This window comes from Gossypium hirsutum, chromosome D11 (assembly GCF_007990345.1).
Source record: "Gossypium hirsutum isolate 1008001.06 chromosome D11, Gossypium_hirsutum_v2.1, whole genome shotgun sequence".
Lineage (NCBI taxonomy): Eukaryota > Viridiplantae > Streptophyta > Magnoliopsida > Malvales > Malvaceae > Gossypium > Gossypium hirsutum.
Window position 1 is genome coordinate 61649082 of NC_053447.1, and position 72089 is coordinate 61721170.

The following is a 72089-nucleotide window of genomic DNA, read 5'->3' on the forward strand; positions in this document are numbered from 1 at the left end:
GCACCTCTAGGATCAAGTAACCACCTCGAACATGTTTCTCAGCCTACGATCGTCGATAAACAAAGGTTACTGTCAGCACACTTACCCAGAGACAAAATTCCCAAAAAGGTTATAAAAATAAAATAAATTTAGACATGATATTATTCAACTATAATTATTGTTCTTCCTTTCTTCTTAACTAGTTTTCCTTGCAATCACCATCTTATCATCCTGGAAGTGATTGGGTGCTCCAAGCTCTCTATTAAGGAAAAAGAATGGCTGAAATCAAGGTAGACCCTGTTGACGACCATACTATGGTCATCCCCGAGACTGAAATCTCAGCTCAAAAGCCTCATAGAACTCTGCGAGTTGCCTCACTGGACATTTTCAGAGGCCTTACTGTAGCGGTACACTTCATTTTTTTTCTTACATTAAAAAAAAGGTAAGGCCTTTCTTTTAACTGAAGATTTGTGGTTTTGTAGCTGATGATTCTAGTAGATGATGCTGGAGGAGAGTGGCCTATGATTGGCCATGCACCATGGCATGGCTGCAACCTTGCTGATTTTGTTATGCCCTTCTTTCTTTTCATTGTTGGCATGGCCATTCCTCTTGCTCTTAAGGTAGGTTTGGTCTTACCTACAGCAATTCAATGCCTTCTTTTTTTTCTTCCTCTGAGAGACTTAATAATTATTGCAGATGTGATATTGTCTTCAAATTAATTATGTTAATAATACCTTTTGTAGAGAATACCAAGTAAAGGCAAAGCTGTCAAGAAGGTGGTTTTCAGAACTCTAAAGCTCCTCTTTTGGGGTCTGTTATTACAAGGTTGGTTTTTTTTTGTTTGAATTTGTGATAGAGACTTTGGGGTTCATTTCCTGTTTTCTTAGGGTATTCACATTCATGGTGTACTATCTATCTATCTATCACATTTTTCTGGGAATCATCTAACAAATGAAGGTTTTTGGTGGTATAATTCACATTATAGGGTTAACAAATTTAGCTTATATTAAGCATATAATATTGCAGCAATCATTATTTCAAATTGAGAAGCTCTTCTATCTTAATACAATTATGCAAACTCTGTGAGTCCTTGCATCATGTAGGAGGGTTTTCGCATGCTCCCGACAAGCTAACATACGGTGTTGATATGCAAATGATAAGGTTTTGTGGCATTTTGCAGGTATATATGTTTCTGATTTTTATTGCACAATTTAGTACACTTCAAGAATGGCTTTAGGGAGAAATAATTCATTTTTACCTTGTTGTAGAGAATTGCTTTTGCATATTTGGTGGTGGCACTTGCTGAGATTTTTCTGAAAGATGCACAATCCAATGATATTGCAGCTGGCTATTGCTCTGTGTTTAGGTTATATTGTTGGCATTGGTGAGTGATTAAGTTCCCATTTATGATCATATTTCTACTGTCAGAACGAATACTAGCTAATTCTCGGTTTCTTAAAATCTCCAGGCTGTTAGGTGCGTGCATACTTATACTATACTTGGCCATGCTTTACGGGATATATGTTCCAGACTGGCAGTTCGCTGTCCATGATAAGGAGAGTGCTGTTTATGGGAGGGTTTTCGCAGTAAGCCTCGGTTGGCATTAATCTCCTGGGTGGGGCATTCATGCCAAAGGAATTAAAAAACTTATCTGTAGTTACTAAGATTTTGTGTTCCATTTTAGGTAGACTGCAATGTGAGAGGAAAACTCAATCCTCCTTGCAATGCAGTGGGATATATTGACAGGGAAATTTTGGGGATCAATCACTTGTACCTAAAACCTGCATGGAGAAGAGCTAAGGTGTGGTTTCTAGATTGAGATCACTAAAATACTTTACAGTGAATAACACAGTTGCAGATCTGAAATCTTTCCTACACTGTTGCAGGCTTGCACCGATAATTCCCCTTACGAGGGGCCATTCAAAAATGATGCTCCATCATGGTGTCATGCACCTTTTGAACCTGAAGGAATTCTAAGGTCTGTTAGTTCAGCATGAATTTTGGGTAGTATTGTTTGTCATCAATATCGTCAACCTAATTAATACATTCCATATGCTAATTGAAGTTCAATATCTGCTGTGCTGTCTACAATCATTGGAGTTCATTTTGGACATGTGCTTGTACATTTGAAGGTTAGTGTATCGATGCATGGTCCTTGGTTTTCGATTCCAGGGTCTTCGATGAAATTTTTTATTGCAGGGTCATTCCGAAAGACTGAAGCAATGGATCATGATGGGATTTGCTCTCCTCATTCTAGGAATTGTTCTGCATTTTACTCATGGTGAGAAACAAGCATCAGACCTCTGTTAGAAAACCTATAAATATTTTATCTATTCATTTATTATTTATTTTTGGATTACAGCAATTCCTTTGAATAAACAGTTATATACATTTAGCTATGTTTGTGTTACATCTGGAGCAGCAGCACTCGTTTTCTCAGCCATATATATTCTGGTATGACTATATCTGTCAGTATTGTAACTTATGGTGATGATATGAAGTAATAAAAAATTTTGGATGGGCAGGTTGATATATGGGGTTTGAAGTACATGTTTGTGCCATTAAAATGGATTGGCATGAATGCAATGCTGGTTTATGTGATGGCAGCTGAAGGGATTTTTGCAGGCTTCATAAATGGATGGTATTATGAGGATCCACATAGTACATTGGTGGGGTTCTCTTTGGAATTGAATCGTCTTTGATCCTTTTTTTTTTCTTCCATTTTCCCTACTGTTTTTGCTTTCTAATTTTACCAATGGCAATGGGAATGGCAGGTTTATTGGATTGAAAAGCACATATTCATAGGGGTTTGGAATTCAAGAAGGGTAGGGATCTTATTATATGTTATATTTGCAGAGATCCTCTTCTGGGCTATCATTGCTGGCATTTTGCATCGATTTGGAATTTATTGGAAGCTTTGACAGTTCCCTATCTTATTAGGGAAATTATTTGATATGGTAAATTTTTAAACTGTAAAAATATTAAAAGATTGTATTATAAGAGTTCAAATATTTCCAAAGATACCGTATCAAATATTAAAATCTTATGTAATCATGTTAGGCTTTTGTTTTCAATTTTCCCTTTTATTTACACTACATTTTGTTTTAATTATTGAATCAAAATCAACCCAATGATTGTATTTAGAAGACTCCTTTGAAGATAAACTCTTCCATACTAGGAGTATGGTGCTATCTATTATATAGATAATAATATATTCCACCCACTGGGAACTAGAAAGATAAAAAAACCAAGTCTAGGCCATTGGTCAATGGAATAAAGGAAAGTCGGCATCTTGCTAGTTGCCCCCCACTTGAAAAGACCCCCCTACAAGGAGGATTACAACTTGAACACAGCAACCATCATAGATACCACTTGCCGATGCAAACACACCCATCAACAGAACCCAACAATTAATAAGACATAACATGCTCGAAAACAGTAAATTTTATTCCTCAAGCATATCCTTTAACCAATAGTTCATAACCCTTAAAAACCAAACATTATAAATATGACCTAAAAGAGATAAAAAAGACTAAAATAGATAGTTAAGAACTCCTTATATCTAGAATTAAAACTAAGTCTTTAGGTATAACAAAGCCGGTCCGGTATCGGGTGAAAACTCCATTTAGCACTTGATTTCCTTCAAGCCATAGGCAAAGTAGAGGAAGGTTGGATCGGTGGCACCGTCCTTGTAGTATGCAAACACTAGGCTACCATCATCATGCATGCTCTCACCCACAAAACTGCAAACATCAACAACAACATTGAACTCGAATGATAAGAAACAATGGTTTGATTCTAAAATTCGGTTTTAAAATACACAAGTTGCTTACAATTGGAGATCTTTAAGCTTCGACATCAAAAATTTAGTAGCCCCCTCGATGTTCTTCTTGAAAGACTCTTGCTTTTCAGGCTCTAATTTGGGTGTCAAGTTCTTGATGTACCTCTTCATGAAGGTCACAAACTGCTTCTTGTCAAAAGCAGGTTGCTCCTGTAAATCGAAATAATAGGATTCTTAGATTAGATATTGAAAACTTCCAAGTTATAATCGTGAAAAAAAAAAAGAGAATTGCAGCTAATTTTACCTGAAGTCTGAAAGTGTCGACGATGTCCACAACCTTGACGGCTTGATCGTCAACACCTTCATCATCATCACCACCTTCTGCAGAAGGGTTAGCCCCAATATCTACATTGACAGCTCCTTGAACAACCCACTAAAAAATCAAATAAAACCAGATCATTTAAAACTATTGTTTCCTCGAAACCCACTTAAGGGCTATGTTGCTAGGACCTTGTTGCCCGCGCCCAAGCTTCAAAGATCCTCCAAATACATGAAAAAACTTACACTAAAGTCGGAGTAACATAAAGTACAAGAAAAACACAACAAAAAACTGTGAGTTAATAAGAATTAAAGATTCCAACCTTTCCCTCGACTTCCCATAACATTCCATTCTCGATTTCTTTGTATGGGAAAGAGTCCGAGAGGAGCTCATCACCTGAAAATCATCAAGAAGAATCTCAAGTTAAAAATCATGAAAACAGCTTATTCTAACAATATTGATTAAATTGAACAAAAACCAATAGGAAAAGCAACAAATTACATTTAACTCAATACTCCAAACTCAATATATTTTCTTCTAATTTAAGGAAACAAAAAAGAAGGTAACCCAGAAAAAGGAATTTCCCAGAAAGCATTGAAAAAATTGAACTAAACCCAGAAAAGGAATTACCCAAAAAACAGTTAAAATCCAAGGCAAAAGGAGAAACAGTAAGCACATAAGCAAAAAGAAAGATCGAAGAATACAAAAACAGAAGGAAAAAAGTTACCTGTAAGAAGATCCTGATAAACCAACATATTCGCTGAAGATTAATTTAATTAGTAACCCTTGTGTCTTTTTGGCCTTAAATTTCGATTTGGAGATTCATTAAAGAGAGAAATCGAGAGAGTACAATGGGGGAAGCAATACGGCAGCGAGAATTTATAGAGAGGGGGATGAGGGATTAGGGGTAATGAGATTACTAAAATAGACATGAAATATTATAATATTATCATTGAGGTCCCCCACTTGTCCTGTTTAGAGTTTCAACGGTGACGATAATTTAGGCCCCCGTGAGTCAAACTCAGACACATATAGAAAATAACTCCAACTCAAAATACTCTCAATCTAAACTCTTCCTCTTATATTTTACCACAATTTCAAGTCGGTGGGGCTTTTTTTTTTTTTTGGCCTAATTCAATTTTGATGATATAAAATTTAGTTAAATCATAAAAAAAATATTTTAATTTATATTATTTAAAATATAAATATTATTTTATTAAGTTGGTGTCACGTTTAATTACCTCATTACCTCAATTATGAAATTACAAAAATATATTTTCTTTTAAAGTATACTTAATATTACTCTGATGATTCTTCTATTTTTCATATTGATCAACGGTAAGAGTATAAATATTATATTTAAATATTTTATTAAATTGATGTAACCTTTAATCAGGTTATTATCTCGATTATGAAATTACAAAAATATAATTTATTTTAAAGTATACTTAATATTATTATGATATTCTTTTGTTTTTCATATTTTTATATGATCTTTAAATAAAACAGCTAACAACTTTTTGGTCCAGTGGCAAGAGTACTATGTTTTAGGCATATAAGAACTTGGGTTTGATCCCAAATAATTTCATTCTCCTCTCCTAATTAAAAAAACGAAACCATTATATGAACTTGGTTAGTTACTAATTTTTTAAAATTTTTTTAAGAATTGAAATCAAATTGACAAAATGTCTTGAGGAGAATCGGTTTTTTATTGGGAGAAGTTTTTTTTAAGTGTGGTCCTTTGGAACGTCGACCGATATGTGAACAAATAAAAATTCGAGGCTAAAACCAAGCATAGACATCCTAAGGACAATACCTCTATTGTTCAAGGTCGTCAGCGTTCCAGAACGACACTTTAAAGACTTCTCTCAATAAGAGAATTGATTCCCCCTCAACAAAATGTACAAACGTTGAAAGTAAAATTTGTTATCTTTTTAGATACAAAACCAAATTAACCTTTAAATGTTGATAATTGTAAAATTTTAGAAATGAGTATCTAAAATAAATAAAATTCTAATACTTAATTGACCGACAATATAATTTATATTTATTCCTACTAAATTTTTTGTACTCTTTGCACATTTAGAATATAGTCCCTCTACTTTTTAGATTTCAAAATTCAAGTTTAATTGTTAACAACATTAAAATTTTTCTATTAAAGTCACTAATTTGATGTTATGAAATAATAATAAAAATACTAACTTAGTAGTCATGTAACAGAAAAATTGATGTTGTAATGAGCTTGAATTTAGCAAAAGAATTTTAACGACGTAAACAATTGAATTTAAATTTTGAAATCTAAAAAGTAAAGAGACTAAATTCTTTAAAATGAAAGTAGAGGGACTAAAGTAAGAAGAGCACACGGATTTGAAGCATATTTTAACCTAAAAAGAAAACCGTAAAAAGGTAAAATTGGATTAGAATTTGGGTAAAGTATACTAGTAGTTACCCAACTTTTAGTAAACTTCTTTTTTGGTCACCCAACTCTTCAATTTTATCTTTTTTTTATCACCATCTTGCTAACGGTGACAACTTTTAAAATTGACATAATAGTAACTTTTAAAATTGACTAAATTGACATAATTTATAAATATTGAGGGTTAAAGTTACTATTATGTCAATTTAGTCTTGAATCTAAAAAATCTAACCCTCAACATTTACATATTGTGTAATTTGGTCTCTCTCTCCTTTTTTTTTTCCCAATTTTGCTTTTTTTTGTGACATTAAGGATTAATTTTAAAAGAATAAGAAAATAAGAAAATTATTATTTTAGATTTTTGGGTATTTTCAATTTCTGTATATTTACGGTAACTGATATTAATTAGTCTAATATCATATGACTATTTTGTAATTATTTATAATTAAGTAATCAAAACAATTATTAATGGTTGATGATATTTTATAACCTTTTATAATTGTGTGACCAAAAATTGATTAATAATTGAATGATTAGTAATATAAACAATGATGAGGAATATAATTATCAATGCTTAAAACATATTAATTGCCATTAAACTTGAATTGACGAGGAGTAAGAATAAAAAGGATGTAAGATGTAAGCCTCTTCATTATAAAAAAAAAACATAAAAATAATAAAATTCAAATTGCTTATCCAGTTTGATATTTTAAAATAATAATTTTATTATATTTTTTTCTTTTTTTATATACAATGCTTAGAATTACTTATAACCCCTCGTCAACCCATAAATAGGAGGATAATGTGCTTCAGTACGCTCAAACCCACATTCTTTTGTATTAACAACAATACCCATGCAAATTAAGCTAAAACTCAATCGACTGCATCATTGTCATTTTTTTAATAAGAATATTTAGTTTAAATAACAATTATTTCTTTTCTTTTATCATTATAATATTAAAGAAAAGAAAATATGATCAAATTTAAAATAATATTATTATGCCATACTAGAGTTTAACCAGGACAAATCATCATGATTTAACTATTAGAAAAACATGCATAAAATTCATGGTTTATTGCTTGAGAGTGAGACTCACCAAAATAGAATTTATTGAATTCCTCTTTTTTCTTTTTTCTTTTTTTGGTAAATATCAAGAAAACAATAAAAAAAATTAAGGCCAAGAACGGACCCAACGACTTGCTTCAATAATAATTAGGTAATTTCTTCCTGTGGTGCCAACGGTTTTGACTTGTAGCAGGGATTGGATATCAGCAGCAGCTGGTGCAAACTTCCGGTCTAGCTTTGATCTCGGGAGCAATAGGTTGATCCAAGACTTTCCTCTGTTGACCATGGAACAACAATGAATCTGATGGTTGAGTAGGAGAAGGAGAGAGTGATGTAAGATGAATAACCTCGCTTGTAGTTTGGATGATTGCAGAGCACCCGATTGTGTTTAATGCCTCCCATTTACAGATACAAAGGCAGATTTCTCAACCAACCAGCGAGTCAGTGTTGGGAAGTGTTCTAGGGACTGGATGAGCGGATTCCGTCTATCCTTCATTGAAGAAGGGGAGGTCTAGACAAGGACTTTCCGAGTCGCACTTCATTGAAGGTGGTTCGGATATCGGAAATGTCCAATCCTTTTTTTTGTTAGGTGAACTCAATGAATGAACAGGAAAAGAGGTGCGAGGTGACCCACCACTATAAGAAAATGAAGGCCATTGCGGTGCGAGGTGACCCACCACTTGTTGCCACTTCCATCTCAATGTCTTTATCTTCCTTACTAGCTGATCTTTGGGCATCTTGTAGGATTAATGTTGATGATAATTAATAAAAGAAAGGGTAAATTAGTCAATCAATTTTTAAAAAAAATTATTTTAGGCACCAAAAGAAAGAGTTTGTAAAATGAACATTTACTTTACAAAATTTACACAAAAATCATGAATAAGTTTTAATGCTACAAAATTTATTCATTTTGATCACTCCATCAGTAATTTTAACGGGAGTGATTAAAATGAATAAAATTTGTAACGTGAATATCTATTTTATAATTCTTTTAAATGTTTAAAATAAATTTTTTTAAAAATTGACCTAAAAGAAAAACATGAAAAAGGGAAGAGAATATCCATTGAATAGGGGGACATATTCCATTGTGAAAACGTAGTCAGAAGGATAGAAATTTGACTTGGGTTAAACACCAATTTTGACTCTGAGTGGGTCATACCATGAATTCTTGTGTTCCTCTGTTAAGGTTGATGACCAGATTCGGTTACATGGTAAATTTTTATAGTTTAATTCTAATTGAATTTTTCTAATATTTTGCTACTAAAAGAAATATGGGTGAGGTTTTTTTAATTAAAATTTTCTCGAATTAGATCGATATCATCTTGTCTTGATTTTTTTTATTTTTATTACTATTTTTTAATTTTAAAAGAATTTATAATACATTTTAGTTTTGTAAATATTTTATATTTTTATTGTAATTTATTAATTTTATCAACCTGATTTTTTTTTCTCGAGGCGTTGCAATATCGTACACGATTTGGATGGGCTTTTTGCTCTACCAGATAAAAAGTTGCTCCCAAGTATGGAAAGAAAAAGAAAAAAGAAATTTACAGACCAAAATTAGATTTTGTCAAAATATTTAGTTACACAGATTAAATTAAATTTTATAATTAACATTATGTTTTAATTAGTGATTGGCTTCTTTAATCCACTGGCCCAAGGCATAAAGGCCAAGTGCCTTACCACCCAAGCAAGACCAATCGACCCTGGGGAGGTTGGCAATGGGTTCTTAGGCAAGCTTTCTATTGCTGTCTTATTTATACTAAGTTGGTGGACGAATTAATAAAATGTTATTTTATAATTAAAATAAATTATATTATTTAAGAATATTTTAGCCTTTTTATTATTTTTAAAAAAATTAATAAAAAATTTTACAGGAGATTTGAACTTGTATTATTTAATCAATAACCATTAAAATAAATTAGTTTTACCACTAAATCAAATGTTTATTTTAATATAATATTTACATTTTAATTGTATTATGCATACTTTATTATATCGATAATATTATTGATTGAGTTGGTGTTAAAAGTAAACTCGACACTAACTCAAGATTGATAACAACAACGTGATAAACGATTGTAGTGCACTTAGTATTCAATAATACTATGATGTATTTATGCATTTAAATTTCATTTTACTCACAAATTAATCTATTTTTTATTTTAATATTATACATATCTCATGTGTTATTTTTTTAGAGGGTGTACAAAAAAGTAAGCACAAACCTAAATACTAGTTGAACACATTCATGGAACCGAGATCCCCATGTTGGGAAATGTGTCTATATTGTAGTAAACATATAACTGTTTTCTATGTATTTGAATTGTGAATAAATAGATAAAGTTAATGTCACATTTCATTATTATATCTTTTGTGTTTTTGTCTTTAATGTTTTGCATACATAACGGGATTATGACAAGCAAATATTAGTTCATTGATTGTTTAAGTTCAATTTGATGATAAATGGCACTTTAAGAACGTTTACATTGCGAGAAAGGCAACTTACTTCAGTAGATAATCTAAATGAGTTCGTAATCTCGTAAAAGAATCAAAGTGAGTATTTGATTCAAATACTTAGAAGGATTATTATGTTGTCCACTATTCCAATTAGGGAGATGACTAGTGTTGGCTATCGGAGCAATTGATTCCATGGGTAGAGACATAGATGTACTCATTGGAACAATGATACATTGGACTGGATCCAAATTGAATTAATTCTGAATTCGTTTGTGAATTGATTCACTTGTGACGTTCGTGGTGTGACTTACCTAAATCCTGAGTTAGTCATTGACCATGCGAATGTAACTATTGTGCTTTGAAAAAAGTGGAGGCTTATACTCTAAAAGATGATCGAGTCGATAACCTATATGTTGGGTACATGACTTGTGTATGGCATGACTTTACTAGCAATAATAGAATTTATAGTTCGATTTTAGCGATATCTTTTCATTGGCATTATGTGAATTGATAAATATGAAATATGGTTACAGGTTGCTTATTCTCGAACGAGCAATTTATCACAGTCATTAGTTAACAGTGATCATATTAATCATTAATAAGACACAATGATGACAATAAGATAAAATAGGATGGTATTGAGTGAACAAATTTAACTCAAAAGAATCAATGATGTCATATGAAGGTAACACACACATGACGAGATCATTGGATAAAGCAATTGAATGAATTGCTTTCGTAAATAGTATACAATAAGGAGTTTTCAATCATGGTACTTCTTATGGGCTGACTCCATGATTAAATAAATTGCAAATTATCAAAACGATGCTTCTAGACATAATTGCGATTACTCGAGCCTAATTGTATATGTTCGATTAATCCCTCCACTAGCTCAACATGTAAAACCCCTCACCCGTCCCCGTCGCTGAAATCGAGTTACGGGATACTACAATACAAAACGAAACAATTATAAACAATTAACAGACAAAATTTCAATTACTTTAATCCATTTAATCATGAAATATCATTTTAAAACTTTTCTTGAGTCTTAAATGAGCTTACATGAGCTCTAGAGTTGACCCGAGGACAAACAATGATCATATTGCAACATTTTCAAAAGACCAAGACAAACATGCAAAACAGGGGTCATACGACAGTGTGTTCAGACCATGTAACTCTCTGAAGCTGTGTGGATCAAATTGCAAAAAATTCATCAAAAGTCACATAAGGTATGTACCCAACATATCGGCTATGGGCTCAATCATCTTTAGAGTATAAGTCTACACTTATATCAAAGCACATGAGTTGCATACGCATGGTTAGTAACTAACTCAGGATTTAGGTAAATCACACCATGAACATCACAAGTGAATTAATTCACAAACGGATTCAGAATTAATTCATCTTGGGTCTAGTCTAATGTATCATTCTACCAATGAATACATCTATGTCTCTACTCGTGGAATCAACTGCTCCAATAGCCAACACTAGTTATCTCCCAAATTAGAATTGTAGACGACATAATAATCCTTCTTAGTATTTGAATCAAATGTTCACTTTGATTCTTTTACGGGATTACGAACTCATTTAGATTATATACTAAAGTAAGTTGTCTTTCTCACAATGTAAACGTTCTTACAATGTCATTTATCTTCAATTTGAACTTAGACAATCAATGAGCTAATATTTGATTGGCACAATTTCGCTATGCTTGCAAAATATGAAGACAAAAAATATAAAAAACATAATAGTCAAATGTGAAATTAACTTTATTTATTTATTCATCATTCAAATAAATAAAAATTAATTACATGTTTACTACAATATGTGCACATTTCCCAACAATTGTGACTATGATGGCACCATCATGCACGACGGTTGGAAGATGGTCGGCAATGATGGTTCTTCGACGGTAGAGCAGTAGAAGAATTATACTCCTAGTGGGACTCTACCGGGCAACTTGATTTCAAATTAACTTTTTCAAATATAATATTATTTTAATAAATTTAATATTTAATTTAATTTAATTTTTATCTTGATAGTATTTTATTACTTTAATATTAATGTGAGTTATTAAATTTGATTTAATATTTATCTTGATAGTATTTTATTAATTTAATATTAATATGAGTTATTAAATTTGATTTAATTTTTATCTTGATAGTATTTTATTAATTTAATATTAATCTAAGTAATTTCAATTCTGGTTGAGCTCTCCCTAAACTCTCCCTTTATAAAGAGAGCCTTAGGTCATTATTCTCACACACTTGAATTCAAGAAAAGTTTTAGAGAGAAAAATCTCTGAAGAAATTATTTCAGAAAATTTCTAGAGATATTTTTTTTACAACTTGACCATAGAAGTTTAGAGAAATTATGAAATTACCCTACTGGTAAATTTTGTGAAAAAAATTTCTGATTCGAAGCGAGTCCACACTCAGCAAACGTAAGCTTGAAGATAACAGAGAAGACCACTCGGTTGAAGCGCTCATCCTAGACGAATTAAAAGGTACGAAATTTGATTAAATATTTATTACTTTAGATAACACTACCAAGTTCTTATTTTGAAAAAAAAAATTAAAACTTTGGTTTTCTCTTAAACTTATTTTCTGCTTCATTTTCCAAATCCAATCTCCCAACACCCCAAAATATCAACAAATAAGTACTAAATTAAATTTTGTGGAACTTCGTCGATGACATAGAGCCCAAAGGGCATATAAATTGCCAAGCTTACTAATTGATCTGCGTATTGATTCCCTTTTTGAAACACATGCTTAATCACTACTTTTCAATTTATTTTAGTTTCAATTCATACGCTTCATTATTTATTGCATATTGTTTTTAAACGAACATCTGTATTTTAAATATGTAGTTTCCACATGCATACACATATGATAGGTTTTTTTAATGTAAATAATGACTTGTGTTTTCTTTTTGAAGAATGACTCTCGTATCTTGATTGTGTTTGAAGTTGAATTCCAAATGAAGATTAAACTCTTTCAAAATCTCTTTATAAATATGAACCTTGGTTTAGAGAAACTTTGTCAAAATTTAAGGAGATTTGTTTTATGCAATTTCTTGTGCATAAATCAAATTGGTAGTTTTTTTTTATTATTCTAAATCTAAGTAATGCTTATGATTGCTAATCATTGTTGTCATTATAATCGAAGATCTATTAATTTAAGGTGTTCATTAACTCGACTAGGAGAAGAGAAATAAAAAAATGAAAAACCCTAGTTTAGGGGGTTTTATATTATCTTGTGCTATTTGCTTTTTTATTTGGATTCCACTTTTCAATCATCATAAGCTCAAGAATAACAAAGAAGATTATTCGATTAAAAATTTGGTTCGATCAACCATCAACTCTAGAACACCCCTCGTCCAACTCGATCGCCGATCCGGACTACGGGATGCCACATTTGTTGTCGGGGAAATTGCCTTTAAATTATGATAAACAATCAAATTTGAGCCTCATTTGAGCTCATGAAAGCTCTTTTGACACCCCAAGCACGAAATATGACCAAATTGCAAAGTTTTAAAACTTCAAGGTCGATGTCATGATGTCACTTCCTCTATGCTATGACATCGTCAAAACAGTATGTCACGTTGTGACCTTAGGCCACTTGACGTCGCGACGTGGCTCACTATCGACCGATGTTGGGATGAGGAAGATTGCTCGTCGGGATGAGGACACTATTTTTGGTAAGATTTGAGTCATTTGGTACCTATTTCAAAGTTTCTACATAATCTCATTAATTTGTGCATAAATGACCAACTTCACCTACACCAAAACACTACAAACACATACCATTCAAGTGCAAATAACCACAATTAACTTCATATAAACTTATATCACATATTCAACCATTAAACACATCATTCCAATATCATGACATACATATTAAGCAATTGTCCAAATACCAACTTTCTCAATGTCAAATCACATCCAAACATGCCATTTCATTTTCTATATACACAACTCAGACCATTTACCAAAACATACCATTTCGTCTAGACATTAACATTTCCAAAACCATACATTAGGTAAGTTTTCAAACTATGTTCAACATTCAAAGTTAACATATACAAAACACCTATATACATGCCACAATTCCGGGCTTAAAAAGAAAAAAAAGCTATTGGCTCAAAAATAGGATAGTGTAAGCTTGAAGGCGATCCGCTTGACACGTTCCGCAAAGTGACGATATACAAAGAAAGGGAAAAACAACAGGGTAAGCATATTGAATGCTTAGAAAGTTCATAATAAATTTACACTTACCTTAACCTTTCAACAAGCTAGACATTTAAACAAATTGGCATTCAATATGGCATCCTTTGGCATACTTTGTAGTAACAAATACATATCATCATATTTAACCAAATAGGTTAGTCCAACATATACATAACATAATCAATAAGTAAGAATTTATATACAACAATTCATTTTGTAAACATGTACAATCCAATCTATATTCAAACCATCTCAATATTTCCATCTCTATTAGATTAAGGATTTTGCCCAAGATAACTATAGTAAATCAAACTCAGATACACGAGAACGTTTTGCTCACACAAGCTGACATCGTATCGAGGTTACCAGTCTTGGATATATCAATGATACGTATAAACCGAGAATATGCAACAAATTCTAGATCTCGTATAATAATGTAAATCTCTGATCAATTTCGTATTTAACCCTAATGGCATGCCATACGTATCTTAATCTTTTACTAAGTTCACATGGGCTTCATTATTGTAATCGTATCATTTCAAGCCCTGTAATAGTACACATGTTACAAATCCTATAAACATTCCATATCCATTTTGGTACCTTGTACCTATTCATAATAATATAGTTTTCATACTATGCAATTGATTCCTAATTCATCCATTCCTTAATAACCTAAATTATAAATAAAATAAATACAATTCAACATTAAAATCAAAAAAATAGTAAGTTCCATACGAACTTACATGGAAAAACAGCAAACAACCAAGTCTTTAAGGACTAACTGACAATTTTTTCTTTTCCCCGATTATCTTCGGTTTGATTTAATTTTCGATCTATACAATTATTCAATTAAATTTATTAATACCAAACATTTTATAACATTCCATGATATGCATGAACCTATTTAATTTCATTTTTTGAATGCCCCTTAAGTTTTGCATATTTGTTCAATTTAGTCCCTAAAACTGAAATAACAATATCTTCAATTTTTTGCTTTGGTTTCAAAACCGATCTCAAACACATCCTTTTAAGACCCTCTACTATCTATTATTAAAAAAAATTCACATCAATTTTGTAATTTATACACTTTGGTCCTTTGGAACAAAACTAACAATTAAACTTTACAATATAGTCCTTTTTCACATCTAAACTTAAAATCTATCAATTTAACACTAATTTCTTTAAGAAATCACCAATAGAAACTTTTAAAAACTTTAACAGTTTTGTAAATTGATACATGAACTAGCTAAATCAAGCTCCAACGACCTCAAAAAATAAAATAATATAAGAAAATGACTTAATTAAACTTACCTAATTGTTGCCGAAAGTTTGAAAGCTTCAAACCCTATTTATTTATATTTTCCTAGGGTGAGGAAGAAGATTATGGGCAAAATGACTTTTTTTTTCTTTTAATTTAACTTATATACTATATTTGAACTTAGTAAATCTTAATTGATTAATTAAAACTTAATTAATTAAACATTAAACTAAATTAACAAAAGTTAGTGGATTTTACCTTCATCCACCATCGTTTGACCAATTAGAAATGGTCTAATTACTCATCTGGTCATTTGGCTATTTAAAAATCTATAGCGATAAACTTTTACAATTTAATTCCTGTATCTTAATTAACTATCAATTTAGTAAAATTATTAGACCAAACTTTAATATATATCTATATTAACCTCGTAAATATTAATATTTAATATTTACAAACTCAAACTATGAAAATGAGGTTTTAAAACTGCTGTTTCCAATACCATTGAACATCAGGCTGTTACAAACTCGGATTGATCAAAAAGCCCAAAGCCTTCGCATGTACTTTGATTAGGGTGATTTAAAATTTTGATGCATTTTTACAGGTTTAATTCACAGTTTAGCCCTTAAATTATACTCGTTTTCTCACTTTGGTACCTAAAATTTTTTTGGCCCAATTTGGTACCAAAAGTATGTCACTTTTATGTTTTTTAGTCTACTTTTTACTAACGTTAAAAAAGGTTGATAGCAAATCACAAAGCGCCACGTGATATCTTTATGTAAAAATTACATATATTCCTTTATTAAATATATATACACATTGAGAAAATATAAAAATATATCAAGAAAAAAAATTAAAATTATAAATATTAAAATTAAAAAAGATACGATAAGTGAAAATAAAATAGTTGAAATTAATAATGTTAATATAAAAATTTAAAAAATGTAAACATTATAAAAAATGAAAAAAAACTAAAAATAATTTATAAAAATAAAATTGTAAAATTATATTTAAAAATTTTAATTTTTATTAAAAAATATAAATAATATTTTTTAATTTTAAATTTTATTAAAAACTTATAAATAACATATTTTTTAATTTTAATTTTAATTTTTTATTATTTTTAAAAGTTTTAAATTATTTTTACTATTTTTACTATTTTTAAAATTTTAAAATATTTTTATATTGTTTATAATATTATTATTAACTTCAACTAATTTCATTTCAATTATCGTATTTTTGTAATTTTATTTTTATAATTTTTTATAATTTATATGTTGTTTTCTAAATTTTATATGTTTTTTGAATTTTTATATATTTATTTTGATTTATATATATTTTAATGTGTATATACATTTAATAAAAGAAAATATTTATTTTTACTAAACAACACTAAATTACGCTTTGTGATTAGTTATCAATTTCTTTTAACATTCCAAAAAAATGAATTAAAAAATATAACAAAAGCATACTTTAAGTACGAAATTGAACTAAAAAAAATTTAAATATTAAAATAAAAAAATAAATACACTTTCATAATCAAATTTTAAAACACTAGAAGTGCGGGTTCTTTATTAGTTAGTAGCCAAATCTTACCATTGTGAGCCTACACATAGTTAATATACTAACTTCCAACTACAAAAAATACTTATCTAGTGTTAACTCCATTTTAGTTAATTTAACTCAAGTTTCATGACAACATACCAAATTGAACGCTGTCACGTTCCATGAGAGGAGAGGATATGTTGATTGATTATGAAGATCATGACCTCTTATGGCAATAGGACCTATTTTTACCTTCATGGTCAATAACCAAGCTTTGGAAGCTTTCAAGTTAATAATCTAATAAACGGACTGTGTTGAAATTTGAAGCGATTTCATATACAAACTTGCAAAATAAATTTGAATAAAATTGGCAGGGCCCTCCCACCATATAAGCACAGTTGTGCCCCCTTTTTGCCTCCCAAAAAAGGATATGGCAGCTGACATTCATAAAAGCCGTAGGAACCGTGCAAGCAAAGCATTGCTGGCTCCTTTTGGGCACCACAAAAGTATATAATTAATGCATTTTGTATTTGCACTTCAAATATTCTCTCATATGGCCAGTTGGATTTCGTACAATGCAATTGGATTCCCTGTCTGCATATTCTCCAAATGAAATTCCAAATCATAGCCACCTTTTCTTTTCTTATTGAAATCCATATTTCTAGTAGCAAAATGTATTTTGAATGTGGGTTTAATATATTATTTGGTATCTATATTTGATATTTTTAGGGTAAATTATTAAAATAGTCACTTTGATTTGTCTCGGGTTACATTTTAGTTACTTATGTTTGAGAGGTTACGTTTTAGTCACTTACGTTATCGTGTTGTAACATTTTAGTTACTGGGCTATTAATTGCCATTAATGGTGTAATGGTATGCTAACGTAGCATGTTAAATCATTTCAAATGAGAATTTTAGGTTAATTCTACAATTGGTCCTTATGTTTTTTCATTTTGAGCAATTTTTTTATGTTTTTTTAACTTTCCTTTTTTTTCCTTTATTTTCCATTCTCTTCTGCTTCTCTCTCTGTTTTCCTCACTTCTCCATTTATTTTAACGTAGTTTTTCTATGTTTTCCATTTGTTAAAACTAGTCCTTATACTTTTATTTTTTAAAAACAATTTAATTTTTTCAAGTGAGACGAGCTTGTGAGAAGCAAAAGAGAATGGAAAATAAAGAAAAAAAAGTTAAAAGAACATAAAAGAAAAAAATTAAATTGCTCAAAACGAAAATGTTGGGATTGACCCGATTAAGCAACAAGTAAAAAAAATAGCGGAATAAATTGAGAAATTGAACACACAAATTTAATTTGGAAAAACACCTCCAAAGAGGATAAAAAACCACGGGCAAAGATAATTTTACTATAATGGCAAAAGAAGGAAGAGTACAAAAGATGGAGATAAAAACTAAACCCCGAAAACCCAAAAACATAGAACCCTCAAAACATAAACACAAAATTCTCTAAATGTGTTATGAGTTCTAATCTCTAATGGGTTATGGGTGTATTTTCTAAGGTTGTAAAAGAACCTATTTATAGGCTAAATTCATAGGTCAAATAATAATAAAATAATCTAGACTAATCAGAGTTTGATTGAAACAAATAAACAAAGTTTAACTGAAATATTATTTCTCAAATTTGACTGAAATAGGAGTCATACTCAACAAATCTCCACCTTGACTCATATTTCCACAATGCCATTTTTGCCAATGCCCGCCACGGGCCTATCTTGAACTATGCAGGGAACTAATTGAGTCGAATATGTGCAGAGAAACTGGAAGACTTCTAGCTTTCGACTTGTACACTGCCAAATTAAAACTAACCCGAGTCTGATTTTCACGAACACAGTGCCCTAACTTTTCAAAACTTACATCCAAAAGAGAACCTCTCTTCAACGAAATGGTCATACCTTTTTCCCTCCTATGACCAAGTTGCATCCGCTTCAAACGAGTTGACTTCGACTCCGTAACGGACGAGGGATGTCCTATTTCACCGGTCACTGTAGAACCTTCTAGAATATAAAAACTGTCGGTTCTTTTACCTTTTAACAAAACGAGAGCTCCACGAGATACTTTAATGTCACTCAACTTGATGTTGATTATGCATCCTTTCAAGTCTAAAATACTCAAGGAGATGTGATTCTTTCGTAAATCAGGTACATACCTGACATCTGAGAGTGTCCTAATCGTCCCTTAGTGTATCCTAATTTTAACAGTACCAATATCAATTACCTTACTAGATGAATCGTTTCCCATGCGCATAACTCCACCTTCAACCAAACTGTATGTGGAGAACCATTCTTTATTGGGACACGTGGAAAGAACATCCTGAATCTAGGATCCACTCGGACATGAGCTTAGAGTTATCGCTCATTGACACTAACAAGAAATTATCACCACTTTCATCGGCCAAATTAGCACCAGTAACTTCTTCCTCGTTACTCTCAACAGCTCTTTTATTTCGCAATTTATAACAATCTGCTTTGACGTGACCTAACTTTTTACAATAGCAACACATTTTGTCTCATTTATTTGATGCTATCAAAACGGAAGCTTGCATATTTGCCTTGCTATCCAAACCAAACTCATTGTCGAGTTTGTCTCTACTCAACAAATGACCCTTCACATATTCGAACGAGAGTTTGTCTCTGCCATAAATTAGGGTCTCCCTGAAAGACTTGTATGAAGGGGGTAAAGAGTACAATAATAGCATAGCTTGATCTTCATCGTCAATATGAACCTCAACGTTCTTTAAACCATTTAAAAGAGTAATTAATTAATTGATGTGATCTCTAAGAAGCTCACCTTCATTTATGCGAAACGTAAATAGACGTTGTTTCAACATTAAACGGTTAGCCAAAGACTTAGTCACATAAAGAGTTTCTAACCTTTTCCACAAAGTGGATAAGGTCTTCTCCATCAATACCTCCTACAATACCGTATTCGCGAGGCACAACTGGATTGCAGACAAGACCTTTTTATCAAGCTCTTCCCATTCTATTTGATTTAGATTCTCAGGCTTTTTCCTGGTAACAACCTTTTTCAAGCCGACTTGAACTAGAATTGTCATCATCCTAACTTGTCACAGATTGAAATTTTTCTCACCATTGAACTTCTCAATTTCAAACCTTGTTGCTACCATCTCTGAATGGGCTGATATATGAAAATTGAACTAGCTTTGATACCACTTGTTGGGATCGACCCGATTAAGTAACAAGTAAAAAATAGCAGAATAAATTGAGAAATTGAACACACAAATTTAACGTGGAAAAACACCTCCAAAGAGGATAAAAAACTACGGGCAAAGATAATTTTACTATAATGGCAAAAGAACGAAGAGTACAAAAGATGGAGATAAAAACTAAACCTCAAAAACCCGAAAATAAAGAACCCTCAAAACCTAAACACAAAATTCTCTAAATGTGTTATGAGTTCTAATCTCTAATAGGTGTATTTTCTAAAGTTGTAAAAGAGCCTATTTATAGGCTAAATTCATAGGTCAAATAATCATAAAATAATCTAGACTAATCAAAGTTTGATTGAAACAAATAAACAGAGTTTAACTGATAGATTATTTCTCAAATTTGACTGAAATAGGAGTCATACTCAACAGAAAAAAATATGGGGATCAATTGTATAAATGAACCTAAAATTTAAGTTTGAAATGATGATTTAACGTGCCATGACAGCTTACCCTTACACTGCTAATGGCAATTAACGGCTCAGTGGCTAAAATGTTACAACGCGGTAACGTAAGTGACTAAAACGTAACATTTCAAATATAAGTGACTAAAATGTAACTTGAGGTAAACAAAAATGATTATTTTGGTAGTTTTAACATATTTTTTAGTGTGATATCTGCATTATTTTTTATTTAATGTGATACTTATATTTGGCAAAAGCTTTACATTTCTTTTTCTTCTTTTTTGTTCTTTTCGTCCCAATTTTTCTAGTCTAAGTTCGCTAGATTTGGAGCCCCCTCTCTCTATCTTTGAAGATTGGTTTTTGTTATTGAGTTTATTGGTTGAATTTTGATTGGATTTTCAGGATGGGTTTTAGGTGAGGCTTTGACAGTATTGGGGGCTAGAAGATGGAGTTGGGTAATGGGTTGGGGGACGATGGTGGTGGTTATGGGAATGGAGTGGTGCTTTGAAGTGGTGTGGTTGGGTGGTTAATGTAATGGTGGTGGGCAATGTAAGTTGCAGTGTTGTTGATGTGAAGATGGTGTGGGAGTCAAAAGAAAAGACTGGATGGCTTAAGGGATGTGAGTGGTGCGATTTAGAGAAGGGTTGAGAGTGAAAATTGGTGTTGTTAGGAGAAGATGGAGATGGTGACTAGTGGAGCTGTGGGAGATTACGAGAGTGGTAAGGTTAATGTTGATCCAAACAGAAGAAAAATAAGAAAGGAGAAGGCAAAGAGGCAAATGAGAGAATAAGGACTCCTTTGGTGCTACCAGAGTAAAGTTTACTTTTTGTCTCATCCTACCTTATCTAATCTCACCATCACCATTATTTTTACACTAATCGCAAGTAAACACACCGCTCATCCAAACCCACCCTAAGTCATTAAAGGTGTGGTCGACGACAAAGGTGACAAAAAGGGAGTTCGTTTCAATTTAATTAATTAATTTATTTTTAAAAAATATTTTTACCTTAAAAATAAAATAAATAAATAATTTACCAAGTCACTATGTTCAGCATATTCAATTTTTTAATTGATATTTTATATTTTTTATAATTAGATTTAAATTTAAAATTATCTTTATTATTTAAATTGAATTCAGGCCGGGTTAGCCCAAGATACAAAATTCTTGTCCAAGCCCGACCATTTGATAGGTCTAGTTAATCAAGAGTACCAAAGTAATAGATAGAAAAATAGTACAGTATTAAATTGGATAAATTGAAAATGCAAGTACTACATTAAAAGATTTGGAAGTACATGAATAATTTCTGCCATTAACCATTTATTTAATTTTGTGTTCAATTTGTTAAATACAATTTAATGATTGTGATTTTTTTCGGTATTTAATGTTGATTTGATGAAAATTAATTACTAATATTATTAGTAAATTATGAATTTTCATCAAATCAATCATAAAACTCAAATTAAATACTTTTTTTGGTCCATCAAGATTTGACAATGTTAATAGTGTTCTTGGAACAGGACTGAATTGATTAATCGGACTGACTAGACCAAAAGTCTATCGGTATATTGGTTCGAACAAAATTTTTTATGAATTTATTTAATTATTGTTGATCTAGTAGTTTAACCTATCAAACCAATTAGATCAAGAACTAGTGGTCTGACCAGTTCAACCACTTGTCCGATTATTAGAACACTGTATGATACCCTAAGATTGTACCATGTTATCACTTAAATTTTTTTATAATTTTTTTAATTTTCAAGTGATGATGTGGCACAATCTCAAAGCATCATATCATCAAATTTTTATATTTTTGAAATTCAAATACTAAAATGGATCTAGTTGCCAAATTTATGTACCAAAATAAAAAAAAGGTACAAGTACCAAACTGAACTTAATTGTCAAGTTGAAAGAAAAAAAATTATATTATTTATTTTTTAAATTATCTAATGAAATTAGGTTGAAATTAAAAGAAAATACAAATATGGTTAAAAAATACTGAAAAAAAGCAGTCAAGTGGCATTGAAAAAGATTTTATAAACATTGAACCTGATTACAAACTATGAAAAGAAAAATAAGGTCGGTCAAGTTGTGGCTGATCTGGTCCCACGTGCCCAATTTATTTATTTTATTGTTTAAAAAATAATAAACTATTGAAGATATTGTTTTTATATTAAAATTTTATATATTTTTATAATTAAATTTAAATAAAATTATTTAAAATATTTAATTTAAATTTAATGTGGTAAATAGTTTCTTGTTCAACCTTCATCCCTTAGAAGCACTTCAAGCAAGTTTAAATTATTAAAGTTGGATTTATTATTCTCAATGTTGTTGGTGGAATATTTCTTAATTAAATTGTGGATTAAGTTTTTAAGTTTGGTTTGTATTAGTATTGTTGTTAGTGTAAAAAATATGTGAGTTTTAGTGTGTTTCATCCTCCTTTTTAAAGATTGAGAAGGGATTACGTTCAGGGGTGAAATTAGAAAAAAATTTTAGGGGATCAAAATTAAATTGTAATTTTTATGATAGTAACAATGCAATTTCACCATTTTAATAACCTATATATTTATAATTTTTAAAGGATTAAATCAAATTTTTATATTTTTAAGAGAGGTCAAAGTATAATTTTACCTTTGCTAATTTAAAATTTTAAAAATTTTAAAGGGTTTAAATAAAAAAATTTTCATTTAAGGGAGCCAGGCCCCTTCCAGCCCCCTAATTTCGCCCCAGATTACAATCTAAGCATTGTATAAAAAAACATTTTAACTATATAAGCAGAAATTAAAAATTAAAAATTAAAATGTGACTTTATATAATATTAATAATAAATATTAATCAAAATTAACATATGTTATTCATTTAATCCACCTTATGAAATTAAAATTTTCATCTCCAAGTGTCAAGAGCATACCTTTAAATTTCTTGTAAAAGGTAATTAAGTTCCTGCTCTTATTAAAAATTAGAATTTTTTTATAAAAAATAATAAATTTTAATAAAAACATAAAAAAATTATAAAATTTTATAAAAATCATAAAAAAATTAATGACCTTTAGTTTTTTCAATTAAAGTCATCATGTGTTGCAACACAACGTAACATGTGGCGAAAAATAATAAAAAAATATAAATCAATAAAAGTTATAGAAAAATTATAGAATTATTCTTTTGGTACGATAATTTTTATAAATTTTTTATGAAATTTATATTTCTTTACATTTTATATAATTTTCTTACTACTTTATAAAATTTTATAGTTTTTTTTATATTTCTATATATTTTAGAATTTTTTTACGATTTTTATAAAATTTTACAATTTTTATATATATTTTACGATTTTTATATTTTTTATTAAAATTTAATAATATTTATAGTTTTTATTGATTTTAATTTTTTATAATTTTTTTCTAATTTTTAATAAAAGCAAGGGCTTAATTGCTTTTTTTTTGAAAAAGTTTGAGGTTTTTTTTATGTATTTTAAAAGTTCAAATACCTAATTGAGTGCAAAAAAAAGGGGGCTTAATTGCTTCTTTTTAAAGATTTGAGGGCTTTTTTGATACATTTTAAAAGTTCAAATATTTAAATTAATATTAAGAAAAGCATCAACTTAATTATTTATTTTTTTAAATTTGAAGACTTTTCACATCATTAAACCTTCAAACGTAAATTGCTATGGCTCAATCCACTTAATTAATGCAATCACGTAAGAAAATATCTAACACATTAACTATTTTTTTATTAATTTTTTTTAAAGTCTAAATAAAAAAAAGTTGAAATAAATAGATTCCAACAATATTTTTTTCCTTTTTTTTCTAATTTAATTGTAAGCTACGTTACCTTTCGAAAATTTCAAATTATAATTATTTTTGAGGAGCTAAAATATAATTTTATCATTACTGATTAACAATTTTATAAATTATCAATAGTTTAAATGAAATTTTTTCTATTTTAAAAAAAAGTCGAGACCACTGTCAACCTCTAGATCCGTCCCTCATAAGGAGACATAACCCTCCTAGAAGAGGGAACCATACATTGATTAATCCAACTATTTGGTGCTTAACCATGATTGATTAACTATCAATTACATTTTATTTCATGTTAATTGAAATTGTCAATAATATTAAATGCAGATTCATTGATTTTTTTTTATGAGTAAAGGAGGGGAGACCCTAAGCACTTAAGCCCTAATCCACAGATGGAATTCTGATGGGGCGAATTCTGGGAACACGCGAGGCGTCATCATCGAAGACCTGCTTTAATAACTCTGGGCATTCCTCCAATGTTTGGAGGCCTCTGATATTGACATCAGCCATACGAGCTAGATCATCCGCAAGCATGTTTTCCTCTCTAGTTCCATGAGAAAAAGTAACACGCCAATCACGATTGATAAGCTCCATAATACTCTGGAATAGACGGTTGGCCTGACGTAACTTAGATCTTCCAGTAATGCTACGGATGATATCAGAATTATCGCTCACAACCTCCAATCTACAGAAACCTTGGTTCCAAGCAAGGACCAAACCATCATATAAGGCCCAAAGCTCCGACATGAAAACAGAGCTAATACCCACATGATGATGAAAACCGATAATCCATGCACCATTCTCACTACGGATAACACCTCCAGCCTTCCCAAGCCCTGTTGCCGAATCCCAAGCATCGTCGACGTTGAGTTTCCTCCAATCCCTTACAGGGGGTTGCCATCGGAAAACTCTCTGCTCAGTCCTTGAATGCAGATTCATTGATTAATATTACAGAATTCTCCGATAAAACGTCATTAATGTTTGTTAGAAAACTATGGCAATTTATTACAGGAAATAATATATATGAATTTCACGTTTTTTATTTTCTAAAAATATATGATATTTCATGTGAATCATATAATAATTATCATTATTATTATTGTTGTTTTCACAATTTTTTAAAGAAATAATTTCACCAAATATCCCCAAACTATCAATTAGGTTTAATATTAATTCTTACGTCCCGATTAAATTGGTGTCACGAGTTGGTTGATCATCAGTTCAGTTAAAAAATGACTAAAATATCATTATTTGTACAAAACAAATAATATTATTATGAGAATATTTTATATATATTTATATAAAAAAAACTCCCACATTATAGAATTTGAACCTTATAAAACTCTAGTTTTATCGTTTCTACCAAAATTTCATTTAATTTTTACATAAAATTTTAACAAATATATATTTAATATAATTTTTTTATCTGTGTGTCTAATCTAAGTTTTTTTTTTGAAAGAAAAGACTTCTACACAAGGTAATCAGTACCGTACCGATGGATGTATTATTTTTCTACTGGTATTGGTACATCTCGGTACCGATTTGATTCGGTGTACCGTTTCGGATTTTTCGTTATTTATTAAAAACATTTGATATATGGGTATAAAAAGTATTTACAAATATCAAATAATAAGGCTAAATGAATCTCAAGTATAAAATATTTATCAAAAATAAAATATTACTGGTAAAGAAAATATTTTAAAAAATGTTAGTGACTTGTGTTCAAGTCTCACCATACGTAAATTTTAAGATAAAAAACACATCAATTATATAAAAAATTATTTAATAAGTTAAGCAAATTCAATTCATCATTAAACAAACTCAAAATAAACAAACAAAAAAATAATCCATAAATTTAACAATAATACCATCGCATACTATGTATATAATAATTCATAATTTAACAAATTCAAAATAATGATAAAAAATTAAAAACTAAAATATATTTTAAAATGATCTTTTTGGAACAAATAATTAATAAAAAACGTAATCTTACTTTTACAAATAATTAATAAAAGTTTAAATTTAAAATTAAATTTTTAGCATCGATTGATACACCATATTCCAATCACTACGAACGAAATCAACTTGTACACATCGGTAAAGTTGATATCGATTGGAGTATACACTGGAACTTTATTACCGGAACAGTGTTCGGACTAGTATATGCCATATCGAAATAGTACCAACTACCATGCTTCTAAATATATAAATACAATATAAGTACAAGTCTAATGTAATTACAATTAAAAGTCCGACCAACTGCAAAATAGACCCAAATCATCACAACATACAAAAGGATGAAAAATTGAAAATGATTTGAACTAAAACTTTGCACACACATGCAATTATAAATGATAAAAATAAGACCTACACATACACAATTGTGCATGATAAGCATTAATTAAAAAGCAAATGTTAATTGGCGGTTGAGTCTTAGTTCAACTAGTATCGATATTGTTTTCAATACAGGAGGACGTGAGTTCAAATGAACTAAAGTATTCTCTTATTTAAGGGTTAGGCAGGAGCTAAAGGCAAAATCAAAATTTTTTTTAGGGGGGATTGAAATTAAATTGTGATTTTTAAGATAGCAAAAAATATAATTTCACCATTTTAATAGCCTATATCTTTATAATTTTTAAAGGATTAAATCAAATTTTTATGTTTTTAGGGGCCAAAGTGTAATTTTACCTTTATTAATTTGAAATTTTAAAGGGGGCCGGGGTGAAACCAGAATTTTTTTTAGGGGTGGCCAAAATTAAATTGTAATTTTTACGATAATAAAAATGTAATTTCACCATCTTAATAGCTTATATCTTTATAATTTTAAAGTATTAAATCAAATTTTTATATTTTTAGGGGAGTCAAAATATAAATTTATCTTTATTAATTTAAAATTTTAAAAATTTTAAAGGGCATAAATGAATTTTTTTATTTTAAGGGATTTAGAAATTATATTCAAAAGAAAAAATATGATAAAAATTTATAAAAATATTAATGTTAGAAAAAAAAAGTAAATATTAATTTATCCGAACCTACTCAAATTTGTTTTTTTAATGAAAAAATAATTTATAAATAAGATTAAGACATAATAATATAAAGACAATTGTATAAAAAAATAATAAAGAATATAAAAAAATGTTGCAATATTATTAATTTGAGCAACAACCGATGTCAACGTAAAGCAATCTAAACCGTAAAAAGAACGTTAAAGAAGAATCTGAGTCGTAGGATGGTTATCATTTGGACAGGTTACTTCGTCAATTTAAATAGTACCAAAGACAGTCTGGTCTTAAAAAGAATAAAAAGAAAAAAAAAGGAGATAAATTTTACTTTCATTCCTCATTTCCGTTCAAATTTTTTTAAAAAAAATCTAAATTCTCTTTCTTTCTCTGGTCAATAAAAAGGAATTTAAGAAGACGAGCCATTTTTTTTATTATAATTATAATTATAATTTTATGCAATTGAAATCAGCGGTCGTGTTGGGAAATTAAAGGAGGAGGAGGAGGAGGAGGGTGATTTTGTTTTAGGAAATTTAGGTTTTTGATATTTTGGGGTGAGTTAATTTTAAGTTTACATTTTGTAACTGTTTTTAATTATGGGATTAGGGAGTAATGGTGGGGATGATGTTGTGGTGGATGACGGTGATGACGGTGGAGATGGTGGTGCTGGCTGCGGAAATGGAGGAAAGTCTTTCGGTTCGGTTTCGTGCTCGATTTGCCTCGAAACGGTTACTGATAATGGGGATCGGTCATGGGCTAAGCTTCAATGCGGTCATCAGTTTCATTTGGGTAAGTCAAATTTGTTCAGATTTGGAACTGATTTCCTCAAAGAATTTTTGGGTTTTTTCTGTTCTTTTTTTTTTCTCGTTTTCTTTTTAATTGTGATTGTAAGATCTGGGCTCAAGTTTGCTCATTTGATTTCTCAGCTGTCTTTAGCTTTGGTTTAATTGATGATATGAATGATTAAAGGTTGAACTTTTTGCTTATGCTATTTTATTAGCTAAAAATGAGAACTTTTGTTTCCTGAAGAATTATTACTAGTTTAACCAGGCTCAATTAACGGAGCTTTGATGTTTCAATAAGCTCCTCCTTTCTCCTGTCAATTGCTATGGCTGATTAGACTTTCTGAGTAAATTTTGCATTGCAATTAGTTTTTGGAGATTATTAGCAACAGGGAATCAAATTAGAAGAAATTATTTTCTATATGGTTTTAGATTTGTTTGTATTGTTAGTTCTATTAATAGATGTTGATGAGCTGCAGCTTTGGAGATGGCTACTAGCTTGGCCATTAGTTGAATGTGAAGGATATGAAACTAGTTTGTTTTATGATATATTTGTGTATTTGGTTGGTATGGAGCTAGAGGAAATTATCTTTAATCTATTTTAAAGGTTCTAATTGATCATAATACGACTTGTGATGATTGTCTTCAGATTGTATTGGTTCAGCCTTCAATGTAAAGGGCGCGATGCAATGCCCAAATTGTAGAAAAATTGAGAAAGGTCAATGGCTTTATGCCAATGGTTGCCGTTCGTATCCGGAGTTTAATGTGGATGATTGGGCACATGATGAGGACCTTTATGACCTAAGTTTCTCAGAAATGGTAATGGAGTGATATTTCTATGCAATTTATTATTATTATTTTTTTGCAGTTTCAGCGTTCATGGCCAATAAAAATGGTTTAGATTGCCTTAATAGTATTTAAGCTTCATTTTTGCATCTAGCTTTTCATCCTTGCTCTCTAACCTGTGTCACCTTAAACGACCATCTTTTATTGATTTATTTAGTGAGTGAAAAATTGATATTTGAAGCTCTTAGTTAGTGAACCAAATTTCATTTACTAAGCCTGTCAAATTTGAAAACTTAACAGATTGTAGTTTAAACTGCACTACACTCTCTTTATGCCGTTTGCAAAGCTTTACAATCACGTCTCCCTGTTAGTCTTTGATTTTGCTTATTTGGCTCTATATATGCTCGCACTTTCTGACAGATGAGCAAGTTAAAATCTACTCACTGCTTGCTTATTTTGGTTTTTTATTGTTTTCGTAGTCATTTGGAGTTCACTGGTGTCCATTTGGAAGCTTAGCACGACTTCCTACATTCGAGTAAGCTTGACCTCTCTTATTAGAGGCTGAATCTGAGTAGTTTTCTGCTTTAATTTTCTAGGCCGAAATATACTGGTCAGTTGTCTCTTCTTCAACATCAAATATTTGCCTCATACTTTTTGCATGTTTTCTAGGATTAGTATCTTCTTAGTTAGAGGCTGATTTATAATTGGAAAAGGTTCGATCTCTGCTTATTATTTGTGGTAGCAAAATGACAATGGCATCCAAGCAAGTATTTTAGACGATATAAAGCCTGCAACTTATGGCATGTCACCCAACTTGGAACCCTATCTTGATGATTTCAGAAATTTCCAAATCAGTTATGTACAAGATACATGAGATGAAGTGCAATAATATAAGAGAGATTAGGTGCCATTGACGTTGTTGGGCTGGAAGTATTTCCCGAGCTTAAATTAATGAGCATAACATTAACTCAGTTTGCTGAATTGGAAGTCAAATATCCTTATTTTTTAAGTTGGAAAAGCTGTTTCATCCTACTGTTATCAACTCTCCTTAGGTTAATGTTCCCCTTTCATTTCTTTATGCATATCATTACAGTTCTGCTTGGATGTTCAGTTATTTTCTTTCTTTTAAGATATCTTATTTTTTTTCCCTCCAGGGAAGGAGAGTTATCATCAACCACATGTAAGATTCTTCCTTGTTTTTCAAGTAATGCTTCTCTGGTGGAGATTGTCCTAATATGCTGATACGAGTTTTGTTGGAATGCAGATCATGAATTACTGGGACAGAATGCCATCTTTTCTGAACATTCAGCACCTGCTGCTCATCCATGCCCATATGTAGCTTACTTTGGGCCCACAGTTCATCCATCATCCTCAAATTCCAGTGGAAGTGTTTCAGATAGTTCTAGTTACAATAATCACTGGAATGGTCCATCAGTGCCTGGTGAGGTACCTGCATCATATGCTTTTCCTGCAATGGATCACCATTACCATAATTGGGAGCATCATTCCCCACCATTCTCCACATCTAGCAGTCGAATTGGTAGTTCTGATCAACCTTCAAATCCTCCTGTCAGTCAAAGGTCTGCCAGGAGTGGTTCTGATATGCCAAGATCAGGATCTTTTATGCGCCCGTATGTTGTTGGCCACAGGTATGCGGTATGCCTCATCATGATTGACATTTGTGTTTGGATTGAGTTTTATTGTTCTTTTATGAAAAAAAAAACAGAACTCTATGGAACATTTTACTATTTTCTTGGAAACAGCAGCAAGCCCTTCTTGCAGAAGAACAACCCCCCTCCCTCGTAAAGGGTTAAAATGAGACACATTTAGTATCCGTTCTATTCATTCTCCTCTGCTGGTTTCTTAATTTTCCAAAATTGCCGTGTTTCCACAGTTCTGGTGCTAGAGCAGGGAGTTCAGTGGCATCCTCATTGATTCCTCCTTACCCTGGTAGCAATGCTCGAGCACGTGATAGAGTTCAAGCCCTCCAGGCATACTATCAACAACAACATCCGAGCACTTCGCCGTCAATAAGGACACCCGTTATTTCTGGCTCCCGAAGGTCAAGCAGTCACAGAATTCATGCTCAAGTAGGGCCAGTGGCTTCATCATCTGACCAGGTGGGTGGCTTCTATTTCTTTCCATCGGGTACTCCAGTCCGTAACTTTCAAGAGGCTGAAAATCCTCTATCAACTCGGTTCCATGCTTGGGAAAGAGATCATTTGCCTTCGTTTTCAATAAACCAGGTCGACAGAGACTCAGCATGGGGTGCCTTCCATCAGTCTGCTGGTGCACCAGATCCTGGCATAAGATCCGGCAGCTTCCGCCAAAGGCATGGATCTGAGAGGATGTCTTCACATAATCATTCATAGTATTTCATCCTTTATACCCTTCTGGGTTAAGCAAAACAAACTCTACTGTGAATGAAACCATAAAAGTTTATGTATGGTTGAGTTGAGAGAGACATTGTATGTTGGTCCTGTGAATCGTTGCAGGCTGAAAAACCGTGAAGTGGGGCTGAAAACAATTATTTTGGCACCCCACATGGCGGTAGACAGATACCCAAACTCTTTGAATCAACACTACCCGTAACCCCATGGGTTCTTGTTGATTTTTGTTGTTATTTTTTTTGCTGGTTATTCAGGTTGCTTGATGGGTTTTTTTTATTACTATTATTAATTGTTGTGCATGTGCATGCATCGACTCTGGTGGAAGGCTGTGTGGGTGTAGGGATTCGAAAACTAAGTTAATGGACCTCTTCCCAAACCAAAAACCGAATCGACTTTAAAGAAAAATCGCAATGAAATTTATTATTTAATGTTAATATATTGAGTTTGGGGAATGTTATGGTTTGGGTTTGGAATTTGGTTAAGTTTGTATCTCTACTAGTTGCGGTAGTTATTCTATAAAGTAAATTATATTATTTTAAGAGTGTGTTTTTAATATAGAAAAATATAAATATAAATGCCATCATAGAATTTGATCTAAGCATTTAATTTTCAACGATGGATCAAAATTTCATTTGTTAATTCTATTTTTTATAAATATATTTATTATATAATTTTATTTTTCACTCCATTGATAGGTGTGTCATTCACACCCAATTCTTAATGGAAGAATACTTTGCGAAAACTAAGAATACCGTCTTGAAGAACCTTTGAAGGGATGCCAGCATATGCATATTCAGCTATAGAGTTGTCACAAATTTCCAGAAGCTGAAAAACATCGACCAGTTTTCCTACACTGTAGCATAATGAGACATAATGCTTCCATTGCAGACTTGTTGAGATACGGGATGGGTTTGGGTTTATTTCATGGCTTATTCACAATGGAAGAAGCAATGACATTGGGAAGCAACCTTAAAAGCTTCTTCTTTCTTACTCGATGGTGCTAACCAAGATCATTTTGATATGCATGACATTGTTCGTGATGTAACCATATTGATCGCCCCAAAGGACCATCATCAGCTTAGGGTAAGAAGGGACGATGTGTTCAAAGACTGGTTAGATGAGAAAACAAGGAAAAATTACAGTCCGATAAGTTTACAATATTCTAAGGTTAGTGAGCTTCATAATCATGGTCATTTCGAATGTCCAAACCTTACCTTTTTTCTCCATGTGTAATAAGGATTCTCCTTTTGGTGTCATTGCCTCTTTAATTTCATCAATTTGGAGGCTATACATGGTCAACTCACAGCTGAATCTTCTGATCGACTAAGAGACATAGAAGTTGATGATGAGTGCCACATGTTGAAGAATTTGTTCACTTTCTCCTTAGCCAAAGAGCTCCCCCCAATTTGAAAGGAATTTGGATATATATATTGAATGTGAATTAAATGATGAATATCATTGTATACTTGAATAGATATTTATATTTGTATAAAAACTTGTCATTGCAAGATGAATGTTATGAATGGTTTGCATAAGAGCGTTATGATTTATATTTGTATAAAAACTTGTCACAAACCCTTTGTCAATCACTAAAGGGGGCTTGGAATTTGGTATGGGTCTCGCCAAATGAGTACTGTAAAGGCCCAAATTCGTCTAGCCCGATAAACAAAACAAATAATAATAACAAAAGTTCAGTCCATCATACAAGCTCAAATCGAGGCCCAAATACATTACTCAATCTAACAAAACCCTAAACGCCCAATACTACATCAACTCAAGCCCAAAACGCTAAAAAAATAATAGAAACCCTAGCAGCTTCGATGTCGCTCCCTTGCCACTTCAGCCAATGTGCCGCCCGAGGCCTTTCCCCCTCATTTCACCAAAATGGCAAGGCGCGGCTCCCCAACGCCGTTGACCTTGCCACAAATACCTACAAAGAAAAAAGGACAGAGAGCAGAAAGCAGAAATGGCAGAAAAAGCAAAAAAAGATAAAGTATTTTGTAATATATGGCTATATAAGCCATAGCAATGGTATGTAATCGTTTACGGAAGATACAAATACAAAAAAAAAACAGCAACAAGTTAAAAAAAAGGTAGTTTGTTTTATTTTTTTTTTATTTTTGTGAAAATAGAAATAAAATTATTATTTCTCATCTGCACCGTTTTGTTCTTCGCCGTGTGAGGCCGAGGCCACTATCTCCGATAAAAGACAGTATCGTCGAGGTTTCGTTGGATAAGAGAAACTGAAAGATTTCTTAAAAATCTCTCAGGGCTTCGTCGTTTTACTTTAAATCGGGGTTTAAAAGGGCATTTTTTTACTCTGGCCACCGTCGTCGATGACCGACGGCCACAGTGGCTTGCGACAACTCAATGGCTGGACTGAGGGAGGGCTAAGAGAATAAAAAAAGGGGTTCAAAGTTTTTTTTTTTTTTAAATCTAAGTTGAATGAAAATTCTCAAAAAAAATTGGTTTATATAGGCAGGACTAAACGACATCGTTTTGGCTAGGGTTCATAAGTCCCAAAACGGCGTCATTTCGAAGTTTGAATCGCCGACCCAACCCGAATCCCCTAGGATTCGCGTGTTTTCTTGGGAAGGGTCTAATTGCTACCTTAGTATTGCTACCATGGTCTTTCCGCCTTTTAAGTGCTTTTCAATATAGTCCTACTTCTGGTCTTTTTCCTTTTTAAAAATTATACCACTTAATTTTGGATTTTTTTTATTTTGGTCCTCTGGCCATTGGTCACTCTTGGAAACAATGCGTTTAATAGGGTTGGGAATAATTTCCCATTTGGTCCTTATTCCTTTTCGCGTGTTATATTTTAGTCCTTTATTTTGCCTTATTGATTTATTTATTTTATATAATCCATACTTTAAATTTCATCTAAATTTCAATTTAATCATCCATTTATTTAGTTTCACACCTTTAATTACTGTTTTTTTTAGCTATCATTTTCATACTATGCCCAAATAATTTAAATGCACATCACTTTAAATGTTACATTCACTTTTACTCGATGCATAAAAAAGGAAAATTTTTAAAACCAAGGCAACGTTCTTTATTTAGAGATTCGAAAAGTTGTACCCTAACTTACAGGATTCAACTTTCTCTTTGAACCTAAATAACCGAAGACCTTTTTAAAAAGCTAAAATACATGAGATTTAAATAATAATTAAATAATGAGCAATCTTATTTTAGAGGATTCAAAATTTTGTACCCTAACTTACGAGACATAATCCTTTTCTCGATTAACTCAAAATAGGGGGGCTCTTTCCATAAAATTCAATTTAATTTGCAATCATGCAAGAAGGGGATCGCATTTTCTTTGAATTCTAATTCTCGACACTAAGACATCAAGTAATCAATTATGTACCAGTTTTGCGTGTTATGAGGGTGCTAATCATTCCTCATACGTAACCGACTCTCGAACCCATTTCCTAGATTTTTGTAGACCGAAAATAATTTTAAATAAATATAACATTTTATTAAAATGACAAGACTTTGAGGTGATCTGATTACACCTAATTAAAAAGGATTGGTGGCGACTCCATTTTCATTTAAAATAAAAAATAAAAAGTCAATTTCCAAAAAGGTTTCGACAGCTTGGCGACTCCGCTGGGGAATGAATAAGAGAGTCAAGCCTCGAGTTGATTACTTTCTGGTCTTTTTTTCAAAAATTGATAAGTCGGTTTAAATTGACGATCCCCTCCTTGTATTTCATCCTTCATATTTTATTTTGGTGGTAAATAACATCTTTATTATCTTGGGTTACATAATGATTCAATATGTCTGCTTTATTGGTTCGAGTTTCTCTTGGTATACTCTCGCACATTGCATGGCATAATCGTGTCATTTTACCCTTCTTAAGTGGGAGTGGGAATCTATTCCTTCGTGAGGTCTTCATCTTCGTATAGGATAGTGGATCGCTTTCGAGATACATCCGTACCTATGTCTTCGTGAGGTCTTCACCTCCGTACAGCCATAGGGAAATGTATTCCCCTGAACTGAACTCAATCCGTATGAGCCTATAATGGGTGAGGATTAAGGAATCTATTGGTTCAGATACCCTTACTTTAGAACCGAACACCATATAATGATCCCTAAAGAACCTACCCTAGGTAGAACCATATCAAACCTTTAGTGGTCACCTGGATAAATGTTCTATTTACTATTTCTTGCTTTGTATTCTAGCTTTGTAAGAAATGTACTAATTTGTTTTGTTTTGTTCTGGCTATGATTGCATTGCATTTTCATCATAGAAAAATGTGTTAATTCGTGCTCGGTTGCTAAATAGAGAGCTTGTCATGGAAAAGGGATTTCTTGATAAAGTGGAAGACAATGCGGCCTTGCGAATATGGTTCGAGAAAACACAACAAGAGAAGAGTGACAGCTTGATAGAGGGGTACATGTCAAAATTATGAGATTTCACCCGCATTAGTGTGACTCAGAATAATCTTCAAGAGTTGAAAGAAATATGGGACCAATGGGATGGCGAAATCAAGCAGTTATTCTATTGCGAATATGGTGGTTTTCCTTATTTACTCGATGTTAAAGTGGATAAACATTTATTCCAAGCTCTTGCCCAGTATTGGAATCTCGCCAATAGCTGCTTCACTTTTGGGAAGGTAAACTTGGTACCCATCGTAGAAGGGTACACAATTCTATTTCGTTACCCGAGGATCTAAGTCAACAAAGCTTATTCTAGAGCCGCCAACGTCCCAACTTTCTTAAAGAGACTAATTAACATAACTAGGATGAGCGAGTAATGGGTCGCGACCCGGATTAAACAAAAAGGAGATAGTAAATGCATCCATTGGAAAAGTCTACAGGATTTGATCTTGGTACATCCGGATGCGAGGAAAAAAGTCGACGTTTTCACCTTGAGTATTTATGGGTTAGTCATTTTCCCCAAAATACTAGGGCATATCGGTGATGCAGTTTCAGATCTATTTGACGGGCTTAACAAAAGGGTTACGCCCGTCCCTATAATTTTGGCTAAAATTTTTAGATCTTTAAGTGCATACCGAAGAGCGGGTGAAGGAAGATTTATCGAGTGTGCACAACTCTTGGTAGCCTGGTTCCATAGCCACTTTTAGAAGGTAAAAAAAGTCTCTTATCGAGTGTTCCCCGAAGACTACTCCCTGTTGAAAGAATTCGTAGCTATCTCAAGACGAGACAACATTTCTGAAGAAAAGTGGATGGCAATTCTAGAGAATCTCCAAGACGAAGACGTTGAATGAAGGGCCCCTTGGATGATTCTTGATGAAACTTTGTATCAATATGGATACTTTGACTAGGTCCCTCTACTCGGGATATGGAGAGCTGTTGGATATGCCCCTCTACTTGTATCGAGACAATATAGGTTGAGGCAGTTTATACCAACAACGCAAGGGCTGGCTCAATGTGAGTTTGCATACAAATGTGGTAATTACAAAAAGAAGGTTTGTGAAATATCGAACGCATGGAACCAAACTCACAACATGAAAAAATTTATCGCGAATCCTATGAAAACCCCTGAATATGATTGGTGGTGGGTTAAACGAATCAATGACAATGTCCCCTCATCAAGTCAAGAAAGTACCCGGTCGATAGAGGAACACTTGCAAGTGATCCCATCTGAGTTAAAGATAGTAAAACAAGACTTCAAAAAGAAGAGTTCAGAGTTGGAAAAAGGATAAAAAAAGTTGGAAGAAGAAAAGATTAAACTAGGATTAGACATCGGCATCCAAAAGTTAGAAGTCGAGAGAATGAGAAAAGGAAAAAACAAAGCTGCGAAAGACTTGGATAGCTTGAAAATGGATTATAAGAAACTGCGTTTGTCGATAAGGATTGCCGGGTTGGGTAAAACATCGAAACATAGCGGCAAGAAATTCAAGAAGAAAAGATTAAAGTTGATTAGTGGGAAAGAAAATTCCAAAGAGGCTCGAGTCCGAGAAGATGCTCTAAAAAGGGATTTGTTAGAAAGCCAAAATAAAAAGGTTAGATTGAGACCTCGGGTAGTAGAATTAGAAAGGCCACTAAATCAACATCATAGTCGCAACTCTGTGATTAAGTTGAAAGCAAGCCTGACTAAGATTGAAGAGTTGAAAGGAAAGCTAGAAGAGCTCGAGGCTGCACTGCAAAATTGTGAGCTTCGAGTTGAACTTTGAGTTGAGCTTCTTGAAACGAGCAATGAACATTGGAAAGAGCAAGTCCAACACTCTCAAGGTCAGATCAGGGATAAAGATCACATCATGGGCGAAACTTTGACTCAAGTACAGGAAGTAGCCGACCATTTATAAACCCTAGCTGTTCAAGCTGACATGCTGAGCTTGAGATACGAGTCAAAATCAAATCGAGGCCGAGAATCAGATCCGTTTTATATAAAGAAATTTATTTTCTAGTAAAGTTGTTCTAATAGAATTGAATAAGAATCAATACCTCTTTTTGCATTCATTCATTAGTATTACATTTTATCATATGCATTAAATTTCATAAAAAAACCCTAATTAATCGAAATTATGACAGTTACTATAGAAACCAACAAGAATCTGTCAATCGAATATAGTTACGGTACCCGTGGTAAAACCAAAGCCATGGATCAAAGGTTAGAGAGACTAGAACAAATTTAAAAAGACATGCAAGATCAGTTGCAAGCGCAGCTGTAGGACCAATTAGCTAAGGTATAGGAAGGCATGAAGGATCAAATACAAGAGTCCCAGCGAAGCACAATAAACCAGTTGACCTAGTTACTGGTCAAAGGGATTGAAAAAGGGAAGAGTACTATGATTAACTCTAGGGATGATAATGAAGACCTTACATACCCTCCAAGCTTTACCTCAGTAAATGTCCAAGCCCAGCCGGATACATATCCATGAAGAGTACCCGTTACTATAAGACCATAACAACACCAGGCCGGTACCTCAAGACTGATAAATTACCCAACGGGTTCAAGTTCCAATCCCGGAGATAATTCGACCAACCCCGTTGTTCCAGATTTAGAGACATCGTAGAAATGGATAGAGTAAGAGTAGAATTGCCAAAACAGCCAGAAGATCGGTACAAGTTGTTGGAGGAGAAATTTAGAGCTATGGAGAGTGCTAACTACCTTTGCAGGGTCGATGCTAAAGAATTAAGTTTAGTCCCAGATCTAGTGCTCCCACCAAAATTCAGAACTCTAGAATTCAAAAAATACAATAGGACTAGTTTTCCTGAAGCCCATATCAAATGTTCTACCGAAGAATGACGGGATACGTCAATAATGACCAATTGTTAATCCATTGCTTCCAGGATAGTTTGATCGCGTCGGCTACCAAATGGTACAATCAGCTAAGTCGTGCTAAAATCAATTTATGGAAAGACTTGGCACATGTTTTCATGAAACAATACAACCATGTAACTGACATGACACCCGGTAGAATTACGCTACAAAACATGAAAAGGAAGTAAAGTGAAAGCTTTAGGCAATATGCTCAAAGATGGAGAGAGGTGACAATACAAGTTCAGCCATCTCTTCTGGAAAAGGAGACGATAGTGCTTTTCATAAACACTTTGAAAAACCCGTTCATTAACTATATGCTGAGTATTGCTACCAAGAGCTTCTTAGATATAGTTATGTCCGGAGAAATGATTAAGAATGCAGTAAGGAATGGGAAAATAGATGCGGGGGAAAACACTAAAAGGCCTTCCCCGAGAAAGAAAGAAAATGAAGTAAACATCGCAAGTATGTATAATAATAACTATTTAAAACCAGTCACTGTAGGCTAACTAAGGACCATGACAACTAGCCATTAAGGACCTTTGAGGCAAGAATCTAACTCAAGGCCAAATACGGAAAAACTCTAATTCACACCTATCTCAATGACGTATGGAGAGTTATATCAGAATTTTTTTAATGCGCATGTAGTATCACCGTTTTAGTTAAAACCCATGCAACCTCCGTTCCCAAAATGGTACGATGCGAATGCTCAATATGAGTACCACACAGGAATAATGAGATACTCGATTAAAACATACACTGCATTCAAGAAGTTTATCGAAAGGCTCATCGAGATAGGGATTGTAAAGTTCGATGATCCCTCGAGACCTAATGTGGTAGAAAATCTATTACCCAATCATTTTGACCAAGGGGTAAACGCGACAATCGAGAGTGGAGGAAAGAGGACCAAGACTGATATTACGAAAGTGAAATCTCCACTAAAATGGGTTTGGTAAAAAAATGATAGACGTGGGATTAATCATTCAAGATTCAGAAGAGATGCCCAAAGGAGTGAGGAGCTACTGTGAGTCCCACGCTAAAGAAGGTCATGAGATCTAGGAGTACTCTGAGTTCAAAGCTCTTGTGCAAAGTCTGATGGATAACAAAGAATTAGAATTCTTTGAAGATGTCAAGGGTTTGGAAGAAGGATCAATGGAAAAACTCTACAATGTCAACCACCTAGTGGTGATTATTTCACGATCGAGAAGTAATGAAGTGGGAGCACAAGCTACGTTAAGAGTCATAATTCAAAAACCCGTGGCTTTTCCTTATAAGGATAGCAAAAAGGTTCCATGGAATTATGATTGCAACGTGATGATCTCGGAAGAGGAGAACTCGGTTGAGACTTTAGAAGGGGGCTAGGATATTGGTTTCTTCACACATAGTGAGAGGCACTATGACCCTGCAAGTGCAAGAACCGAGCTCCTTAAAGAAAAAATATTGGCACTTGAGCATAAAAAAGAAAAAACGGCTAGATTTGAATCACCTGTCAATGAGCCAATAACTGAGAACGAGGCTAAAAAATTCTTGAAGTTCTTGAAACGTAGTGAGTATAGTGTTATAGAACAGCTACATAAACAATGAGCTCACATATCAGTATTAACCTTACTCTTGAGCTTAGAGACACATAGCAACGCATTGATGAAGGTGTTAAATGAAACTTGTGTCGCTGATAATATCTCTATAAACAAGCTAGATTGTTTGGTTAATAATCTGAGTGCCGACATTTATTTTAATATTAAAGTAAATATATTTTACCCATATTAAAGGGCTTTTTAGTATATTAGCCCTGCTAGACTGTATGTTGTTGAACCTAGCACCTGCATTGCAGAAATTATTTGATTATTTTCAATGCTTAAGAACCAATGAAAACATAGGTGGCAGGCTAATATACTAAAAAGCCCTTAAACTATAATACTTCGTTTAAACAAGCTTTTATACTATTTTGCAGTTAAACAGGCCCTCAAATTATGATTTTTACCCATGAAAGTCCTTAATTTTAATATTAAAGTAGAACTATTTAAAAAATATAAACTAATTCGTATTTTATACTGATGTGAATTTGATGAGAATAGTTTATTAAATCAAAAATAAAATTTTAAAATTTCTTGAGAGTGCTCATATACATGACATTCTTAACTACTCTTTTGAAAATTTTGATTACTTTTTTTGATTTTATGTTGGTGTTAAAGTGTATATAATTTTTATTGCATTAACAAGAAATTAAGATAAGAGCTTGAAATTCAAAATATATTTACTTTAATATTAAAATAAAGGGCTTTATGAGTAAAAATCATAGGTTAAGAGCTTATTTAACTACAAAAATAAGTTAATGGCTTGTTTTAACCACAATGTAGTGAGTTGAAGGGGAATACAAAGAAAATAATAAATAATGAGGGTTTACAAGGCAATTAGCCACATTTAAGGTTTGATGCCACCACACTATCAGGAGCACCCATTCACTTTTTTTAGCAACCACTCAAAATAGAAAAATTGCATATCAAGTCCCTAAATATTTTAGATCATCACATTTTAGTCTGGTGCCGCCAATTTGTCACGGCACAAGCAAAACACTGTAGCAAACATACTATTTTGGTAAATAATCTCATGGACATGCCATTTCAGTTATTACTTTTATTTTTTTGTATTATTTAGATAAAAAAGCCAGTTTGGGGTTTAAAAATAGTTTTTTAATTATTTTATGACTAGGAAATTATGTTGAATAAAAATAAACGTTAAAAAAATGAGACAATAAATAATTTAATGGTTTTGGACTTTAAAAAGTAAAAGGATAAATCGGGTGATCAGTATAAAACTTTTTAAAGTGAGGTGATCTGATAAGAAAGTTTCTAATAATTAGGTGACTATTTATGTAAATTATCTATTTTTATTGAGTAATCATTTTTTTATCATTAATTAGAGACAGAGCCCAACTCAATTAGATAGAAAACAAACAAGATAAAATTATAACAAAAATAATCAAATAAATAATTCAACTAATTAAAAAATAAAATAAATCACATTCTTTTTATGATGCAATTCTTATCAATAACTACATGCATTTTTTTATCAATAATCATAAGCTTTTTTTTCCAAAATTTAAAAATATTTTATTTTATATTATTTTTATTCTTTTTTGGGATTAAGAGGGTAGTTGGTTTGCAAAATCAATGGTAATGTCTGATTCTAGTGATCTGATTAGCTTGTTTAAATATTAAAACAACTACAAGAAAATAAATTATTTTTGTCAATTGAGTGCCGAAATTTTATTCAGTTAAATGAAATAAATACGGTGATATAATGTTTAAAGTAATTTTATATTGATGTAATAAATACTTTGAATCAAATACACCTAAATGGGTTTTTTATTAAAAAATTATATACGTAAATGATCAGTTTTGAACTGTAAACGTCGGTGATGTCATTTCCATTGACCTTATCACCTCCAATTTTAAAGAAAAAAAAATAACTTTTTTGGGCACCAACGTTGCCATTTGTGTCACCTGACTAAAGTATAATTATATAAAACGTTCAAGGACCTGATGAAGCAATTACCCTTTTTAGATTGGAGGGGAAAGGACGGCACCAATTAAATACTTTTAAATGTTTTGTCTATTTACATGTTAGGTTTGTCCCCTTTTGAAATTAAATTTAAATGGCCCTTAAAGAATATAAGAATTTTAAAGATTCTTACTTTTTACTTAAAAGGAAAATTGTTGAGGGATATATTTGGTAATTTAAATAAAAATTTTATATAATTTTTTTAAGTTTATGTTCTTAAAAAATAATAAAATTTAGAAAAGGTTTATTTTTGTTATTCTTGTATTCTTTAAGGGCTATTTAAATTTAATTTCAAAATGGGACAAACATACAAATAGACCAATAGTATAAAAGCTTTAATTGGTGCAGCTAGGAGAGATGGCGCCACCGCAATTTCCATCCAATCTAAAAGAGTCATTGCTTCATTAGGTCCCTGAACTTTTTATATAATTATACTTTAGTTTGGTGATATCAATGACAACAACGGCACCTAACAAGGTTATTTGTTAAAAAAATTGGAGGTGGTGACCGCCAATTGCAATAATGTCAACGACATTTATTGTTCAAAAGAGGTTATTTACATACATAATTTTCAAAGTGAGTTATTTTTATAAATAATAAAAAATTTTGGGTATTTTTATGAAAACCCCCCACCTAAATGATATAAAATTGTACTTGGTATAAAATATAAATTAATGGAAGTCCAAATTACAAATTGATCCTCTTGCGGTACAAAGAAAAATTAAAAACACCGTTGATTCCCTTCCGCACATGGTTTTCTTGTTTTCCTTTTAGCAGTCGCCGACTTGGTTTTCTCTTCTTTCTTACATTATATATAAAAGGAAAGACTTTTCATTGCTTGTCACCACAAAAATCCTTTCTTTTTCTTTAAATCTATCTCTAAAAGAAAAAAAAAAGCTTAATTTCTGTGAAAAATGGTGGAACCTAAGAGCAAGGTTGAATCAATAAGGGAATGGGTCGTTGATCACAAGCTTAGAACTGTTGGTAAATTCTTTTCTTCTTCAGTTTTCGCATGGATTTTTTTAAAAATTAGTGAGGATCTTAATGTTTTTGTTTTTTTAACAAAAGGGTGTCTGTGGCTGAGCGGTATTGCGGGTTCTATTGCTTACAATTGGTCTCAACCTGGTATGAAAACCAGCGTTAAAATTATTCACGCTAGGTAAATCTTGCTCTCTTTTTTTCCCCTTCTTTTAATTTCGGATTATTTCTTTATAATTTTGCTTTATTTGGGTTTCTGAAATTATGATTCATTTATGTTGTTTTGACAAATCTGTATTCGGAAGTAACGAAATTTTGCCCTTTGTCTTGGTGGCTGGAAGATTGAAGGGGTTTTATTTATTGTTCTTTTGCAAATATTGCTCTTGTCTTTCGTTTTGATAATTTCACAGCGGTTCAAAGCATCATTGTCGTAGGGTTATTTTGGGTTTTTAAACTTGTGTGATTATTTGTGTTTCTAGCTGTTGGTTTCAAGATGAGGCTAACATCTCCATCACCGGTGTTAAATGAATTAAATTATTCTATATTAGGCCTTAACTGATTGGGATCTTATACCTATATATATATATAGGTATCCATATTGTTAGTAAGATATGAGAAGAAATTTGGGAGCCCTTCATGAGGTCTAAGGTTTCAACTTTTTCTTATGGAATAGAATCAGAGCTATGGTGGTGTGCTATTTTGCAGAAGGTTTCTAACATCCAATTAATTGGCCTTCAAGAAGAGCTAAAAGACTATCTTTTTAAACGATGAAAGAATTTGAAACCATTAGAGTGAGTTTAGTTTAGTTTATTATGAATGTAGTCTTTTGGGATATATATTGAAAATACCCTGCCCTTTCACTTCTCATTTTGGTTGAACTTCAATTTGATTCTTCAAGTTTAGTTGAAGATCATGTGCCTAACAAGGAATAAAATTGGTTGAGAAGAGAGGGTCGCTTGACATGCACAAGTTGGATACCTCTTCAAGCTTGTCCTCGACTCTTGTTTTACACCTATGAGGTCTCGAGGTTTTGGCTTTAATGGCAAGGCTGATGCCTTAGGAATTTTGAGATCTTAGGTTCAATTAGTTTGACATAAGTTCATAGGTTGAGTCGGGGCTGCATTGTTGAAACTGACTTGCATTTTTTTATACTGACCTTGTAAACAGCATTCCAGGATTTACACCCTGGGTTTTTACATATTGTACCTTGGTGTTAACTCATTGCCCTATGCCATTAATTCAGGTTGCATGCGCAAGCCCTTACGTTGGCAGCATTAGCCGGTGCTGCAGCTGTGGAATACTATGATCATAGGAACAGAGCCGAAGCTGATCCATATGCAAAGTTCCTTCCGGCCGATGGATACTCGCACAAGGATTAGAAGACTTGGATAGGCGTTTAAAGTCTGTAAACATACTCGGTTTAATAAAGTTTTTTTTTTTACTTTTTCTTTTGGTTGTGTATAGAGGCATTACGTTTGCCCCTTCACATCACATTCTTTTCAACTGTTCCCCCTCTAATACCACTGTGGTATAGTGGGGTTTGATACAGAGAATTTACAGAAAAGAATAGCCTTCTTTAGCAGCAGTGATCTGTTTTTGTTTATCTATATAAATATGGTATTAATATCATATACATAATCTCGACTTGGCTCGAGATGTATGATCATCTAAACCTAAACTTATTTCAGACTTGGCTCAAGATATATCATCATCTACAAACATAGTGGAATTAGAATCAAAATCAACATTTGAAGATAAATTTTTATTTATATATTTAAGTCATTTGGTGAAAATAGTTATAGAAAATTTTGCTAAATATTTTCATCCGACTTGTAAAAGTACATGAACTCTTTTATACAAGTCTGAGAAATTGTATAGATACTTGGAGCAAGTTTTACCGATATTCGGGAACTTTTACCCATATAAGTCTTTTTCTACCGATAAAATATATTTTTACTTATACAAGTCCACTTCTACTCATGTATATTATGAGTTGTGAGATTTTTATTGATATAAGTCTACTTCTATCATACAAGTTCACTTTTATCTATAAATCTTGTGAGTTGTATCGATGCAAGTTTGTCTACAATGCTTCTAACAGGTAGAAACTATCCTCAACTAGGTGTGTTCATAGTTCGGTTTTAACTAACCAAATTGATCTAATTCGGTTAATCGATTGGTGGTCGAATTTAATCCGATCAGATGTTGGTTAATGATTTTTTGAAATTTAAGTTATCGATTAATTCGATTCGAAACTGGATAATTAATCAAAATAAATCATATATATTATATATAATATATATCAGCCCACCTGGGCACCCCCAACCCGAGCCCCATTATAAACCCAAATACCCAATCCAAATATGCATTTATAAACCCAACCTAAGTCAACTTAATAATTAATTTAATTATAAAATTAACTTACATTACATAAATAATTTAATAAAAAATCCATAAAAACTAAAAACAAAACGTCGAATACCCCTAATTCCTAAATATACAATCCCTAATTTGAAATCTCCCAAAATAAAAAATTTTCTAGTGCCAACTACCGACAGCCCGGCATGCTTACCAGTCACCACCATCTTTCAAAATCTCCCAAATCACCCTCGTTCAAAATCATGCTTCCTCTCCATCATTTTTAACCTTAAAATACGAAATCAAAAAACCCTTAACCCTTATTAGAAAAAAAAAGCCTAATCCATCCAAATCCATTAGTTTAGAACCAAATACAAAGATCTTTCTGTCTAAGCCTTGCGTTTCATTTGGCTTTTTTGATTTATAGGTTTGATTTTCTTTGATTTGTGGGGTTTTTTCTTTTATTCTCTTGCTTTGGTTTGATTTTTATACTTATTTATTATTTTAAAAGAGCTAGTGTGTGTCTATCTATGGATTTCGTTAAATTTTTGCTTGGACATTGCCTTATTATAGTCATGATCCAATTCTGGGTTCCTTTTCTTCTTTATCAGTTGCCATTGATGTTGCGATTGGTCTTTGATTTGTTGCTTTTCTTTCTTTACTTTTTCATCTAGTGTTCGGTTAACTGACCGAAATAATCGAGATATTTCATTTCGATTAATGTATTTGAAAAAAATTTTGATTTGGTTAACAGTTAAAGATTTTTACATTTCGGTCCATGGTAATTTGGTTCGGATATTCGTTTGAACACCCCTATCCCCAACGACTATAAACGATCATAAATTTTTCCCTTATATATACACATCAAGAACACTTCAAGATACTAGAGAAAAGCCTTCAATTCTTTATTTTCTTCATTTTCTCTTGTACATGTCTTTTCTCACTCTCCAATCTTTATATTTAGGGTTTTTATTTGCAAACACTCACCTACTAGAAGTTTATTGTTAGTTTGTTCATATTCTTTTTGTTGTTTTAAAACTTTTGAGGTATAAAATCTTAAGTAGATTGTAAAATATTTCTAGTTAAGCCACAAAAGCTTAAAGAATTTTGGTTAAGCCTTAAAAACTAGAGGAAATATTCCATGCAAAAAAGATAAAGGTTATAAAGGTTATACATTTTCCTTGAAAGGTAATAATTCAAGTATAAAGCACTGGGTTCTATTGAGCTCCGGAGGCTCGAGCTAGGGTTTGGAACTTGTTAAAAATGTTAGAGAGTAATCAAGATTTTTCATGGATGATTTGCGAGGATTTCAACGAAATCTTGTACTCGTTTAAGAAGGAAAAGGCTTATCAAGAGAATAGGGGCATATGAAGGAATTTCGAGAGGTGTTAGAGGAATGTCGTTTAGAGGATATGACTTTTTCAGGTCGTTGGTTTACTTGGGAGAAGGGGAATTTGCCAGAGACAAACATTAAAGAAAGGCTTGATAAAGGAGTTGCAAATCATGAATGGTTGACACTATTTTCTATTAGACATTTACACATCATTTTTCTAATCATTGCCTATTGTTTATTCAGACAAAACAAGATCAGACGAGAAAAATAAAGAAAAGGTTCCGTTTTGAGGTATGGTGGGTCACGGAGGACTCATGTGAAGAGGAAGTGAAGCAACTATGGACGTGTAGTTTAGGTAGAGTGGTTGATAGACTTTATACTGTGGGAGTTGGTTTACAAAGGTGAGCAGAATGGATAAAGAAGAAAAGGGGCAAATGACCAAAAAAAGCCCTTTTTTTAAAAAAATTATCGAAATGGGCCAATTATCTAATTATTTACCGGAATGGTCTAATTTCAGCGAAATCGCGTCCACGTCAGCGCGATGTCAGGGTACGCGCCAGGAAATCGCGTCCACGTCAGCGCGATTTGCTGACGTGGACACAAATCGCGCCCTCTAGGACGTGATTTGCTGACGTGGCATCAGTTTATATTTTTTAGCTTGAAAAACTTTGAAAGGCCATAACTTTTCGCTCAGTTGTCCGATTGAGACGATTTTTTTTATTTCGAATAACTTTTTGAGATCTACGCGCTGACAAACAGCTAAAGGCGGTTTGCACCAGTTTTCGTCGAAAAAGATCCTTTTTTGCCCCTAAATTTTGATTTTTTCGGTTTAAAATTAAATTTTGAAACATTCAAATCATTATTTTCCTTATTTATTTGGAGTAAACACCGGATTTTTTTTACAGAATTGTTGTATTATTTTTTCTGATTTGACACGTATATGGAATAGATGCGATAAATTGTTAGAACGTAGGTAATATAATTAAGATAATAACAATATTTTAATAATATGTCAATTAATTAGTTTAGCTTAGTTGGTTAATATGCTTGCTCATTTCCCTTAGTACCTTGGTTCAAATCTTGTTGGTAACATTTTTTATTTTGAATCAATTAACTTTTCTATATTACATCAATAGCAACAAGTACAAAAAAGATTCAAAATTGTTTCTAACAAGATTTGAACCAATGTACTAAAGGAAAAGAACAAGCATATTAACCAACTAAACTAAATTAATTAATTGACATATTATTAAAATACTGTTATTATCTTAATTATATTACCTACGTTCTAACAATTTATCGGACCTATTCCATACACGTGTCAAATCAGAAAAAATAATACAACAATTCTGTAAAAAAAATCCGGTGTTTACTCCAAATAAATAAAAAAAAATAATGATTTGAATGTTTCAAAATTCAATTTTAAACTGAAAAAATTAAAATTTAGGGGCAAAAAAGGATCTTTTTCGACGAAAACTGCGGCAAACCGCCTTCAGCGCGTAGATCTCAAAAAGTTATTCGAAATAAAAAAAATCGTCTCAATCGGACAACCGAGCGAAAAGTTATGGACTTTCAAAATTTTCCAAGCTAAAAAACATAAACTGATGCCACGTCAGCAAATCGCGTCCTAGAGGGTGCGGTTTGTGTCCACGTCAGCAAATCGCGCTGACGTGGACGTGATTTCCTGGCGCGTACCCTGACATCGCGCTGAAGTGGACACGATTTCGCGGAAAATGGACCATTTCGGTAAATAATTAGATAATTGGCCCATTTCGGTAATTTTTGAAAAAAAGGGCTTTTTTGGTCATTTGCCCGAAGAAAAGAGCTGGTTTGTCAAAAAAATTAATGACATAATTGGAAGAACTTGACGGACTGGAAAGAAATGATGAGAACATGGCAAAATTGTTTGAGGTAAAGCTACAAATGAATATGGAAATTGACAAGGAGGAGAGGCTTTAGAAGTAACAAGAGAGGTCGAATTGATTAAAAATAGGGAACAAAAATACAACTTTCTTCCATAATTTTGCTTCTCAGTTGAAACAAATAAATCCTGTTGATGGACTGGAGAATGATAATGGTCAATTGGTAACGGATCCAGAGGAGATGGTTAAATCTACAAAAAGGTGTTTTGAAAATGTTTTTTCATCACAAGGGGTTGGTAATCTTGACCATATTCTTTCAGGAGTTGGAAGGTGTATCTCTGAAAGCATGAATCAGGTTTTAATTGCAAATTACACTAGAGTGGAGCTTGTTCTTGCCTTGAAAGGTATGGGGCCAACGAAAGCCAACATTAGGAATGGACAGTTTCCCTACTTTATTTTTCTAAAGGTTTTGGCATATTTTAGGAGATGAGGTAGGAAAGTTCTGCCTTGATATCTTGAACCATGGAAATTCAGTAGAGGCCCTAAATATGACAAGTATTGTGCTAATACCAAAAATATCTCACCCAACAAACCTCAAAAATTTTAGGCCAATCAGTTTGTGCATAGTTTTGTACAAAGTAATATCAAAGGCAATTGCAAATCATCTTCAAAAAGTTCTGGAGGTATGTATTGATGAAGCCCACAGTGTTTTCGTTCTGGGAAGATTGATATCTGATAATAATATTCTCATTGCCTATGAACTTATGCATACTTTCAAACAGAAAAGAATTGAAGGGAAAGGAAGTTTGACACTAAAACTTGATATGAGTAAAGCATATAATAGGGTGGAGTTGGTCTTCCTAAAACAGATGATGTGAAAAATGAGATTCGATAAGTCATGTGTGGTTCTTATAATGCACTATATTAGCTCGGTCTTATATTCAATATGCCTTAATGGAGAGGATAGGGAAAGTTTCAAACCAAGACGGGGCTTACATCAAGGTGATCTGTTGAGCCTGTATTTATTTCTAATTTGCAGCGAATGACTTTTCTCTCTTATGAGATTAGCTATTCGAGAATGAGCAATAAATGGAGCAAGGGTGAGTCGTAGAAGACCTCTTATCTCTCACATATTGTTTGTTGATGATTGTATTTTGTTTGGTGATGCGACAGGGAGGGGGCACATATAATAAAGAATACTTTGCAGGAATATGAAAGTTGTTGGGGACAATGCATAAATTTCAAAAAAATCACTTGCTTACTTTAGCTCAAATGTTTCGAAGCAAAAAAGGGAAATGGTGTCATCTATCTTCAATGTTAGAATTTCCAGATACCTAGAGAGATATTTGGGTTTGCCTAATATAGTGGGCAAGAACAAGCGAAGGACATTCCAAATCCTGAAGGATTGAATGACAAGTAGGGTTAATGAATGGAGTGTAAAACATCTTTCACAAGGGGGAAAGAAGTCTTTATAAAATCAGCACTTCAAGCGATTCTAACGTATTCAATGGTTTGTTTCTTACTGCCAAATTCGATTTGCAATGAATTAGATAATATTATTGGAAAATTTTGGTGACAAAAAAGGCATGGCAAGCGAGAAATTCACTGGTGTGAGTGGAGGAAATTGTGCAATATGAAAGAAGATGGGGGTTTATGTTTTCGTTGCTTATCAAAATTCAATTATTAGCAAAACAAGGTTGGCGTTTAATTTGTTACCCAAATTCTTTACTGACAAGATCGTTAAAGGCTAAATATTATCCAAAATCAAATTTTTTTGAATGTTAGGTTGGGCAATTTACCTTCTTATACCTGGAAAAGCGTGTGAACGGTTAAAGGTCTACTAAAGAAGGGTTTGTGTTGGCGAATCAAATCAAGAAAACAAGTCTTGAATTTGGGAAGATGTGCAGGTGCTGGGTGCTATTGATTTCAAACTCCAACAATGAGAAAACAATCAACATATTTGTTATGTGTCGGATTTAATTGATCAAGCCACTAATTGTTGGAAGGAAAGGCTAATTAAAGCTACCTTCGATGAAGAAGAGGCTGACAAGATCTCGTGTATTCCTCTACTATGCACACCATAAGAGGACAGGCTGGTATGACGAGGCGAGACTTTTGGCGAATACTCATAAGAAGCGGGTATAAAATTCTATTACAAGAAACACTCTCGACTACTCTCAACAACGAACATGTTTACAAAACTTTTTACAAAAAATTATGGCTCTTGGATCTACCGTCTAAAATAAAATTCATGAACTGGATAATTTTTAACAACTATCTGCCTACTCAATATAACTTGTACCAAAGGAGGCTAGTGGGGTTTGCAAATTGTCCTAAATGTATAGGCGAAGTGGAAAATGCTAAACATGCTTTCCAGGACCGTATAACAGCAAAGGAAACCTGGAGAAAGTTAGGTATTACTTGGCCATGGGAACTAAATGAAGGGCAGTTTAGAGACTGGATGTTATACCTTTACAATAATGCTTCAATACAACAATGTCGAAAAATAGCTTGCTCATTCTAGCCTTTGTAGACAGCAAGAAACAAATAACTGTATGAGGGGATTCTTCAAAACGAATCAAAAATTGATTGCTTTATCACAAATTACGTACAAGAATTAGAGGAACTTAATAACAGGTTACCTAGACGAAGAATAGAGGGAGAACGTCGGAGACCGTCGGAGGAGTCATTTGTAAATATAAACTTCAATGTTGCATTTCGCAAACAAAGTATAAGTTCATGCTCGGGGATAGTGGTCAGAGATTCAAGTGGGAGGGTTCTAAATTTTACCATGCGCCTAAATGAGCACATACCAATTGGGTTTGCAGCAGAGGCGATTACTTGTGTCCAGGCGGTTCAATTAGGGTGGATCTAGGAGTGGTGAGGGCTGAAATTGTAGGTGATGCATTATCAGGCATAAAGAAGGTGAAATCAAGAAATATAGATAAATCATAAATCAATGCCTATGTATTAAGTGCACAAGTGCTCAGTTTTGGCTACGAAACATGCCTGTTTAGACATACCTCGAGATTGACAAACAAGGTGGCGCATGTATTAGCAGTGGATGGGTTAAAAACAATAGGGGGTGCTTATCTGCCAAACGAATTTCCTCGGTCAGCTGCGATGGAGGCGGAAGAAGATTGCCGATGGATATTGCCGAGAGAATAAGTGGTGGGGTAAAGACTGCATGGTTTGACAGAGTAAATGAATCTGGCAAATTTGACAAGGGGTTTTCAACGTTAAAAGGGTCTAATGAGCGAAACTCCGACCAAAACAGTCCTTTAACAAAATAGAGTGGATGGGTAGAGGGGGTACCTCAGAATAAAGTCGATTGAAGAAGACATCGGCGTTTTAAGAAGTTTTAGACTATTAGGAGAGGTGCCTCTGATTCTGTCACAAGTTTTTGACAAAACAATCGACCAGTCAGGAGAACAGGAACTGCTGGGATTTGAATGGATTTGAAAAGAGCTTCGATCGTTGAAATGGCTGGCTTTTAAGTTGGTGTGCCGTTTGGGGTTTTCCTTTTGTTTTTGGAAACTATTTAGGTTTCTTTAGGTCTGCGTTTTAGCTTCCTGTGTGTTCTTTTTCTTGTTTTCTTTTGGTTAATTTACATAAATAATATAAAAAAATTAAATTAAATACTGAAATAGGTTGTCTAGGTTATATACGAAAATTGTATGTTTTTTCGGGTCACATCTATTTAACAAATGCAACCACTTTTTTATATTAAAATATTTTTTTACTTTAAATAAAATATTATCATTTTATTTTTATTAAAAATACATACAGGTTAAAATATAGTCTACAGGTCAAAATACGAGTTGAAAATACCCAAGACCAGTCACGCCTGTCAGATAGGCACCACTGGTCACGCCTGACAGGTAGGCGCCACTGCCTCTCCCTTGCGCACCTCTGCCCCGCACAAAAATATTTTTTTTTGTTATTAATTATTATTTATAAATTGTTTATGTTTAGTGTTTATGGTTTTGGGTTAATATGTTGTATGAATGTATTTTTTTTCATTTTTTTATAATTATTTTAAAATTAATTTGTTAGTAATTTAGGATTATGGTATAAATTGTTGTGTTTGTAATATTTTAAAATTAATTTATTAGTAATTTAGGATAATGTTATAAATTGTTGTGTTTAGTTTAGTATGTGGTGAGTTTTTAGTAATGTAAAATTATTTTGTTAAATATTTTGTTAGTAATTTATTATAAATTGTTGTGTTTGGTGAATTTTAGTAATGTAAATTTACAAAAAAATAATTTTATAGTTATTTTGTTCAACCAGTCGCGCCTGTCAGATAGGCTCCACCAGTCGCGCCTACCAGATAGGCGCCACCTACCCCATACCATTTTCGTATCTCTACACGGGTCATATACTAATCCGAAAAAAAAAATACAAGCACACGCCTATGAGAAAGGCGTCACAAATAAAATAATATTTTAAAATATAAAAATATATATAGTTGTTGCACTTGTCAGATAGGCGCGACTCAAAAAAAATATTATTTTCGTATATAATCCAGCTGACAACTTATTTCAGTATTAAATTTTTTTAAAAATTATTTAGGTAAATTAACCTTTTCTTTCTTTGAAATAAATGAAAGCCAATTGTATTTGTTAAAAAATAAAAAATAAAGGCTAAAATAATTTTTTTTATAAAAGTAAACAAAATAAATAATGGATTGTTTGCTTATAAAATCATGACTATAAATCCGAACTGTTTAATTGACTTGCTCTAAATAGAACATATTTTCTTTATTGAAAAGTGTACCTTGCTTCAAACATCGATACAGTTCTCTAAATATTGTTCCAAATCTCTAATTTTCTTTTTCATTCCCTAAATAGTTTTTTTTTGATTTATTGACTTTGATTTAATTATACACATTTAAATAAATAAATAAATATATACATTTATTTTTATATTAGATTACGATAAGTGTTTGCTTATGCAATACATCAATATAAAATGATGCTAATTTGTAAAAATTGAATATAATTAAAATTTATGTATTACAGTACATATTTGATTAAAGTTCGTGTATAATTTTGATATTTATCTTTTTTTATTTATTATTTAAATTTTATTTATTTAAGAAATATTATTTTGGTTATATTATTTACCTTTGAATGTAATGTATAACCTAATAGTTAAAATTAGTTGCTTTTAGAATAATTTAAGTTGTTAGCTTGTATTTGCTTTTAATGTATAATACAAATTTTTTTGGAGTTTTTAAATTATTGTGAACAATTATTGTTAAAGTTATCTTCTTTTTTTTTTTGTCAATACCCTTCAACCTCTATTTTGGGATACATATTTATATTAATATTTAAGTATCCGACTGAGTTAGTATCATTTGGAATAAACTAAATTAGGAAAATTACGTAAATATTTTTTCGTAATTAAAATAAATTATATTATTTGAGGTGTTTTAATCATTTTTTATTTTACTTTTTTTAAAAAATTAATAAAAAATTGTATATGATAAAATTTGAACTCACACCATTAACCTTTTAACTTTATCACTCTATCAAAGTTTTATTACCTTTATTATGTATATTTTATTATTTGTATCAATTGTATATCATTACTATTATTTAAATCCCTATTACAGGAAATTAAGCTTTTAGTGGCGTTTGGATTGAAAATGCCGCAAATGTTATACATTATTGGTGCTAACCGAAAAACGCCGCAATAAGTAAATCAATAACAGCATTTATGAGAAAAACACCGCAAAAGGTAAGCAATAGCGGCGTTTTTCATAAATGCCACGAATATTTATTAAATTTGACTTAAACGGCGTCGTTTTGTAAGCCCCGAAATTCCATTAATTTTTCCCCAAATCAGATTTTCCCAAAATCCCCAAGTTATATTTCCCAAATCCCTTTATTTCTTCCCCAATTTCTTTTCCCCAATTTCCCCTAACAGATCAAAATTCCTAACTTTTTTCCCCAAATCTCCTCATTTTTGTCATTTTTCAAATCCTAACCCTTTTCTCTTCTGTATAAATTCTTCACCAGCAACATCAACAACAAAATTCTCATCGCCATTCTTTTTGCCGAAACCAAAAAAATTCTGGTATTTTTTCATTTCATTTTATTTTTTATATATATTTTTAAATTCATTCTATTTTTCAATTAAGCAAGGTTTCTTTCCTTTTGTGAAGAGGAAAATATGCAGCAGCCTCCACAGTTGATGAACATCACCACTGAGAAGATTCGAAAGATTTTCTCTTTTTTTTATTCTTTTACAGCATTGCCCCCCTTTGGTTTTTTTTTTCTTTAAATTTATTCTTTTATGTATATGCATTTTGGTTGACTGGATATTTAATGGGTTTTCTGATGAGTTTTGCGCATTGTTTACTGTATGTATTATTTGTAATCAATTAGATATCTCTAGGATTCTTGGCGTTCTTCATCATATTTACCACAATTTCATGATCATGTCATTTGTTTTCTTAGTTTGAAAAGTTAAATTTATTCTCAACAGTTGATTTTCTATTAAAGAAACAAGCATAATTTGTTTGAGAAAATTTTCTATTAAAGAAACAAGCCAATATAAATTCTTGTTTCCCTCCAAATTATCAAAATCATTTAAACATACATTACACGTATACATACACATGGTATGTTATGTGGTGCACTTTGTGCTTTTTAGATTTTAGGTGATCATCGAGTTGTGAATATATATTGGCATCAGTTGTGCTCAAAATGATTCAAACCCAAGAAGTGACTCAAAATGATTCGAAAGTGACTCAAAATGATTCGAAAATGACTCAAAATGATGTTTCAGTTAAATACATTGTGTTATTATGCTGGTTGGATGCTTAGAAAATTGGGGTAATAGGAACAAAAGGTTTGATTTACTAAATTTTTTAGTAGCACTGTTATTTTTTCCTTTTTTCCATTTTCCTACAAATTCCTTATTGATGCCTGAGATATGATGTAACCGAATCTTTGTTTAGCATTTTATAATTTGATCAACTTTTTAAAAAAATTAATTTGTGGTTCGTCCATGTGGGAATCTGATTCATGCTTTTTATCCTCGAGTGTTGAGTGTTGAAATGTGTTTGAAAATTGGAATTTTGAGTTTAAGTAACTGGTTTTCAGTTCACTTATTTAGTTTCTTATGTGATTAAAATAGCGACATATAGATATGTTTGTGAAATTTTTTATTGTTTCATTAGTCATGTATTTCATTAGTGTAGACAAGGCCAAAATAGTTGAGCTTTTACGTCAGCAAGTTCTTGATATAGAGCATGGTTTTGCAGGGTAGTTACTGAGCTCCAAATTTTCTATTTTTTTCTTTTTTTGGCCAGACCGAATTAAGAAGGCCAGAGTTTGTAAAGGTAATAGCAGTGAATTTCACCCTTATATTTAAAACTGCTGCTTTCTCTTCGCTTGATATTTGATGCTTGAAAATATTACGATATGCTAAATACAACACATTTAATCTGGTAGATACTTTGAGAATAGAGTTAAATTTCAATAGGCTGTTTAGTTGTAAACCTTTTTGCATGCTTTGCCATTTCATGAAATTGAAGATGAGCATGCTATTGTCTTTCAATTTAAATAAGGGTGCACTTCTGTTTTTAAAAACACAAACTTGGACATCCGAATTTGTTGAATTAAGCATACAGGGTTTGGATGCTAGATTTATCACGTCTTGTTTGTTGTTTAGATTTGGCAACATGATAGTATTGGAAAACAACCCCTTTCCCCTTTTCAGATGATCTGTTTTTTTGAGTATTTTTTCAGTTCCGGAGGTCTGACTCTTGCATTGGTTTTGTCAAATGCTTGGTTTAAAATAAAGAAAGAAGCCAAAGGTTGGAAAAAGAAAGGGTAATGTTTGGAAGGAAGTTAGCTCTCCTAAAACTTAAAATGATACAAAGTTAAATAATTTATTTTCTTTTTTTTCCCTCTATAAATATTGTGATAATTATCTTCCCTCTCCTATGATATTGTCATGATAAAAAACAAAAATATAAGTACATTTGTTTTACTTCCTCTCCACTAATATTTTAATGATAAAAAAATTAAAGTCATTAGTGTTTCTTATTTTTAAATGGGTTAACATGTAGTTTGTTCTCTAGACTTGTTCAAAAGTATCTAATCAGTACTTGAATCTTTTTTTTTTTGGATCTAGTTAGTAATTGAACTTGTATTCCCTCACCTATGTTGATATTGCCGCACTAACGTCATTAGTTTATGCTAATAAGACACTAATAGCCAATACGATGGGGACACATGGCAGCCTCTCTGTATACCATGTGGCAGACATAAATTTAAAAATATAAAAAAAGTATAATTTTTACATCAAGAATGAACTTAGACACATGATTATCCAAATGCATCCAAATTTGAATGCTTAGTTGTCTATATTCATTTCAAATGTATGATTTCATTTTTTTAAAGGATTAAACAAATTTTTTTAAGAAAGTCAAAATATAATTTTACCATATATTAATTTTTAATTTTAAAATTTTTTGAAGAAACTTAAAAAAAAAATCCATTTTTTGGAACAAGTCCCTTCCCTGGACTTGAATTTGCCCTTGTTTAAAGATAAGAAACATATTAATTAAGCACTTTGTCATAAGTTGATGTAAAGTTACTAATACTGCGTTTTTCCTCACTATTTTGACATAATTTATGTTGTTTTGATGATGGTTTTCTTTTCGAATATTTTTTAAAACAAATATTTAATATCTTTAATAAAAAAATAAAATAATCAATTTAAATTAGTAACTTCATTATAATATCTTATTTTATTGATATCTTTATATTTAATTCATTTTTTATTATTTAATTTAGTTTTGATTCTAAATTTTTATTTTTATTTTTATTTTAAAATTTAAGATAACTTGAGTTCTAACTTTTGGATTTATTTATCTTTTCATAAAATACGTAACATAATTTTAATTTTAATATTTTTTGTTTTAAATTCAAAATTTAAATTGATCGATTTTAATGTGTAGTATAAAGTTAAAAAGTTTGTGTAAATTTAATTTTAATATTAACTCAAAATAGATGAAAAATTAAAAAAATATTAACTTTATTAACGTATAATTATTAATTTATTAATTTTTGTCTTTTTAAGTATAGTAAACATAAAGGTGATAAAATTAAAAGAGTATAATTATAGTGTTAAAATTTAAAGCTGATAATCATAACTTACATAAACATTTAAAGAATAAAAAAAACTTTGGATCATAACTTACATACTTCATAAATATATATCATATCATAACTTACATAAAACTTTGGATTAAAATATATAAAAATCACAGAAATTTGGGCAACACTATTGTTTTTCCCTAGTCTTAATTATATTTATAAATAAACAACTTACCTGAATTAGTTTACACCCATTAGATACTTGATACTTGATATGTATTATCTATTTTAGTACAATGACATGATTTAAATAAATTTAGAACACTTAAGTAACCGTAATTTATTGTCAACTTTAGACTTCAAGAACTATGAAATGGATAAGAGTTGGATGAATTTGTCAAGGGTAAGCAAAGACTATCGAAATGGAATACAAACTTTTCTAAATTTTTCATTTCAAAATGTAAGCCAAGAGAATATGATTATTTGCTCGTGTAAGAAGTGTGGCAACATCAATTGGTAACATCAATTGGCATATTCGTGAAGTTATCTACGAACATTTAGTTGTTGATGGCTTTATTTGGGGGTACAAAAAAGGATTTTCCATGGAGAGTGTACACCTCATAGAACCTCTTCAACGATTAATCCGGTTTATCCTCATAATGCTTACCATTAGTCTATTAAAGAAGATGACATGGAAGGTATGTTGCGGGATGCATTTAATATGCGCGGTCATAGTTTGCAATCATTTCTACCTGAAATTATTGCATTCGATAATTGTGATAATGCTTTTACCGAAACGAAAAGAAGTGTACCTGATGAAGAGCCAAATGGAGAAGTGGCGAAGTTCTACAAGTTACTTAATAAAATGAATGAAAAACTTTATGAGGGATCGAAACTTTCAAAATTGTCCTTCTGCATTCGTCTTTTTCACTTAAAATGTTTGGGAGGATGGACCAAAAACTCTTTTACACTACTGTTAGAGTTTTCGGGAGATATGTTTCCGTTTGCAAAAATCTTTCATTCATGCAAAGATATGAAGAAACTGATAAAAGATTTAGGCATTGGGTACGACAAAATTCATAGTTGCCCAAATGACTGCATATTGTATTGAGGTGATCGGAAAAACCAATAGTCTTGTCATGTTTGCGGTAAATCTCGTTGAATGAATAGGAATACAGAAGATTTGAATGAGGATGAAGGTATAGTCAAGAAAGAAGCCAATAAAGATTTTACAATATTTTACACTAATATCAAGGCTTCAAAGACTTTTCATGTCGTCAAAGACAACCGAGTCTATGAGGTGGCATCATGATCAACAAACTGATGATGGATTATTAAGGCATCCTGCGGATTCTTTAGCTTGGAAATAATTTGACAGTAAATTTTCAAGCTTTGCAAGTGTTCCTCAGAATGTGAGGCTTGGACTAGCATCTGATAGGTTTAATCCTTTTAAAATCATGAGTACTTCGTACAGTACTTGGCCTGTAGTGCTTGTTCCTTACAATTTGCCTCCTTGGATTTGCATGAAGCAATCTTCTTTTATCTTATCTATGATTATCCCTGGAGAGAAAGGTCTCGGGAATGATATTGATATTTATATGCAGCCACTTATTGAAGAGTTGAAACAATTATGGGCGGATGTTGAAACATATGATGTTTTGAGAAACGAGAACTTTTATTTACGTGCAGTTTTGTTGTGGACTATTAATGATTTCCTAGCTTATGCAAATTTATCTAGTTAGAGTACCAAAGAACATTATGCTTGTTCTTGTTGTGCGGCACAAACATGTTCGAAGTGGTTATATAATGAGAAGAAGTTCTCTTATCTGGGGCATCGTCGGTGGTTAGATAGAAATCATAGATTTAAATTTTAGATGACTCTTGATGGTACTGAAGAGTTCAGAGAAGCTCCTGAGCAGACCATTGGATCTGAAATCTTGTTCATGTTAAAATATATCAATCTTAATTATGGGAAGATGAATCAACCACCCAACATGCAAACAAAGAGAAGATCGAGGGAGGCGTATGTTGGCGATGTTGACCGGCAGATTGATGATGAATCTGATGAAGATAATGATCCTAATGATGCGGACTTGTGGAAAAAAAGTATTTTTTTTAGTTTCCTTATTAGGAGCATCACATTTTGCGACACAATCTTGATGTCATGCATATTGAAAGAATGTTTGCGAGAACATCATTGGGACAATTTTGAATGTCGATAGAAAATCGAAAGACAATCTTTAGAGTCGACTTGATCTAGTTGACATGAGAATTCAGCGTGATCTTCATCCCCAATTACTTTCGAATGGGAAATCTTGATTGTCGCCTTCTATTTTTACAATGTCAAAGAAAGAAAAAGAAGTGTTCTGCACGGTGTTGAAGGATATAAAGGTCATAGATGTATATGCATCAAATATATCTCAATGTGTGAGTCTTAAAGATTGAATATTATATTCCCTAAAATCACATGATTATCACATCTTGATGCAAGATTTATTGCCAGTTGCTTTACGGTATTGTATGTAAAAAAAGGTGACATCTTGTATAATTGAATTATCCAATAATGAAAACTATTTGTGGCAAAGTTTTGCCCGCCTTGAATTTATGCAATTTGGATAAGATCTTTCCACATTCGTTCTTCACTATTATAGTGCACTTACTAATCTATCTCCCTAATGAAGCAAAACTTGGTGAATCAGTTTTCTATCGGTGGATGTATCCTATAGAAAGGTGCTAATTTATTTGTAAAGTTTTCATTCATTCATGAATATACCTTTAGTTACAACTTTTGATAATGTTGTATATCGTGTTTAGGTTCCTATGCAAATTGAAGTCTTATTGTCATAATAAGCGTTATCCAAAAGGATCAATTGCTGAAGGTTTGGCAGAGGAGTGTATGACTTTCTGCTCCAGATATTTAGAAGATGTTGAAACAAGACTGAATAGACTAAGTAGAAATGTTGGGCTCACTAATCATAACTTAGCCGAAACTTATCTATTTCGAAGTTATGGAGAACCAATCGGTAAAGTTGAAATTACACATTTAGATTATAGATCTTGGGTACAAGTACATCGATATGTTCTTTTTCACCACGGTTCAATTGAACCATTACGCAAGTTAGTTTTATAATTTGATAAATATTCATCTTTTTAATTTGTTTATCTTCTAACCAAATAATCCACTTTTTAACATAGTGAGTACAAACAAGTCTTGAGATCTCGTTCACGCTCCCGAATATTACAACATCGAGAGATTCATAAGTTATTCAGAGAATCTTTTCATGAATGGTTAGGGCAAACGGTATGCAACTGGAACTTTCATTGACAAATAATAATGTTTTCATATAACATATATAATTAATCAATTTACTTTCGATTCAATAGGTTTGGAGTGGAAATGACATCAATGACGAAGTTAAATGGCTTTCCCAAGGTCCGAATAGAGTAGTAAAAAGATATACTGCCTTCATCATTAATGGATTCAAGTTTCATACAAAATCTCGCCAAAGATTGAGGAGGACTCAAAATTGTGGAATAGTTGTTAATTCTTCAATTACAAGTTATACTAGTGCTAGGGACAGTAATCCTGTTGAGGGAAATGTGGAGTATTACGGACTTCTTACTGACATTATTGAGTTGGATTACTATGGCAAACGGAAGATTGTCTTATTTCGATGTGATTGGGCTGATGTTAATACTGCTGGCGGAATTAAAAAAAATCAATTTGGTTTTACAATGGTGAACTTCTCTCGATTAATTCACACTGGACAACAATTGATAAACGAGCCGTATGTATTTTCTTCTTAAGTCAAACAAGTTTTTTACTCGAATGATCCAACTGATAAGGGCTGGTACGTTGTACTCCGTAACACCCCTAGAGACTTGTTTGACATGGGCAATGGAAGTAGAGATGACATCGACGAAAGATCAGAAACTTTGTCTTTTCTAGAACAAAACTTAAATGAAACTATTTTTAGTACTAGTACACAATTTCAATGGGTTCGCCAAGATGTCAATGGGTTCGCCAAGATGTGGATGAAGATATTTATGAATCATGATGTAGTAAGATTTTACGATTTTTTAATTATATGTAATATTTTAATTTAAATCTTGACCTTGTTAAATATTTCAACTATTTTATATGTACTATTATTGTTGTAATTAGTTACTAATATTTCAACTATTTTATGTGTATTGCAGATAAAATGCATAGAAGAAGATTGCGAGATCTAAGTATTATTCAAAATCCTCTAAATTCGGAAGAAACAAATAGTGAACAACATGCTGCTATTGGATCTTCGAATGTTCTGAATACAGCTGACGAACCTGCAGAAATTCAAAGTAAATTTTAATTTACATGCATGTTGACTTTTATTATTGATTTTTGTTTCAAATTCTTATATTATAATATACCATTTTTTTAGCTGAAAGTGGTGGGAGGCGCAAAACTCGAGAATGTACTCTATTAAAAGATTTATACGAGTTAAATTCTGTCGAGCGTGTCAAAGTAGATAGAAATTGTCATAGTCAGCCTATTGGATTAGAAGTTTGACTTTTAGCAGGATACTTGGGCAATATTGCACGAAATGCTAATTTGTTGCCTATCAACTACGAGTCATGGCGTCATATGCCTGATAGTAACAAAAATCAAGCTCTCGATAATATTAAGGTAATAACGTGAATGTAATTTATAATACTTTGGTTTAAGTTTCATTTATATTTACTTTCTAAACTTGTGTTGTTTGCAGGAGAGATTTGCTTTAGAGGTCTCAAATAATTATGTGAAGAAGAAATTAGGAAAAAAATGGAGAGACCATAAAATTGCTTTAAAGAAGAAATATTTTAAGAAAAATATAAGCCTCAAAGAGAAATTACGAAATGCCCCGTCGAGAATGTTGAGGTACCAATGGGAAGATGCAGTTAGATTTTGGAATTTAAAAAATGAGAGGTATTACGTACTTTTAAACTCTTATAATTATTGTGATTTATATTATTTACTATATACGTAATAATAATTTCATAATGTAGGATCGTGAGTGAGTTGGAACTACAAGTAGGCAAAAACAAAAATTCACGCACACAGCTGGGTCGAAAAGTTTTGCTTCTGTAGCTGATGATTAGGTATTTTGAATTTATTAATTGTGTCAAATATTAATTACTTTCTACTAAATAATATTTTTCCTACTATATTGTAGGAATTGTCTGGTCAAAAACTTGGAAACTTTCAGCTTTTTGACATTACATATAGAAAGAAAGATGGATCTCCTATGACTATTGAAGCTGCAGAAATTATGGTATATTTACTTAATAAAATTTGAATTATTTTAAATATTTATCATGTTTAATTATAATGGTTTAATTCTTCGTTTGTAATGCAAATAATGTTAAGTTATGTTGCATTTGTTTTGATTATATATTTCGTTCCTAACTCTTTGATTGATTTATTAGGAGAAACTAAAGGATAAAATGGCGGAGTATAAAGTGATCGCTTCAAGTGATAGTTCTGTTAATCTTGAAGACATTGATAACTGATTTATTACTGAAGTTTTGAGTCTTGAAAGGTATGGTCGGGTTCAATTTCAAGGATCTTTTATTAACCCAACCAAATATTTTAGATCTAGCTCGCAGCAATACATGCCTTCGGGGAATCAGGATCAAGCTGAAGTTCGGAGGTTAAGAGACTAGATGGCTCAGATGCAAGCGAGCATAGTTGAGCAAATTGCTCAACTTAAAGCGGAGGCAGTATCGAGAGAAGTAGAGGCTCAAAGAAAATATGAAGAACTCCAAGTACAACTTAAAGCGGAGGCAGCAGCGAGGGAAGCAGAGGCAAATAGAAAATATGACGAACTCCAGCTACAGCTTCAGAATATGATGAAGATGTTTCAACAGTCGCAGAATCCGCCATATTAGACGTTTGTTTTCTTATTGTGAGAACATTTTAACAATATAACTTTTGAATATAATATATTTTGTTATTTCATTTATTAATTTAGATCATATACATATTTCTTTCGTTGGATTTGAAGTATCATTTAGATTTGCAGTTTTTAGTTAGATTTGATGTTACAGGAAATTATGTTGACAATTCGGGTTCTATATAAATGAAAATGGGTTGGTAAAAATCTGCTAAAGTTAGTGGCGTTTTTCCACAAACACCACCAAAGAACATGACTTTTAGAAGTGCTTTTACTAAAAACGCCGCTAAAGAACATGACATTTAGCCACGTTTTAGGGAAAAGCGTCGCTAAAGGTCATGTTTTTTGGCGGCATTTGTGAGGAAAGCGCCGCTAAAGGTCATATTCTTTAGTGGTGTTTTTGGAAAAGCGCCGCTAAAAGTCATGTTCTTTAGCGGCGTTTGTGGGAAAGCGCCACTAAAAGTCATGTTCTTAACAGCGTTTGTGGGAAAGCGCCGCTGAAGGTCATGTTCTTTAGTGGCATTTGTGGGGAAAGCACCGTTAAAGGCCATGTTCTATAACGACATTTGTGGGGTAGTGCCGCTATAGGGCAAAAAAAAAGCCGCTGAAAACCTGTTTTGCTGTAGTGCCTTGACTGAGTTGGTATCACGAGTCAACTAAACACCAATTCGGTTAAAAAAATTTATCAAAATGTCCTGTAATTAAAATAAGTTAAATTATTGAAAGGTATTTTAGTCTTTTTATTTTAACAAAATAATAATAATATAGGGGTGAGGTTTGAACTCATGTCAATTGAATTGGTAAAATCTTAAATTTACCATTCAACCAAAGATTGATGACAACATTATGATAAACAATTGAAGTGCATCTACTATTTTTTTTTGAACAATATCTTTATAAATTCTGATCATGTATGCTCTTTTTGACACAATACCTAAAACTACCCATAACTCATTCCCAGCCCATTAATAGGAGGATAATGCGCTTCAGCACACTCAAACCCACGTCCTACTACATTGACAATAATGCTCATGCCAATCAAGCTAAGACTCAATCGGCGTGCATTTACTATTTTTAATCTAATGTGTTTGTGTTTAAAATTCGTTATACTTACAATTTAATTTAACTTTTTCAATTTTAATATCGTACATATTGCATGTGCTACTATTAATTAGTTTCAAACCATATGTTTTATTATTTATTTGTTATTTTTTAAACACACTTGAGTGTTCTAAATATGTCGTTTCCACACGCGTACACGTGTGATAGATATTCTCGTATTGATAAAGTTGTTCATTGAGCTGATGTTATAAATTAACTCGACGCCAACTAAAATGAATAGCAACACCGAGATAAACGATTATAGCGCATTTAGTATTCTTAATCTATATATTTACATATTTAAATTTTATTATTTATTATATATTATTATTTTTAAACACATATTTATATTTTAAATATGTGAGATAAAAGTTCTAACTTTCATAAAATTTTATATCCACAATTAATTTTAAATAAAATTAACCTATTTTTAAGTATAATCATTCCATATCTAAAATTAAAGAAGAAACAAACATCGATATTGTTAAATATAATTTTCACAACCCTAGAAACTTGTGCATTGCATGCCCAAAATCCATCTCCAAATTCATCATTTCATATTCTTGGACTCTCCTCTTTTCCACCCCCTTACCTCCCTTATTATCCACTGACCACTATCAAATTTTTACACCATTGCTTGCATTTTAAGGTTCTCTGCAACTTTCTGCATTTCAAGTCCTCCCTTTACCTATTCCAAATTTCAATTTCCAACGCCCCACTTCTCCTACCAAAATTAAACCACTTATCTAATAATCCATTAACCAAACCCCAAGTTAAATAAGCAAAAAAAGAGTCCCCCCCCCAGTTTTTAAGGCAAAGTGGAAGATACGTACTGCCAGTCTGCCACTGCCACTTCCTTACAAATCCATCGATATTGACTGCCAAAAATAAGCTGCCATTTACATAAACTCTTACGCCATCTTGCTTTCCCTCTGTGGCAAATGGGACACTTCTGAAATCTGAACCAAGCGTGTGCTTTTTCTACCCTTCAATGACAATATATATGTGTGTATATATGCTCCGTACACTCAGCCACGTAATAGAGATAAAGGGTTACAGAGGCCAACAAGTCAACAATGCAACGTATAAATGATTAAATTCGTAAGCATCATGTTGGAAGTAGGATTGGTCAAACCCACAGTTATTTCTTCTTCAAATGATCATGTTTTGATTTTTTTTTCCTTCCTCGTTTAACTGTACAGAAAAAGCCCTCTGAAATGGTGAAAATTCATCCTTGAATTCAATGTATTCATATTGGTTAAACTTTCAACAGTTTGGCCACAGTGAAGGTACTTGCAACATCTCGTGTGGTTTTATCAGCTACTGCCAATATGAGTGTACTCCTTATAGGCCATGCATATATAACTAAACATGTCTTCCATGCAAATTATTGATGATGAAATTAGGTGCTTATTGCCATACTGCAAATATGGAATAACCTAACAAGAAATTGATCACTACTCTACACGTATAATACTTACATACATATATATCCATGCAAAGTGTTGTTATGAACCTTGTTTTCTTTTTCAACATTATACATTTCAAAAAATGCAAATTAACCCTCCGTTAAATGATAACATGGAACATTAATTTAAATGATTAATTATTAATTTGATCCTTAAACTATAGCTAAAATACATGTTGATTTTTTAGAAGTTTTTCTTAACAACAATTCTGAAAATTTTAAAATATCTTAAAATAAATATAAAATAAGTTAAAATATTTTTAAAAATAATTTGATAATTACTTTGCAAAATTCTTTATTATTAATAAAAGGAACAAGGTGATAGAGAACAAATGAAGGCGCAAGAGCATCAAAGTTTCTGGTTCACTGCTAACTACAACAAGATATTCTCAAGACTAATGCAGGAGACAGTAGTAGTTAATTACTTACCACTGAAAATTTTGAGTGGCAAGGGCGTCATATGCCTCCTTCAAGGCTTCATGGTACTTGTTGATTAGTTACCATTGAAAAATTTGAGGTCAACATATTTTAAAAATATATTAAAAATTATTAAAAATATATTGAAGGTTAAATTTGTTGAATTTTTAACATAATTTTAATATTTTATATTTATTTTTAATATACTTTTTAATTTTTTAGAATTATTGTTAAGAATTTTTTTTTAAAATCAAAATGATATTAGCTATAGTTTAGGGATCAAATTAGTAATTAATCATTTAAATTAACGTTTCACGGATCATTTAATAGAGAAATTTATCAAAAGGATTAATTTGCACGTTTTGAAATATATAAGAGCTAATTTGCCCAGATACTTTTACCGAAGATAAAACAATTCCTTTGATAAAGATGATAAATCAACCTAATATTAAACCACTCCCTTTTATATTTTTAAATTGAAATAAAACTAATTAATAACATAGAATTTTCAAATAAATGCTTAATGTATAGATTAGCCCTTAGTCATTTCTCGAGTTGGCCTTTGTAACGGCCCATTTTTAATAAAATCGGAACAGTGGTTTTGGGACAACAAATGAGAAGTCAAAAAATTTATTTTAATATTATTTTAATATCTATAACATGATAGTATTATTTTATAAAAATTTCGTTAATAAATTTTACCATTTGTATGCTCAATTTGTGAAAAAGGACTAAATCGGGTAAAGTGCGAAAGTTGGGTTCTATTAGCTAAAGGTGTTAAATAGCTATAGAAATTTAAAGTGGAGGTCCTTATTTGATAATTAGACCACTAATTGAGTTAGTATATGTGCATGACATTGTATTTATCAAATTTTTAAAGTTAGGTAAGGGTAAAAAAGTAATTAGGTAATTAAAGATAAAAATTAAATAAAACACAAATGGTCATCTCTTTCATTCTTGCATGCACAAAAAATTACAGCAAAGAATGGCCATTTGAGAGCTTGAAATTTTGACAAATAAAATCCCTTGCATGTAAATGATCCTTTGTCCCGTTTTTGTTAATTTTTATGTTTTTGGGATCGTTGTAGCTTAAGCTAGCTAAATAGGGGACTAATTTGCAATATGATTGAAAGTCTAGGGTTTTGCCATGATAAAATTTTAATTTTTCTTAAAGTTTAATGGAATAAAATGAATCTTGGTTGTTAAATAAACAACTTTTGTTAAGTGAGTTTTGTTGAAATTGTCAATTAGTGATTAAATTGAGAAATATGAAAATTATGTGTTAAATGTGTGAAATTGTGAAATTTATGGGCTGATATAAGCACATATATAATTTGGCTAGGCTTGGTTGTGGATGAAATTGCATGAATTTCATTTTACGAGCCTAGGGACTAAATTGTAAGAAGTTAAAAGTATAGGGGCAAAATAGTAATTTTTCCAAAATATGAATTTTGGATTGAATTGAATAGAATATAGATTAAAGTGGTTAAATTTGGTTATATAGATCAAGAAAAGCCACGTTCAGAATTAGATTGGGGAAAGGACAAAGTTATCGAATAAACGATCGTTTTTCGTCATACGAGTTTGAGGTAAGTTCATGTAATTAAATTGCGTATTTATATGACTTAATTGAAATATATGTATGTGAATGATTTAATTATTATGTATAATTACTGAGCGCATAACCAATGACATACGAAGAATACCGAGCCTCGTTTAAACCTTAGGAATTTGTAGGATACAAATGACATGTCATTAGGGTTACCGATTTGGTTGTGGTCCTGCATGTGTTGCAGACACACCACAGCTTATATGAACTTACCGATTTTAGCTCGTGAGAGCTTACCGATTCACAGCTCGTATAAGCTTACCGACATTTAGCTCGAAGGAGCTTACCGTTTATCGCTCGTATGAGCATACATGTACAAGAATTGACAAATTTATAGTTTAGTACATCTCGCGTATACTACCCTTGTATCTAACGATATTCTAAGTGGTTCAACAAGTATAGTGGTATTACGAGTTACACAAGTTCAATACGAACTAGTACATGTATTTACATGGAAATGGTTTATATATGATATACGAATACACAGTATAGATGGTACATGTACATGGAATTTAATAATTGTTGAATTCATACATGATTCTCGGTTTTATATGAATGCATGGATAACTTGGTTAATGGTTATGTGATAGGCTTTGGCCAAATTGAATTATGTTATGCTTTGAGTTACTTACCTAAATTTGTGGTTAAATGGTAAGTTTAATTTTGTGTTATACGAACTTACTAAGCTTAATTGCTTACTCTATTTATTTTCCAGTGTTTTATAGTGATTCAGAAGCTCGTTCAGATTGGAAGTTTTCGGAGACCGCATCACACTACCAAACGTTTATTTTGGTACTTTGGACTTATATATTTTGGTTAAATGGCATGTATAGGTCATTTTGGCTAATTATAGCCTATATGTTTTTTTGTCTATTTAGCCATTTGAGTTGGCTTGAAAATGGTATATGTTTTGATATGTAAATAGGTGTAAATGACCTTATGATATGTGGGGTATAATTGCTATGTGAATGTCTTGTTTGTGAAATGGTATTTGGGATACAAAATGGTTGAAATTGAAGTGTGGTATGCATGCTAAGTTAGGCACAATGTTTTATATATGAGTTGGGCCATTTAGGTATATTTTTGAAGTATATTTGACATTTTTTAAAGTGGTCAATTGATGTGCTTAGATATCATGTTGTATGTGTGGATATTACATGTTATAAACTTGATATTGGTTGGTTTTGAATGCCTATTTATGCCAAGGTTGTATGCACATTGTGGTGTCAAGGTTAGTACTTATTTGGGTGAGAAATGTGGCTTGGAAAATGGTTTATTTTTGTCCACGCGGGCAGAGACACGGACGTGTGTCTCAGTCGTGTGTGACACATGGCCAGGTGACACGGCCTTGTGTCCCCTGATACTTCTATAAAAATCAAGTCAGTAGCTTCACACGGCCTAGCACACGGGCGTGTGGCTTGGCCTTGTGGTGTGGCTTGGCCGTGTGGTACAAGTCAGTATACCCTCCAGTTTTTACACGGCCTAGCACACAGGCGTGTGAGGCCATTTTGAAGGGTACACGACTTGACACATGAGCGTGTGGTTGGCTGTGACCCAAGTCAGTGAGTTACACGAGGTCAGACACGGGCTGGGACACGGCCATGTGGGACACACGCCCTTGCACTTTGAAAAATTTCAATGTTTTTCTAAAAATACCTTGAGTGCTCGGTTTAGTCCCGAACCACTTTTAATGTCTATTTTGGACCTCGAGGGATCGTATTAGGGACTACATGAATGAATTTGATTAGCTTTTGTTTGATTGAGAAATGAATATAAAATGTATGATTGTTTGAGTTATAAGTTTGGTAATGCTTTGTGACCTTGTTCTAGCGTCGGATACGGGTTAGGGGTGTTACAGCCTTGGACTACTTTTTTTTATCAAATTAATCCTTAAAATTGGTATCCATTATCCCAATTAATTTCTACTATTAACATCATATGTTTTTGAATAATTGGGTGATGTTGTAATAACTCGTTTTTAGTAAAATCAAAACAGTGGTTTCGAGACCACAAATTCGAGTTCGGAAGAAAAATTATTTTAATATTATTTCATGATCTACATTATGATAGAAAAATCGCAAAAAAATTTGCAAAATTTTTTTACCTATTACATGCTTAATTTAATAGAAATGACCAAATTGCATAAAATGCAAAAATTAAGTTCTAGTAGCTATAAATATCAAATAGCTATGGAATTAAAAATTTGAGGTCCATATATGGAAATATAGACCATTAAGAGGAGTTAGTAGATAAGTATGGCGATTCATCCATGGAAAATAAAATTAAAAAAGGACTAAATTGGAAAGAAAAAAGATGAAAAATAATAAAATAACATAAAATATCATCATATTATCATCTTTCCTAAAACAAAAACATGGAAACCCTAGCCATGGAATTTGGGTTTTGAGCAAACTTATTTGACTCAATTAGGTATGTTTTCTTGTCTTGTTTTTAATAATTTTCATATTTCTGAGATCGTAATAGTTTAATCTAGCTATCTCAATGATTAATTTGTAAAGTTATCAAAGTGTTAGGATTTTTCCATGGATGAATATAGTTGAATTATGAAATTCTATGGTAGAAAATGAAAGGTTGTTGATAGATAAACAACTTTTGTAAAGTGAATTTTGATGAAATTGTGATTTAGGGACTAAATTGTAAAGATGTAAAATTCATGGAAAAATTATAAATTTATGGAATACATGGGCTGTTAATGTTACATGTAAAAATTAACTAGGTTTGGAATAAGGATTAAACTGCATGAATTTCATTTTTCGAGCATAGGGACGAAATTATAATTAATCAAAAGTATAAGGGCAAAATAGTATTTTTGCCTAAGATATGAATTGGATTGAATAGAATATGAATTATATTAAATTGAGTTAAATTTACTCGTATAGATCCGGATAGACCAAATACAGAATTGGACCGAGGAAAAGAAAAAGTATCGGATTAGTAGATTACAAATACACCAACACTTGTTGAGGTAAGTTCGTGTAACTAAATTGTGTATATTTATATGTTTGAATTGAATGTATATGTTAATTGTATAAATTTCATATATATATGAAATTGATCACATATCTGACAATGCTCGATAAATATTAAGTCTCGTTTGGATAAATGAGATTCAATGGATACAGGGTTCTCGTATTGGTTGTGGTCCTGCATATGTTGCGGACACACCACAGCTTGAAAGAGCCTTCCGTTATTAGCCCTCTTGAGCTTCCCATTATATGGTTCTTGCGAGCTTCCCGTTAATAGCTCTTCGGAGCGTCCCGATTGGTTGTGATTTTGCATGTGTTGTAGACACACCACAACTCTTATGAGCGTCTTGATGTATGACTTTTCGTGAGCTTCCTGATTAAAGGCTCTTTGTGAGCTTCCTGATTAATGGCTCTCCAGAGCTTCCTGATATGGCTCGCTTGAACTTCCCAATATATAGCTATTTAGAGCTTCCCGATTAATGGCTCTTTGAAGCTACCCGTTATTGGCTCGCATGAGCTTCCTGAATATAGCTCTTCATACAGCCCGGATAAGCTTCCCGCATGGCTCACATGAGCTTCCTGTTATATGGCTCGAGAGATGGCTTCCCGTTTATGTGCTCGTATGAGTATTCCCGAATATGAATTGACGGATCATAGTTTTGTACATTTCGAGTGTACTACCTGTGTATCTAT

The 72089-nt window shown here is 31.9% G+C and overlaps 4 protein-coding genes and 3 long non-coding RNA genes across 9 annotated transcripts; 4 read left to right on the forward strand and 3 right to left on the reverse strand.

The window, feature by feature from the left end:
- Positions 1-89: 89 nt before the first annotated feature.
- LOC107927289 (heparan-alpha-glucosaminide N-acetyltransferase) lies at positions 90-3053 on the forward strand. Of its 2 annotated transcripts, XM_041104676.1 has the most exons (14): positions 90-108; positions 183-386; positions 462-599; positions 723-804; positions 1083-1159; positions 1248-1363; positions 1448-1565; positions 1664-1780; positions 1866-1957; positions 2045-2111; positions 2179-2260; positions 2342-2433; positions 2505-2648; positions 2754-3053. In XM_041104676.1, the coding sequence occupies exons 2-14, from the start codon at positions 255-257 to the stop codon at positions 2898-2900; spliced, it is 1404 nt and encodes a 467-aa protein (XP_040960610.1). In that variant the 5' UTR covers positions 90-108; positions 183-254; the 3' UTR covers positions 2901-3053. The 2 variants fall into 2 exon arrangements, with proteins under 2 accessions (XP_040960610.1, XP_040960611.1); XM_041104677.1 differs by lacking the exons at positions 90-108; positions 2754-3053 and having other exon boundaries at positions 125-386; positions 2045-2260; positions 2362-2433.
- Positions 3054-3405: 352 nt separating this feature from the next.
- LOC121223369 (translationally-controlled tumor protein homolog) lies at positions 3406-4978 on the reverse strand. The gene is made up of 5 exons (XM_041104678.1): positions 4807-4978; positions 4402-4475; positions 4065-4193; positions 3813-3970; positions 3406-3722 (listed from the first exon to the last, which is right to left on the reverse strand). Exons 1-5 carry the CDS (start codon positions 4832-4834, stop codon positions 3605-3607), a joined length of 507 nt encoding a protein of 168 aa, XP_040960612.1. The 5' UTR covers positions 4835-4978; the 3' UTR covers positions 3406-3604.
- Positions 4979-7551: 2573 nt separating this feature from the next.
- On the reverse strand, positions 7552-8262 carry LOC107927228 (uncharacterized). The gene is made up of 2 exons (XR_001692398.2): positions 7909-8262; positions 7552-7836 (listed from the first exon to the last, which is right to left on the reverse strand). It is a non-coding gene; the product is annotated as an uncharacterized lncRNA (long non-coding RNA).
- A 19410-nt stretch (positions 8263-27672) lies between these two features.
- LOC121223370 (E3 ubiquitin-protein ligase RFI2) lies at positions 27673-31727 on the forward strand. Of its 2 annotated transcripts, XM_041104681.1 has the most exons (7): positions 27775-28282; positions 28925-29094; positions 29541-29596; positions 30216-30241; positions 30326-30710; positions 30956-31181; positions 31308-31727. In XM_041104681.1, exons 1-7 carry the CDS (start codon positions 28090-28092, stop codon positions 31431-31433), a joined length of 1182 nt encoding a protein of 393 aa, XP_040960615.1. In that variant the 5' UTR covers positions 27775-28089; the 3' UTR covers positions 31434-31727. The 2 variants fall into 2 exon arrangements, with proteins under 2 accessions (XP_040960614.1, XP_040960615.1); XM_041104680.1 differs by having other exon boundaries at positions 27673-28282; positions 30956-31727.
- Positions 31728-42927: 11200 nt separating this feature from the next.
- LOC107927303 (uncharacterized) lies at positions 42928-44856 on the forward strand. Its single transcript, XM_016858367.2, has 3 exons — positions 42928-43233; positions 43318-43408; positions 44471-44856. The coding sequence occupies exons 1-3, from the start codon at positions 43164-43166 to the stop codon at positions 44604-44606; spliced, it is 297 nt and encodes a 98-aa protein (XP_016713856.1). The 5' UTR covers positions 42928-43163; the 3' UTR covers positions 44607-44856.
- Positions 44857-51141: 6285 nt separating this feature from the next.
- On the reverse strand, positions 51142-52388 carry LOC107927304 (uncharacterized). The gene is made up of 3 exons (XR_001692414.2): positions 52096-52388; positions 51804-51990; positions 51142-51667 (listed from the first exon to the last, which is right to left on the reverse strand). It is a non-coding gene; the product is annotated as an uncharacterized lncRNA (long non-coding RNA).
- Positions 52389-54646: 2258 nt separating this feature from the next.
- On the forward strand, positions 54647-55201 carry LOC107927238 (uncharacterized). The gene is made up of 2 exons (XR_001692401.2): positions 54647-54864; positions 54953-55201. It is a non-coding gene; the product is annotated as an uncharacterized lncRNA (long non-coding RNA).
- Positions 55202-72089: the final 16888 nt, after the last annotated feature.

Bases quoted from the DNA above. Each gene is read 5' to 3' on its own strand.
- LOC107927289 (XM_041104676.1), top strand. From the start codon at position 255: ATGGCTGAAATCAAGGTAGACCCTGTTGACGACCATACTATGGTCATC. The intron at 600-722 runs GTAGGTTTGGTC...TACCTTTTGTAG, and splicing joins CCATTCCTCTTGCTCTTAAG to AGAATACCAAGTAAAGGCAA. The intron at 2,434-2,504 runs GTATGACTATAT...TTGGATGGGCAG, and splicing joins TCTCAGCCATATATATTCTG to GTTGATATATGGGGTTTGAA.
- LOC121223369 (XM_041104678.1), bottom strand. From the start codon at position 4,834: ATGTTGGTTTATCAGGATCTTCTTACAG. The intron at 4,476-4,806 runs GTAACTTTTTTC...GATGATTTTCAG, and splicing joins TTATCAGGATCTTCTTACAG to GTGATGAGCTCCTCTCGGAC. The intron at 3,723-3,812 runs GTAAGCAACTTG...TGATGTTTGCAG, and splicing joins AAGCTTAAAGATCTCCAATT to TTTTGTGGGTGAGAGCATGC.
- LOC121223370 (XM_041104680.1), top strand. From the start codon at position 28,090: ATGGGATTAGGGAGTAATGGTGGGGATGATGTTGTGGTGGATGACGGT. The intron at 29,095-29,540 runs GTAATGGAGTGA...TTGTTTTCGTAG, and splicing joins ACCTAAGTTTCTCAGAAATG to TCATTTGGAGTTCACTGGTG. The intron at 30,242-30,325 runs GTAAGATTCTTC...GTTGGAATGCAG, and splicing joins AGAGTTATCATCAACCACAT to ATCATGAATTACTGGGACAG.
- LOC107927303 (XM_016858367.2), top strand. From the start codon at position 43,164: ATGGTGGAACCTAAGAGCAAGGTTGAATCAATAAGGGAATGGGTCGTT. The intron at 43,234-43,317 runs GTAAATTCTTTT...TTTTAACAAAAG, and splicing joins TCACAAGCTTAGAACTGTTG to GGTGTCTGTGGCTGAGCGGT. The intron at 43,409-44,470 runs GTAAATCTTGCT...CCATTAATTCAG, and splicing joins GTTAAAATTATTCACGCTAG to GTTGCATGCGCAAGCCCTTA.